Source organism: Hemicordylus capensis, chromosome 6 (assembly GCF_027244095.1).
Source record: "Hemicordylus capensis ecotype Gifberg chromosome 6, rHemCap1.1.pri, whole genome shotgun sequence".
In the NCBI taxonomy this organism is placed as follows: Eukaryota; Metazoa; Chordata; class Lepidosauria; order Squamata; family Cordylidae; genus Hemicordylus; species Hemicordylus capensis.
Genome location: NC_069662.1, coordinates 30084789 through 30155949, shown reverse-complemented (window position 1 = coordinate 30155949; position 71161 = coordinate 30084789). Strand labels below are relative to the sequence as shown.

At 45.5% G+C, this 71161-nt stretch overlaps 5 protein-coding genes and 1 pseudogene across 5 annotated transcripts; 4 read left to right on the top strand and 2 right to left on the bottom strand.

Moving 5' to 3' along the window:
* Window positions 1–2040: 2040 nt before the first annotated feature.
* LOC128331078 (olfactory receptor 14A16-like) lies at window positions 2041–3063 on the bottom strand. Its single transcript, XM_053264441.1, has one exon. It carries the CDS (start codon window positions 3061–3063, stop codon window positions 2041–2043), a length of 1023 nt encoding a protein of 340 aa, XP_053120416.1.
* Window positions 3064–16253: 13190 nt separating this feature from the next.
* On the top strand, window positions 16254–17222 carry LOC128331077 (olfactory receptor 14A16-like). Its single transcript, XM_053264440.1, has one exon. The coding sequence runs from the start codon at window positions 16266–16268 to the stop codon at window positions 17220–17222; it is 957 nt and encodes a 318-aa protein (XP_053120415.1). The 5' UTR covers window positions 16254–16265.
* Window positions 17223–37588: 20366 nt separating this feature from the next.
* Window positions 37589–39118, top strand: LOC128331076 (olfactory receptor 14A16-like). Its single transcript, XM_053264439.1, has 2 exons — window positions 37589–37694; window positions 38178–39118. Exon 2 carries the CDS (start codon window positions 38183–38185, stop codon window positions 39116–39118), a length of 936 nt encoding a protein of 311 aa, XP_053120414.1. The 5' UTR covers window positions 37589–37694; window positions 38178–38182.
* Window positions 39119–44260: 5142 nt separating this feature from the next.
* Window positions 44261–45195, top strand: LOC128331075 (olfactory receptor 14I1-like; annotated as a pseudogene).
* A 2766-nt stretch (window positions 45196–47961) lies between these two features.
* On the top strand, window positions 47962–66054 carry LOC128331074 (olfactory receptor 14A16-like). The gene is made up of 2 exons (XM_053264437.1): window positions 47962–48887; window positions 66000–66054. Exons 1-2 carry the CDS (start codon window positions 47962–47964, stop codon window positions 66052–66054), a joined length of 981 nt encoding a protein of 326 aa, XP_053120412.1.
* Window positions 66055–68987: 2933 nt separating this feature from the next.
* On the bottom strand, window positions 68988–69944 carry LOC128331073 (olfactory receptor 14A16-like). The gene has a single exon (XM_053264436.1). It carries the CDS (start codon window positions 69939–69941, stop codon window positions 68988–68990), a length of 954 nt encoding a protein of 317 aa, XP_053120411.1. The 5' UTR covers window positions 69942–69944.
* Between the last annotated feature and the right edge of the window lie 1217 nt (window positions 69945–71161).

Below are 71161 nucleotides of genomic sequence, written 5' to 3'. Positions count from 1 at the left end.
GGTGTGATTTTCAAAGTCATATTTTCTGTTTGTACTTTACATCACACCTATCTAGGCCAGCATCCTGCTTCACACAGTGGCCCACTGGATGCCTCTGGGAAGCCCACAGGCAAGAGGTGAGGGCATGTTCTCGCTCCTGCTATTACCGCCCTGCAACAGTTATTAAGAGGCATCCTTCACGGAACCGGGCAGGGATGGCTTGAGGGTGTGAGGGGTGTCCGTAAAAGCCTTCAGGGTGGCAGTGTACCTCCCTGCCACCCCTTCCCCCTCTTCGGCTGGAAGTGGCTGGAAGTAACAGGTGCGCATGCGCACATCGTGTGTGCACATGCACATCAGACAGGCAAAAACAAAAAATTAAGTGCAAGAGCTATTTCTCACTGTGCTGACCTGCACACAGTACTGTACAGAGGGGGTCCTTTAAAGAGATGGAGCCCTCTCTAAAGAGCTCTAGGAGAAAAGGGGCTGGGAAGGGCTACACTTCCCATGACTCTGTGCATCCCTGCAGTGGCTCAAGAGGGCTTCATTTCCCTTCAAAGAGGGTCCCCGGGACTAAGCAAAGTGCAGCACTACACTGTGGAAATGGTCGTCTCTGCATGGTGCCAAGGGGGGACTGTGTTTCTAGTCAGGGAGCCACACTTAGGATTAAAGAGGGCCGCCACTGGCCCCTGGGCCTTACAATGGAGGACACTGGCATAAGTGTTCTGGCATAAAACCCTGCTGCCTGTTACAATCTTCTGTAGAGGTCCGGCTATGGTTGCCAGTGGCTCATCTGGTGGTGACCCAGGACCGGGATTTGTCTGTGGCTGCCTTGTGGCTTTGGAATATGCTCCCTGCTGAAATAAGAGCATCTCCTTCTCTGTTTGTTTTCAGGGAGACCCTCAAGACTCTCTTGTTTTTGCAGGCTTTTGATTAGAATTAATTTTAATAATTTTAAAACTTGTTTTAATATCTATTTTATTCTATTGTTTTTATTGTGTTGTGTATTTTAATCTGTGACTTTTAAATATTTTAAATTTTAGAAATGCACATTTCAGGTGGTATAAAAATATGATAAATTGATGGATGAATGAATGAATGAATAAATAAAGGAAGGGGGCTTTAGCTCAGTAGTGGTACATTTATTTTATTTATTTATTTTTAACATTTTATATCCCGCTCTTCCTCCAAGGGAGCCCAGAGCGGTGTACTACATACTTAAGTTCCTCCTCACAACAACTCTGTGAAGTAGGTTAGGCTGGGAGAGAACTGACTGGCCCAGAGTCACCTAGCAAATATCATGGCTGAATGGGGATTTGAACTTGGGTCTCCCCAATCCTAGTCCAGCACTCTAACCACTACACCACGCTGGCTCTACATGTGCTTTGCAAGCAGAAGACTCCAGTTTCCATCCCTAGCATATTCAATTCAGAACAGACATAAGGAAAAGACATCATTTAGGAGTTGATGCCAGCCACAGCATGGCAGGATATGATACAGCCTTGGTTGTAACTAATTTTTAATAAATCATTATGATCAGAGATGCAGATGCTTCTCAAAAATTTCTTGTATGTATAATTGTAATATCATCTTAGTATTGAAGATGTTAAGGAAAAATAATCATATTTTTTTTAAAAATATTGAATTAAGAGCTTCCCCATCTCTGGCAACTTTTAAAAAGGCACCAAAGAGACATTTATTCACCCAGGCTATTAATTAGATAATGGTTTTAAATTTTTAATGTTGATTTTACATGATTTTAATGTTGATTTTACATGATTTTAATGTTAAAGATTTTAATGTTTAAATTATTCTAATTGTTTAATTGATTTAGATTTGTTTTTAATTGTTAATTGATTTTAATTGTTTTTGTTTTTGATGTAAACAGTCCTGAGCCATTTTTGGAAGGGGAGTATATAAATCCGATAGACGGATAGATAGATAGATAGATAGATAGATAGATAGATAGATAGATAGATAGATAAAACTTTCTTTCAAACTACTGATGCACAAGACAAAATAGTGACTCTCTTTTGTAGAAGACATTCTTCTTATTCCCATTATTCAGTGTGACATTTTCCTATACAAGTGCATTGTATTTTCAAAATTCACCCCCATGACCATGGAAATGAGATTGATTGGGGTAAAACTTGCTTTCTTCCTTGAAGAAACACCAAAATGAATCATTTTCCTAAGGGCAGCTTTGATATCCCGGTTCCTCATGGTACAGATGATTGGATTCATCAAAGGAGGCACCACAGAATATAATACAGCAACGACTAGATCCAGATCTGAAGGGGATCGTGAAGTTGGTTTCAGGTAGGCAAAGCTTCCTGAGCTGATAAACAAAGAGACAACAATGAGGTGGGGGACGCAAGTTGAGAAGGCTTTACTCCGCCCCTGAGTGGTGGGGATTCTGAGCACCGACTTGAAAATTTTCACATATGAGACAATGATGAACCCAAAACAAAAGAAAACTATAAATGCACTGAAAGCAACAACTCCAACTTCAATGAGGTACAAGTTATCACAGGAGACTTTCAGCAGCTGTGGGATTTCACAGAAGAACTGGTTGATCACATTGGAACAGAAGGTGATGGCAAAGGTGCTTCCGGTGTGTAAGGCTGAATAAATAAGACCAGCCACCCATGCACTAGCAGCCATCTGGATGCAGGTCTTTCTATCCATCACTGTTTCATAGTGTAGTGGGTCACAAATGGTAACATACCTATCGTATGCCATGCCCGTGAGGAGGAACAAATCTGATATCAAGAAAAAGAACAAACAATACACTTGTGCCACACACCCAGCATATGAAATCTCTCTGGTGTTCAAGAGGGAATTGATCATGGCCTTGGGGATGGTGACAGATATGGACCCAAGGTCAACGACTGATAAATTCACCAAAAAGAAGTACATGGGTGTATGAAGTTGCAGGTCCATAAGAACAGCTGAGATGATGAGGAAGTTTCCCAACAAGGCTGCCAAGTAAATGACTAAAAGAAGGGTGAAGTACAAAACATTTTCCTCCCAAGTGTCGGAAAAACCCAGCAGAAGAAAAGTAGTTACAATGGTTGTGTTAGGCATGTTCTTCTAAGGACGCTGACAGGATTGCTGTTGAGGAAAAAAGAAAAAGTAGAGGTTGATTACCTGATTGCTGCTGACAGGCCTCAGAGAAATAACTCACGGCAAAATATGATCTTGGGGCCTTCCTCATATATCCTTCCTTCAAATGCTTTGAACGGATAAGAATAGTATTTTAGGGGCCCTAGAGCAATTTGCCCACTTTGACCCCCTCACATCCTTGGTTGTTGGAGGGAAAAAATATAGCTTACTTCAGAGTTTTATAATGTAGCAAATTATTCTTCACATCAGTGGTTGTGAGACTCCCGGCAGCAAACCTCCCTAACTACCCCTCCTCTTAGCCCAGGTTAGTAGAGCAAGTGTTCCGCTAACCTGGGTTAATGAATTGTGTGCCATGGCAACTCTTGAGGAGATTTCCAACCAGGAGACTAAAAAGCAGCATCCCAGCTCAGGGGTCTCTCCAGCATGCTCTGCACACTCGCACAGAGCATGCTGGAACTTCCATGGGCCTTGCATCCCCTGAACTCGCAAGCCCTCACTGGCTCCATAACGGAGCCTACAGTTGTGTGGGCGGCCGATCCGGCTGCCCAGGGCAGACTGCAGGATCTTATGCGAGGAGAGTGGACTAAGCCCACTCTCCACGCTTAACCCCATCTGGCGGTTTCTGCTGATCTTGGGAACCTCCTCACTGTTTCATTTCGCACAGATATTATCTCTGTTAGAGACAGAATGATCTATTTTGACAATTTGTAGTATACACAACAGCTGATGGGCCTTTGGGAAAGCATTGTGATGAATATCCCTGGTGGCGCAGTGGTAAAAAAACTGCCGCCCTGTAACCAGAAGGTTACAAGTTCGATCCTGACCAGGGGCTCAAGGTTGACTCAGCCTTCCATCCTTCCGAGGTCGGTAAAATGAGTACCCAGAATGTTGGGGGCAATATGCTACATCATTGTAAACCGCTTAGAGAGCTCCGGCTATAGAGCGGTATATAAATGTAAGTGCTATTGCTATTGCTATTGCTAATATAACAGTTTTTCTAAGGCAATGTTATGACAGCCTATAGCAAAAGATGGAAGTGTGTGTGTGTGTGTGTGTGAGAGAGAGAGAGAGAGAGAGAGAGAGAGAGAGAGAGAGAGAGATTGATTTACATCAAACCCTGAAATCTTTCTCCTGATAATTCTCATACCATCACATTTTCCTCCAATTTCATATCAAAATCAAGTTACCTATATTAGTTACATTTCATTTTATCTAAGACAGAGAAGCTGTTCTCATGGTCCGTGAGAAGAGCTAGCAGGCTTTCTGCGGGGAAGGAGGGTTTAGCTTACCTTTCCTGCAGACAATCTTCATTAGGTCAGTGGGTGGGTGGATTACCTGCCCAGACAAGCAGCAGCTCTCCTGCGGGCCGCCCGTGCCTTGCCCGGCCGTTCCAGGGGTCGGGTGTAGGGAAGTACCGACGTACGGTGCCCTGCCCCTAGGAACCCAACAATGCACCATGCAAGTGTGTGGTGCCTCACTGGATCCCCTCCCTACCCGAGCAAGCAGCTGCGGCACACACACGATCAAGAAAATGAAGCTCCTTTAACCTCATTTAAGCAGGAGTCTACATAGGCAGGTTTGTCACCATGTGGCCACTGGGATCGGGCCCAATCCCAGTGGTTCACATGAATGTGTAAAACCAGGCTGGGGTCCCTTAGCCCAGTTTTGCATGCGTGTGTGAATAGCCTCAGAGAGTGAAAGTGAGAAAAAAAAGAAAATCTATAGGTACGGGGGGGGAGAAAGACAGAGGGGAAAATGTGTTGCCCAATTAATCAGGGCCACTTCTTTTAATCCATGAAAATATTTTAATTGATTAATCAAATAACAATTGCAGCCCTATCATAAAGGTTTATACCAGCATTTTTTGTTATTGTCACTGCAGACTCTGCTGCAGCGAGAAAAACAGGTACCTATTGGAAAGAATTAACACAATGTTTTCTGAAATGCATGGGCACTTTATCAATAAAACGTATACATGTTTATTCATACTTAAGTCCCATTGTGATGAATGAAGCTTGCTTCCTGGTAAGTGTATTTAGGATGATAGCACAAGTCAGATTTCAAAAGATAAGAAGCTTTTCCTTAACTCAAGTTGAATTATTTGCAAGTCCCAATAGGATCTATGGTCCCTTTACTGCAGTCGTAATGCCCAGTACTCAACTTGATTTGTTCCACAGATTCCAGTACACTGGGACTAATGAAGTCTGCTGAAAATCTGCTTGATTATATGGGAACCTGTTCCAGTAGACTCACCCATGGGCTAAGCCACTGGATAACAATTTCTACAGCATGTGTTCTTTGGCCTTCATGTCCCATCAAATATTATTACATTCTCTAATATATGTTGCTTTAAGGATCAGTAATGGGGCTTTAGTCATTAAATCTTCAAGTATCTCCAGCAGATTGTTCTCAGTTCCTTCATCTAAGAGTAGTGACCTTGATCCTAGAGTAGTGAAGTCTAAAGGATTAATTGAAAATATTGCAATATGGAGGACAATGTTTAACTGTATGGTGTGGGAGGGAAGAGATATGTTGGCAGTAAACATCTTGGTATTGAGACAATGCACGTGTGAGAAAAAGTAAGAGAGACAGAGAAGTGGGAGGGGAAAAGAACAAGTGAAATAGGGAGTGAAAATGGAGATGGAGATACAGATAGATACTGGCTGACACTACGGCAGTTAACAAAGATGCACTTAATCTAAAAAGGTTATGTGGTTGAATACAAGCTCAACTTTGCTCAGTCTCCTTCACTCTTTTTCCACTTGTGCAAGCATTGCACTTGCACAACAAGGATAACAGGCATATTTTCATAGTTCTCTACAACATATACAAACCAGTCTTGAAAGCAAGTGCCAAACATAGCAGAAATAGCTACTGCAACATGCTTAATAACATAGGAAGCCGCCTTATACTGAGTCAGAGCAATGGTTCATCTAATACAGTATAGTTTACACTGACTTGCAGCAGCGTTCCAAGGTTTCAGGCAGCGGTCTTTCCCAGCCCTAAATGGAGACACCAGGGAGTGAACCTGGTACCTTCTACATGCAAGCATGAAGATGCTCTTCGACTCAGCTATGGCACCAGCCCCCAAGGGGAATATCTTATAGCAATCACACGAAGTCCCCATCGAAATGCAAACCAAGGCAGACCTTGAGCCGAGTCTCATGATCAGTGAGACCCGGTTTTGGAAAGTGAGCGGGGAGAGCAGGCTAAGTCCGCTCTCCCCACACACGAGCAGGGTGGGAGCCCTGGGCGGCCGGATCAGCTGCCCACACAATTGCTGGCACCATGATGGAGCCAGCGAGGGCTGGGGGGAGCAAGGGCCGATCGCCCCCCAGAAGCTTCAGCATGCCCTGCGTGAGCGCGCAGGACATGCTGGCGAGGCCCCTGGAGCCGGGAGGTGGCTTTTCACCTCCCCTCCGGGGGTCTCCTCGTGAGCAGCCATGCCGCGGAGCTGTGCCGCGGCTACTCATGATTTTAAAAAACGGGTTTGCGCTGGGCTACTTAGGGGTGGGCTGCTTAGGCGTGGGCTGCTTAGGGGCGGGCTACTTGAATGAGTTACCCGCTCAAGAACCACCGAGATCACGGTGGTTCTCACGACTGCAGAAAATCGGGCTAGCGGAGGCTAGCCCGATATTCTGCAATCATGTAAATAGCCTCCTTGACTTTTAGCAAAGGGGATAATTCATGGTTGTTACCACAAGACCAGCTCTCTTTTAGCACTAGTACAGTATTGGCATGGATATCAGACCCTGGCTTCACACAGGCATTTGCTCATAACTTTTATCTCTATATGGTCTCTCTATCACAAAAAAGCAGTGTTGAAGGACATTACCATAACCACATGCTTCTACAGACCATGCCACACTGAGAAATCATTCTCAATATACAGAATAGTATTGCTGTAACTATATAGTGTACATCCTAATATATTTTACTCCATGGTGGGATGCATATACTGCAATGCATATTGTGTGTGTGTATGTGTGTGTGTGTGTGCGCGCGCACCATATTGAATGCATATTTGAAGTTATTCAGGCAGCCCACAGATGAGATTGTAGACTGAAAGCTGATGATTCTGGGCCAGTCACTTCTGTCTCAGCCTAACCAACTTCACAGGGTTGTTGTGAAAGAGAAACTCAAGTATCTAGTACACTGCTCTGGGCTCCTTGGAGGAAGAGCAGGATATAAATGTAATAATAATAATAATAACAACAACAGTAACAACATTGACAATAAAATTCAGCCATCTCAGGTCCTTGGGAAGGACTCAATGTCTGGATAAAACAAACCAGTCAATAACACCTGTCTGACTGTGTAAATAAATAATAATAATAAGAGCAAAAGTCAAAAAAATCAACAACAAACAGCAAGTGCCGCCTTTGTAAAGAAGCAGATGAAACCGCGGACCACCTAATCAGCTGTTGTAAAAAGATTGCACAGACTGACTACAAACAAAGGCATGACAAGGTAGAAGGGATGATACACTGGAACATCTGCAAAAAATACAAGCTACCTGTAGCCAAAAATTGGTGGGATCATAAAATTGAAAAAGTTGAAGAAAATGAAGATGTAAAAATATGATGGGACTTCCGACTACAAACAGACAAACATCTGCCACACAATACACCAGATATAACTGTAGATGAGAAGAAAGAAAAGCAAGTGAAAATAATCGACATAGCAATACCAGGTGATAGCAGAATAGAAGAAAAAGAAAAAGAAAAAATCACCAAATACAAAGATCTACAAATTGAAATTGAAAGGCTGTGGCAGAAAAAAACCAAAATTATCCCAGTGGTAATTGGCGCCCTGGGTGCAGTTCCAAAAGACCTTGAAGAGCACCTCAACACTATAGGAGCCACAGAAATCACCATCAGCCAATTACAAAAAGCAACTTTACTGGGAACAGCCTATATTCTTTGACGATATCTATAACAACAGCAACAACATTGACCATAAAATCCAGCCATCCCAGGTCCTTGGGAAGGACTCGATGTCTGGATAAAACAAACCAGTCAATAACACCTGTCTGACTGTGTAAATAAATAAATAAATAAATTATTTATTTATTTCCACTGACCTTAGTCCAAGGATTTTGGATTAACTACTTTACAAACAGTACATTAATCCAGTAATACTTACAAAAAGCTATATAAAGCAGGGTGCTATTATCGTGTGTGTGTGTGTGTGTGTGTGTGTGTGTGTGTGTGTGTGTATCTCGTAGGGAGATGTGGCAGGGAAGGTGATGATCTTGAGAGACTGTGTCAGACTATCTCACTGATTCTGTATTCTGGATTATTCTGAGAACATTCATGTTGGATGATAATGGAGAAAAGAAATAAAGTTTTACCTTCAATGCAGCATCTTCATTCTTCTCACTAGATTTCTTTATTTGTGTTTTGAAAACAAATGTGAAGAAGTATACTATGAACTTCATGGCCATCCATGCCTTCTGCAATAAGAAAATGTGGGAGTTCACCATATCTTGCAAGAAAGAGGTTTTATGTCTGTCAACTCTGCATGTGTCATTAGAGACAGTAACCAAAGAGTCCAGCAGTGTTCAACAGGAGAGTTCCCAAGAGAAACTATTAGTGTTTGTAGACTGAAGCATCTATAATAATAATAATAATAAGGAATCCCTAAGTGTCAGATCATACACTCATTGGGGTGGTGCTCCAATTTGTATAGTGAGGGAACAGACCATCTTGTTCGCCTCCATAAAGTACATGACAACATGGACACATTCGCACGTAACGTGAAACTAGAGGTTGAGGAACCCACGGTTAATTTTTCTAACCATGAAGCACATTGCAGATGTTCATGCAATCGCAGCCTGACAACCTCAATTTTCAGGGCAGGGAAGCCCTTCCCTCTTCTTGATCCCAGCAAGCTCTGTAGCGCTCGCATCGCCAGACTATAGGCAAGGTGTCAGAATGTCTGCAGGGTGGCAGCCATTGGCTACGATCTTCAAGAGGGTAATCAAATGTGCCAAATGTGATCGTGCTTTTTTTTTAATGGTCCACCCACCATTGGGAGGAAAAGGGCATTTAAATCCTTCATTTGACAGTGATTGCACCACTGCTCTCAAAAGTGCCCCACAACACAACAGTCACAAGCACAGTTTCTGTCAGCGGGGGTGGGGGGATGTTGAGGGGCACTATTTTTCTGTTACTCTGGGAAGGTAACATGAGGACTTCCTAAGAGGGAATATGTATATGAGGGAGGGAAAAGGATCCTGGGGTCTGACCCACTCTGACCAAGGATGCTTTTGCAATGGTTCACCCCAGCAAAGCAGTCCATGGAGACCAAACCACGCTCCTGCCCCCATGTCAGCTTGCTGGCTGGGGATTAGCTCTTTCATGAGAGGGCCACTCCACTGGGGAGACCATTGGAGACTGGGGAGTTGTTGCATTGTCTGCTCATAGCAGGATGGAGATGTGTTTCTTTCCCACATTGGGGGGCGATGAAAGTCCAAGTTGGTAGCCCACCATGGTGTTTATACAAAAGTTGAATAGAAGAGGGGCACAGTGATGTAGCTATAATTGAGTGGATGCGTTCAAAGAACCCGGGGGGGCAGCTCCTGAGGGCCCCCAGCAGCTCCACCCTTCCCTATTTTCTTCAATATCTCCCTCACTCTAAGGGGCCGCTGGGGATAGGGGCAAACACAGCTGCCCCTCTCTCCTAGCTATGCCCCTGGTTGGACAAGTATGCAACCTTGTTTGATGCCCGTTCAAATGGGGATGGCAGTTGTCAGGTGACTTGGGGGTTGTATCTGACTTTTAGGGACATGCCATCATGAAGGATACGGATGAGAGTTAGCAGTCAATCAAAGAGGCATCCAGTTTTCCCCACAATTTGGCTCACAAGATAGATTTGAATGCAAACCTGAGGTCTATGAAGGCAGCATACAGGGAGACTGTGTTGTGGGTGGAGTATTTCTCAGTTAGATACTGGAGTGCTAGGCACTTGTCAATGATGGATTGTCTCTCCCTGAATCAGCCTGCTCCTTTGCTAGGAGGTTTTCTTATTCCAACCAGTCTCTTAGTTTCCAATACAGTTGTCTGGCATAGAGCTTGCTGACTGTGCTGAGTAGGCTGATGGGTCTATAGTTTGCTTACAATTTTTTGAAGATGGGAACAATAACTCCTAGCTCCCAGTCTCTAGGGATGTAACCATGTCTGTCAATAAATGTAAACAGTAAATCATCTCCAGGAACCTTCCCAGGTCTTAGTTGGGAAATAAGATGACCGTTGTATGTGTCATCAGCAGCCAGGTAGGCAGGTCCTCTATCTCACACCAACGGCATCTGTGCTCCCCTACTTCATCACTGTACTGTTCACTAAAGTGCCTTTCCCAGACCTTGATGGAATGCAGCTGTCCAAGTGAATCAGGCCATTTCTGGGTTGGCCTCCAAGCAGGCCGAGCTATTCGTTCTGACTGCGTGGGTGAGACACGGCCAAGTGTCTTTCATTGCATCTCTTTTATTGTGTTTGAGAAGCTTTTTGTATTGCCTCTTCTCCTTAAGGAGGTCCTGCACAGACAAAGCTCCTGCATTAACTTTGTAGGTGCTGTAGTTCGCAATGAGCTTTTTTGCTTCAATGAATTCAGGGTCAAACCATGGTTTGGAGCACAGCAGGTGCTATTTGAGGAGAGGAGTGTTTTCATGCGTTAGGTGCTTTTGTAATTCTTGCCCTACGTGGCTGTAGTTATCTAGGACTGAGTTGGAGGGTTTTGTTGAAAGCAGAGAAAGGCGGATGCACTGGTAGTGTTCTGAGGTGAGTTGTTCTGTTTTTGCTTTGCCCTATTGGGGGGACCATTTGATGTGGCAGGGTGTTCCTGATGGTAGAATTTGCGGTTGGTATAGAGCCTCGGGCCTGGGGATGCTGAAAAAGGGGTTTTAGGCTTAGGGAGCCTGTGAGGTGATCACTGTCAAATTGGGGGGTGACCTCCAAGTGGTCTGCAAATTGGAGCAGGTTTCCAGAGACAATTACATAATCCGTAACACTCATTTTATTCCTGGCACAGAAGGTAAATTCAGCAGGGTGGTCATTTTCTAGGGAGCGATTAAGGTTGTAGAGGTTAACTTTATTGGCCATGTGGGCCAGGCAGAGTACTGTGTAGTTTGGTTTCGTGTCCTTCAAGTGGAGTGTGAAGGGGAGTATATCTACTTCCAGGTTATGTGGATGGCACAGATAGTATTCTTATAGGGTATCATCATGAAGGCCTAGTCTGGTGTTAAGATCTAACCCTAACTCTAACTTAGGGTTGATCTACTGACCCAGAAAAAAAAAATTTTTTTTTATAAATTACCCAATTGCCCAATTATTTTGTTGATTGGGTGGTTCTGTTTTATGTTTTAACTGTTTACTAGCCGACCCCACACAGAGCATCTATGCGGCGCTTTGGGGATGGCTGTTTTCCCCTCCCTCTTCCTCCTGCCGCGGTCTGTCCTCTCTTCCCCTTCCCTCCGGCCAGCACTCTCCAGCCCTCCTCCCCTCCTGTTCCTCCCCCCACATAGAACCATGGTGGATGGTCAAGAAGGGCCCCGCCACCGCCATTTTTTTTCTCCCATCCACCTGCCACCACTTTTCTCTCCCCCGACTCTGCCTGCCTGCCGCCGCTTTTCTCCCGACCGCCCACTGCCGCCTCTGCCACCTTTCTCTCCCCCTGCCTGCTGCCCACCACCTTTCTCTCCCCCCGCCCGCTGCCCACCACCCACAACCGCCACTTTTCTCTCCCCTCCCCACCACCCCTTTTCTCCCCCCCTCTCCTCCACTTGCTGGCTGGCCGGCTGGCCACCGCCAGCACTTTCTTCCCCCTCTCCTCTTCACTCCACCGGAACTCTCGCAGCGTGTCGCAAGAATTCCGCCGCCAGATCCTGGACATGCACCGGCTAAGAGAATTAATTATATAGATTATTTCTTTATTTGACCATGTTTGTTTTTATGTAAAGTTTTTGTATTTTGTGTTTTGCTGGTCGAATGACCGTAACAATAAAGATTTGATTTGAATTGATTTGATTTGATTGGGTGGTAGGTAGCACCCATCATGCTTTACCACCCAACCTGCTTTGGTGTCCCTATGCACTACCCATGGGGAATAATGGGTGGTTTGAGCCCCCATTATTCCCTATGTTCGAACCAGTTTCAACTGGTGTGAATTAATTTCAAATTCTAATTGAACCAGTGGCCAGGATGATCAAACTGGTTCTTGAACCTGCAGTCCAGTCAATTTTAGTTCCAATTCTGACCATGTCAGGAAAACAGGTTCTGTGCACACCCCCATTTAACAGCAAAATAGTGGAGAGATAAGCAGCAGGCTCTGAGCTGAAAGGTGGCCTCCAAGCATGGCCTCATCTGAATCCTAAATCAAAGGAAGGAAAACAAGGACAATATTAGCTATTATTCAACAAGCCAGAGAAGCTATTCCCACAATCACTGGAAAGCGGGCTAAGGGAGCTTAGCCTGCTTTCCAGTTGTTGTGGGAACCACTGGGCTTGCAGGCGAGCTTGGTGCTCCCATGGCAGCTAGCCCAACTAAACCACGCTCCCCTTAAATGAGGGTGCTCCGTCAACTGCATTTCGTTGCTTGTGTGTTGCAGCGGCACAGCATCCTGCCGCACTCATGTGGGGCATCCTGGAACTTCCAGGGGCTGTGCGGCCCCCGATCCTCTGCAGCCCCTGCCAGCTCCATGACAGAGCCGGCAGTCATGTGGGTGGCTGATCTGGCCACCCAGCTACGAGCAGATGCTTGTCTGTGGGGGGGAGCAGGTTAAGCCCACTCTCCCTGCAGAACACCCTCAGACACTTCACACGTATCGTGTGAAGTGCCTCAGAAGCTTTTCCTAGTGAGGGAATGAAACAGGCTTTTCTTCTAATATAATTCCATAGGTTGGGCATCACAATGGGAGCCCTGCTCATCTAAACCACCTTCAACTCAGATGTCAAGACACTCCAGCTGACCTTAGAGAAGAGAAGGGCAAATTCAGGAAGAAATATATCTTCAAGGGGAAAAAAACTTGGTTTGGATGTTCTTCGGCTTGTTCTGGGCCTGCCACCATGAGGGGCCTCGGACAAGGTCGCTGGAGGGAGTAAGTACTATATATATAGTACTTTTTGGTTTGGTTCAAGTCTGAACTGGACCCAAACTTTTGTGAGTTGGTTGGGTTTTTTTGTCTGAGTATATCATGACCCATGTCCCCACTGGAGCTGAACCAAGCTAGGTGGTTTTGATAGGGGCAAAACTGGATGGGGGTCCAGTTTGGACTCGAACCAAACCAGTCTAGCCAGTTTTGTATACACCACTAGTTGAAATAGGGATACATCCAATTACAGTGGTCCCTCGACTTACGAAGATAATCCGATCTGAACGCACATTCGTAGGTCGGAATTTTCGTAAGTTGAAAAGCGCATCCACGGAGGTCCGGAACACTCGTAAGTCGAGGAAACCGCATCTAAAAATTCGTAGGTCGAGGAAGCCGCATCTAAACCGGCAACGACTTCCGGTATTTTTTGTCGTTCGTATGTCGAAATCTTCGGATGTCGAGTGCTTCGTAAGTCGAGGGACCACTGTATATCTACATTTTATGTATACCGCTCTTAATAGATTGATTTTGAAAAGCAATTTGGAAGTTTATATAATTCATTTCTTAAGGCAATATTTATCCCATGTTTCAATCAAAATCATCCTCGGAGTGGGTTGTGTGTGTGTGTGTGTGTTTAAAAATAGTAATACAAATAGAATCATGACACAGCAGGTGTATAGGATAAAACCAGGAGATGATATTAAAACAGGAAGAATCAAAGAGAATTAAAGCCTTTCTAAAAATGGCACAGCAGGGAAATGACTTGATTAGCAAGCCAGAGGTTGCCAGTTCAATTCCCTGCTGCTACGTTTCCCAGGCTCTGGGAAACACCTATTTCAGGCAGCAGGAAGATACTGAAAGGCATAATCTCAAACTGTGTGGGAGATGGCAATGGTAAACCCCTCCTGTATTCTGCCAAAGACAACCACAGTGACTCAGCAGCATAGTACAGGAAAGCTGGACTGAAAACTTAGAGGCAACCATCAGTATACTCACTTGATAGTGGCCACCAGCCTAGCAGATGATGCTTATTTAATAACCTGTTTTATGAGACTGGTTTTTGTGTATGTGTTTTGTGGAATTTTAATCTGTTTTCATTCTTTTATATTGTGTTTTAAATTTTGTACACCACCTAGAGATGGACATATCAGGCAGTATGAAAATATGATTGATTGATAAATAAATAAATAAATTTAGAAAAAAAATGAAAACTGCCCTCATTCTGTCCATCATTTCTATGGGCCTTCAAAATGTATATTGATATTTGACAAACCTGCCTCCCGCCAATCACACTGCCATGTATAATATAATGCATGGCAGAAATGCTCCATGCAAACACCCACATACATGAGCTGTACTGTGGTGGCAAGATTACATTATTTGGGTCCCTGAGCAATGAGTCAAGATCCAGTAACTATTCTGTCATTCTAATGTATCTACACTGAGTTAATTTTATTACATGAGCAGCAATATAGACCAGGGAGTTAATTATTCTTTGTGTGCTTCTACTGCTGACTTTTTCTCTAAACACTTGAGAATAAGTCACATGGAACACAAAACATGTATAAATTAAACAACTATATGTATTCCCTGTATGGACAGACATCTTCATTGTATCTAAAAGAAAAGGGTAAGAAAGTAAATTAAGTTTAATTATAGGATATACAATACTTTAAAATGGAAAAGTGAAGCAATGTTATCAGGTTAAGGAAAAAACTGGGAATTAAATTAGTAAGTTATTTATTCCATAAGTTCAGCATTAAGCTTAGAACTTTATCAGGACCTATTTTTCTGTAATGTGGACATAATGTTGCCATGCTGACCAAAAAAAAAAGCTTCCACATGGTAGTTCTATATTTTCTACAGCCACATTTAGAAATCCCTTAACCCGTGTGACAGACCCATTGGTATATCATTCCTGTGCTTGGCCATAGACTGGTGGTGTGTAATTTGATTAAAAGTAACAGATTAGACATTAAATTAATGGTTTCTTTCAAAGTAATATAGCATTTAAAATAATTATTAGTATTTTGTATTGACATTAAAATGTATTTGGTAGCGTATAGATGTAAAATGAAAATTAATATCTTGTTAGTCTTGGGATACAGGGGAAAAGGAACATGAAAAATCATATCAGCTTTTGGGGCGGGGGTAATAAATTTTTTTGGCCACTTTTCTATTGCTACATAAATTACAAAAACAATCTCAGTTACTGATATACAGAGCAGCCTAACAGAAACTTTCCAACTAACTGCACTGGTGCAGTGAAAAAGACACAATTTTTGACATCCTCCCCTTCCCAAGTAAGCACTCTGTGGCATCTGAACAAATACCTCCAATGGCTATACTTTGAAAGTACAACAATAAATAAATAAGCACAGAATTAGGTGCATGGCTTTATGATTGTATACCTAGGAGCAAACCCTATTCTTCTGGTTCAGAATAAAAGGGCTTACACATAGGTATAAACGTGGTGAGCCAGCGTGGTGTAGTGGTTAGAGTGCTGGCCTAGGACCGGGGAGACCTGAGTTCAAATCCCCATTCAACCATAAAACTAGCTGGGTGACTCTGGGCCAGTCACTTCTCTCTCAGCCTAACCTACTTCACAGGGTTGTTGTGAAAGAGAAACTCAAGTATGTAGTACACCGCTATGGGCTCCTTGGAGGAAGAGCGGGATATAAATGTAATAATAATAATAATAATAATCCTACTGGGTCCAATGGGATATAATGTGCATAAGATTACAGCCTCAGTGGACTAGGGAAAAATTAAATGGGGGGGGAGGTTTTCTTAAATATTAGACCATAGTTTTTAAGGGACCAAAGCTGGTGTTCTAGAGGTATCATTTTCTGTAGTCTGCATACTCCTCCCCACACTAATGCTATCTCTAGGCAAGCAGGCTGTGCAACATTAATAACTGTAAAAACTCTGAACAGAGAATCAAACAACACAGATATGTTAAATGTCAATAATAACCAACAGCTGTAGGTTAATTTTTTGAATAAAGGCAGACTATAATTGTATTTCTTATTCTTTGTGCTTCCTTGTATAGGCACCATGTAACCACAGGGTGGAATATGTTCAACAAAACTTTCGCATCTGAATTTCTGCTGCTAGATTTCTCAGAAGTTCGGGAGCTGCAGTTGCTACACTTTACGGTGTTCCTGGTCTTGTATTTGGGAATTGTATCTGGGAATCTTCTCATCATTTCTGCGGTAGTTCTTGACCATCGCCTGCACACTCCTATGTACTTCTTTCTGATGAATTTGGCCATGCAGGACATTGGTACTATTTCTGTCATTATCCCTAAATCCATGGCTAATTCCCTCATGAACACCAGGCACATTTCTTACTCGGGATGTGTTGCTCAAGTCCTCTTCTTTTTCTTCTTTGCATCATCAGATTTCTTCCTTCTTACTGTCATGGCATATGATCATTATGTTGCCATTTGCAATCCCTTGCAATATGAAATGGTGATGAACAAGCAGGCCTGCATCCAAATGGTTGCTAGTGTGTGGTTTGTGGGTCTTCTCTATGGAGTGTTACATACTAGTGGCACATTTGCAACCCCTTTCTGTTCCAATGTTGTCAACCAGTTCTTCTGTGAAGTCCCGTACTTACTTCAGCTTGCTTGCTCTGACTTATACCTGATTGAAATCGGAGTTGTGGTGTTATGCGTTCTCATTGGGTTATTTTGCTTTATCTTCATCATCATTACTTATGTACACATTTTCACTGCTGTGCTAAGAATTCCCTCTAAAAAGGGAAGGCAAAAGGCCTTCTCTACCTGCCTTCCCCACCTCATTGTCTTCACCACATTTTTCTTTTCTTTAAGCTTTGCTTACCTTAGGCCTACCCCTACCATCCCATCATATCTCGATTTGGCCACTACTCTAATATATTGCATACTTCCACCCATGCTGAATCCAGTGATCTACAGCATGAGAAACAAGGAGATCAAAAATGCTCTATCAAAAATGCTACTGAATTTTCAGCATTTTTCTATGAATACACTCTCTGGTTTTCATTGGTAAAGATGATTTCTGTGTGCTTTATTAAATTTATAAGACAATTATGAAACTTGCGGATATCAGTAAGGTAGATTAAGGCAGGAGGTCACAAAATTACCTACGTGTGTCCCGATTTGTCCTCTGCATAATTCACCTTTTTCTTTCATGTCATGTGGCCTGATGCTCATTTTGTTTTAGTCTTATCCCAGTTTTTTCTGTAGTTGGCTTTTGCACACATTCTTTTTCTTGTCATTATAGGGTAATAACTCTGGACCACCACAAGTACAGAACCTGCTTCACAGTAGGATAAATAATTCTGCATGTGTACTGGTATATTAAAGGCAACAAAGTCAGATCTGTGATCCAGTCTTCTTACTTGACATCTGCATCAAGCTTCCCCTACTTCTTTCTGAACAGGTTTAAAAAGGCACCCCACTCATGCATTTTTCTCAGGGTACTGCTGAACAAATTCCAAATGGTATAGAAGGAACTTGCCCCTGTTCAAAGGAATGGCCAGTGGGTGCATCAGCATGGAGGACATAGCTAGTTGGTACACACCTAATTAACAGAGGGATGGGAATTTAAAATGCGGTATCTGTACCAAACATGCTGTACAGTCACTATGGAGAAGCAACCAGCACTGAGAAGCCCTAGTTACTTAGATAAATTAAGGCAGGGAGATTTTAGAAAGTTAAGTCTTGGGTTTACCGTGTGGAGTATCATCTTGACTTCTTGTGTTACTAATCTAACACTGTCTGTCTTTTAGACATTTCAGTACATGAAGCAACAGTATCTGTTTGCATGTGGCCAGTAGCGGCTGGTGAGGGTGCCGCTGCAGAGGGGGCGAGAGGCACCTTTAAGAGTAAATGAATTGGTGCTTACCTCCACTCTTGCTGCACCTGAATGCTGCTCGGAGAAACAGTGCGCCGCCCAGCAACCCCTGCAGGCAGTGATCACCTCTGCCATTCACGTGGCCTCCGCGGAGCCGATCCCCCACCGGCAGCCAGGTGGGTGGCGGAGGCAATCCCCTGCCATAGGGGGTGCTGGGCGGCACGCTGCTTCTCTGAGTAGCATTCGGGTGCATCGAGAGTGGAGGTAAGCACCAATTCATTTACTCTTAAAGGTGCCTCTCGCCCCCTCTGCAGCGGCACCCTCACCAGCCGTTACTGCATTTGGCACATTAGGGTTTGATTTTTTCTTTTCCCCTTCAATGGGTGTGAATTTGTGTATATCTCTATCTTTTGACTTTTTATAAAGCTGCTGCACACATGCATTTTATTATTTATACAAAAGGTGAGGGCAAGGACATAAGAAAACCCTGCAGGATCAGGCCCAAAGCCCATCCATTCCAGCATCCAGTTTCACACAATGGCCCACCAGATGCCTCTGAGAAGGCCACAGGTAAGAGGTGAGGGCATTCCCTCTCTCTTGCTGTTGATCCCCTGCAACTGGTATTGAGAGGCATCCTGCCTCTGAGGCTGGAGGTGGCCTATAGCCACCAGACTGGTAGCCATTGAAAGATAGGCCTGTCCTCCGTGAATTTGTGTAAGCCCCTTTTAAAGTTATCCAAGCTATTGGCCATCACCACATCCCATGGCAGGGAATTCCATATATTAATTATGTGCTATGTGTTGGTCCTAGATTTCCTGCCCTTCAGTTTCATAAGTTGACCTCTGTTTAAAGTGTTGTGTGAGAGGTAGAAAAATGCATCTTTGTCAACTCTTTGTCAACTCATACATCTTTGTCAACTCATGCATAATTTTATATACCTCTATCATGTTTTCCTCTTTTCATTCATTCATTCATTCGATTTCTATACCACCCTTCCAAAAATGGCCCAGGGGTGTTTACGCTGAGAAATATACAGGTGAAACTCGGAAAATTAGAATATCGTGCAAAAGTCCATTAATTTCAGTAATGCAAATTAAAAGGTGAAACTGATATATGAGACAGACGCATTACATGCAAAGCGAGATAAGTCAAGCCTTAATTTGTTATAATTGTGATGATCATGGCGTACAGCTCATGAAAACCCCAAATCCACAATCTCAGAAAATTAGAATATTACATGGAACCAAGAAGACAAGGATTGAAGAATAGAACAATATTGGACCTCTGAAAAGTATAAGTATGCATATGTATTCAGTACTTGGTTTGGGCCCCTTTTGCAGCAATTACTGCCTCAATGCGGCGTGGCATGGATGCTATCAGCCTGTGCCACTGATGAGGTATTATGGAAGACCAGGATGCTTCATTAGCGGCCTTCAGCAGTTCTGCATTGTTTGGTCTCATGTCTCTCATCCTTCTCTTGGCAATGCCCCATAGATTCTCTATGGGGTCAGGTCAGGCGAGTTTGCTGGCCAATCAAGCACAGTACACTGTATACTTTTCATGTACCTTTGTGCATGTGCCTGAATGTGTATGCCAGCATTTGCCTGAGTCCATGTGCTTGCATGTATGTGCCTGCATGCATGTGCCTCTGTGTGTGTGTGCGCACACACACACGTGCGCCTGTTTGTGTGCCTGTGTGTGCCTGTGACTGAGTGTGTGTGAATGGTTATGTCACTTGTGTACAACCATTACACTATTTTGCATGTGTGCCTGTGTGTGTGTGTGTGTGTCTATGTGTGTGAATGGCTATGTCACTTGTATACAACCTTTACACTATTTTGCTGATAACACTATCCTGAACGAAATAACATCCAGCAAGAGAACTGTGAGGTTTATGGGAAATTTCTGGAAAGATAATTTATGGTTTTGGACATGGTTTTTAAAGCATTTGTTATTTTTAATAATCATTGTTTTTTGTGTATGTGGTTGGGTTTTTTTTAAGGGAAAGGAAAAAATGAAGTACAGATTTAAAGTGAATACAAATAACCTGCTTCTTGTTGTGTCCTTATTCACTGCTGAATGATCAGGAGGTGGGATCAGTCTGTCACTGTTATTGAATCCTCTAATTTCATTTACTTGTGTTTTTTCAGGTGTGGGGAGTGTGACTTTATCTTAGTTGAAGGTTTTGCAAAATTTTTGATGTTCAACATCAGGAAGTTTTACCTTGCGGTTTGGATAAGCTCTTTCCCTTAGTGTCTAATCATATTTTTGTTTTTAAAGCACCTGGAAATTCACTAATCCAAAAAGCTTTACATTTCCACTCATGCCCTAAAAAGAATGGAAATTGTTAAGGTTCACATCTTAACTTATGTGCTGTATAAGCTGTAAAGACTTTGTACAGTCTGGTATATGATTATGGCATTAGAAATGAGGCTTCATGCACCCACACTTTGCCTTGATCAGAGATGTGTCAGACAGAAATTCACCTGTTAAATGGCTGCCTGGATGCATCCCTCCCCAGCCCAATGTCCAATTGAAAGACCAAAGCAAAGTGTGGGTGCCTTGCCTTCAAATAGCTGTGTACTGCACCAACATGAAATGCCATTATAGGAGCTAAGAAAGGACTGCCACATCATCAGGTCTGCCCTTATATGCGTGGTGACCCAGACATGAAAATGAGGCTCCCTCAAACCTGCCATTGTATCACAAAGATGCCAGAGGAAGTTCAAGTGACCCACCAAAACTTGTGCCTGGCGAAGCATAACTTTCTTGGCTGAAATCACGCAGAAGGTTTCTGGTGTAGCACCTTCAATTTGTCTCCCGGAGAAGGGAGCAACCCTGTCAAGTGAGAGGGACAATGCCCAAAAATATTATCTGTGTGCTAGGCCCCTCAGTTTCCCTCTGGGCCAAAGGCACACCCAAAGACTCACATAGCTCAAAAAACCCTTACAAAATATGGGTGCACTGATCAGAGCCCATGAAACCTGCAAAAAAAGGAAGTCATCTAAAAAATGGGTGGTGATCTGTAGTCACGTACAGCTCCAAACAGCCCATTCCAACAAAAAGCTGAAGGTCTTGAATGCCACACAGGACACAGAGCAACCCATGGGCAGGGTTCTATCAAATTAATACTTCCCCCCAGACAAAAAGCCCAGCAAATCAAAGTCTAGAGGGTGCACTGGCAGCAGATGGGTTCAGTATCACACTTTGCCAATAACACACCCCACCTCCAAGCATGCACCATCTGGACCAATTCATGAAAGGAAGTATACCACACCTAGCAGAGCTCAGCCGGAATACCATCATTAATGGTGAATCAGGCAGCATTCCCTGGGAGACTTATTGGGAATCACCCACAGTGGGGAGATCTGCAAGGTGGGCAGGGGAAGGGAAGAAAAGAGGTTAAGAACCCTACCCAACTCAACCTCCTTCATAATCTCCCTCAAACAACTCCCTCCATCCCCTGAACAGACCTCAGATTTGGGGCTTCAGTGTGAACCCTCAGGAGATCATGATCCAGAAATTATCTGTACAGCATAACAACAAGAATTCAGATTGCACCAGGAGTGGGTAATCCTGCAACAAGCATGCTAAAGTGTACAAATTAATGGCTAGGCCCCTTTTCCAGCAGCCCCAGGCGTTGAACTGCTGCCCCCTTCCTACCTCCCTGTGAGGAGTTGGAGGCATACTCTGCGAAGGGCAGACACAGCTTGAGGAGGTACGCAAGCTTTTCCAAACATATAGCCTTTCCCCCCTGCAAACTAACTAACTAACAGGAGGAGGAGAGATTTTGAGGGACTTGTGTCTCTTTAAGGGATAAGTGTGTGTGTGTGTGTGAGAGAGAGAGAGAGAGAGAGAGAGAGAGAGAGAGATTTGCTAGGGTTAGCATTTGCCAGAGCTAGCAAACTCCAGTTTGGGGCTAGGGCTGGGGGAGGCCCCACATTCCTTTGACATTCCTTTGACTCACATACTATGTCTCAGTTGAAAGCCTACTCTGTGAAGAGCAGACACAGCTTGAGGAGGTGAGCAAGCTTTTCTAAACATCTAGCCTTTCCCCGCTTCAAACTAACTAACAGGCAGAGGGGAGATTTTGAGAGGATGGTTTCTCTTTAAGGGATAAGTCCTAGTCTCTCTGTGTTCGTGTGTTATTTGCCAGGGCTAGCATTTGCCAGGGCTAGCAAACTCCAGTGTTTTTGTTTGTCCCTGTCTGGATGGGGTGGAGTCAGCTAGGGCTGGGGGAGGATTGTTTAGATAACTTTATGGAGGAGAGGTCTATCATTGGCTACTAGTTGGAGGGCTAAAGGCCACCTCCAGTCTCAAAGGCAGGATGCCTCTGAGTACCAGTTGCAGGGGAGTAACAACAGGAGATAGGGCATGCCCTCAACTCCTGCCTGTGGCTTCCAGCAGCATCTGGTGGGCCACTGTGTGAAACAGGATACTGGACTAGATGGACCTTGGGCCTGATCCAGCAGGGCTGTTCTTATGTCCTTATGGATGACATCCGGCCCTGGCAATTTGCTAGTGTTCCATTTTTTCAGACAGTTTAGAACATCATCTCCTATCACTTCTATCTGACTCAGTTCTTTAGCCGCCATCCCCGAAAAGCCTGGTTCAGGAACAGGTATATGCTCAGTATCTTCTGCCATGAAGACAAACACAAAGAACTCATTTAGCTGCTCTGCAGCCTCCATATCCTGCTTAATAATCCCTTTCACTCCCTGGCAGGTTTCCTGCTTCTGATGTATTTAAATAAATTTTTGTTATTCCCCTTGATGCTTTTAGCTAAATTTTCCTCAAACTCTCCTTTTGCCTCCCTTATTGTCACCTTGCATTTCCTTTAGCAGAGTTTGTGTTCCTTTCTGCTCTTCATTCGGGCGGGCCTTCCAGTTTCAGAAGGAAGTTTTCTTCCCTTTTATGGCTTCCTTGACATTACTTGTTAGCCATGCTGGCATCTTCCTGGACTTTGTGGTACCTTTCCTCCTTTTGGGTATACAGTCTAACTGGGCTTCTAGTATAGTGGTTTTGAGTAAACTCCATGTATTCTGGAGCGAAGTGAGTCTCCTGATTTTCCCTTTCAGCTTTCTTTTCACCATGGAGGCGAGTGGTCCAGAGTGGGCTCAGCTTCTCCCACCAGGTTACTCTGTTGTGGAGCAAGCCAGGGGAAGTGGGGGTGGGGGTGGGGGGGTGGAGTAGCTGTGCTCCATAAGAATACAATTTTCCTTACCAGGGCCCCTGTGAGACAGTTGACTTATATTGAGTGCATATTTTTGAGGCTGGGAACTAGGGATAGATTGGGGATTCTGTTAGTGTACCATCCATGCTGCTGCCCAACTGACTCCCTAACTGAGCTTACGGTGCTGGTTGCTGAGTTGGTGTTGGAGTCTTCTAGACATTTAGTGCTGGGGGACTTCAATATCCACTTTAGGGCGGGTTTGCTCAGTATGGCCCAGGAGTTCATACCGGCCATGACAACTATGGACCTATTCCATTAGTTTCTGAACCGACTCATGTTGCCGGCCACATACTCGATTTGGTCTTTTGTTCAGATCGGGGGGGTGTTCCATGGGTGGGGGATCCTATTATTTCCCCATTGTCATGGATGGACCACTACCTAGTTAAGGTTGGTTTCATAGCCACAGTCGACCCTTACAGGGGTGGTGGACCCATTAGGATGGTCCTTCCAAAAAGGCGGCTGGACCCAGCAGGATTTCAAAAGGCCTTGGAGGATTTTGATGGTGTGGCCAGTGATTCTGTTGATGCCCTGGTAGGAACCTGGAGCAGGGAACTCATCAGGGCAGTAGACATAATTACTCCTAAGTGTCCCTTCCGAACTGCTTCAAGAATGGCCCCTTGGTATACGGAGGAGTTGCGAGGGCTGAAGCAGTTAGGTAGGTGACTAGAGCACAAGTGGAGGAGAACGCAGTTCAAATCTGACAGGATGTAGCATTTGACCCATTTGAAGACTTATGTGGTGGCGGTGCATGCAGCAAAAAAGAGAGTTTGGTCTGTGCACATTGCGGCTGCAGGTTCACGCTCAGCAGAGCTATCCCAGGTTGTGAGGAGTTTTGTCTCTGCTCCCTCTACTTAAATTCAGTCCCTGAGGCCACTCTGCTATGAAGCCTTTAATGGGTTCTTTGCTAAAAAGATCTCCTGTATTTGGGCTGACTTGGACTCCACTATTTCTGCAAGGTCTATGGAAGAGGTTTCCAGTGATCCCTCTTGCAGTATTAGATTGGATCGGTTTCACTCTGTGACTCCTGAGGATGTGGACAAGCTGCTTGGGGTGGTGCGGCCTACCACCTCTTCTCTGGATCCTTGCCCAACTTGGCTGCTTCTATCTTGGAGGGAGATTGTTGGAGGTGGCCTAGTTAATATCATAAATGCATTGCTGAGGGAAGGTAGGGTGCCTCCTTGTCTGAAGGAGGCAATGGTTATACCACTCTTAAAGAAGCCTTCCCTGGACCCCTTAGTGATGGATAGTTGCAGGCCAATCTCCAATCTCCCTTGGTTGGGCAAGGTGATTGAGAGGGTGGTGGCCGACCAGCTCCAGGCAGTCTTTGAGGAAACTGATTATCTAGACCCATTTCAAACTGCCTTTAGAGCTGGCTATGTGGTTAAGACAGCCTTGGTAAGCCTGATGGATGACCTTTTCTGAGGTATCGACAGAGGGAGTGCGACTCTGCTGGTTCTTCTGGATCTTTCTGCAGTGTTCAATACCATCGACCATGGTAGCCTTCTGGATCGCCTGGGGGAGTTGGGGATAGGGGGCACTGCTTTGCAGTGGTTCCGCTCCTATCTTTCAGGTAGATTCCAGATGGCGGAGCTTGGTGACAGTTCCTCCTCAGAATGGGAGCTGTTACATTGAGTCCCTCAGGGCTCCATTCTGTCACCAATGCTGTTCAATAGCTACATGAAACCACTGGGTCAGGTCATCAGGAGATTTGGTGCTGGGTGTCATCAGTATGCTGATGACATCCAAATCTACTTCTCCTTTTCATCTTCAGGAAATGGTACTCATTCTCTAAATGCTTGCCTGTAGGCAGTAATGGGCTGGATGAAGGATAACAGATTGAAGCTTAATCCAAGCAAGATGGAGGTGCTCATTGTGGGGGGCTCAGAATCTGAGGGGTGAGTTAGATCTTCCAGTGCTGGATGGGGTTACATGCCCCCGGAAGGAGCAGGCGCACAGCTTAGGAGTACTCCTGGACCGAGGCTTCACTCTGTTATCTCAGGTGGAGGCCATGGCCAGGAGTGCTTTCTATCAGCTCCAGCTGACTCAACAGCTATGCTCATTCCTTGAAGAGGATGACCTCAAAACAGTGTTGCATCAGCTGGTAACCTCCCGGCTTGACCATTGCAATGCGCTCTATGTGGGGCTGCCTTTGTACATAGTTCGGAAACTTCAGTTAGTTCAGAATGCGGTAGCCAGATTGGTCTCTGGGGCAACCTGGAGAGACCATATTTTGCCTGTTTTGAAACAGTTACACTGGCTGCCAGTATGTTCCCGGGCAAAATACAAAGTGCTGGTTATTACCTTTAAAGCCCTGAATGTCTTAGGTCTGAGTTATCTTAGAGGACACCTTCTTCTTCATGATCCACACCACACATTAAGATCATCTGAGGAGATCTGTCTCCAGTTACCACTGGTTCATCTGGTGGCGACTCAGAGGCGGGCCTTCTCTGTAGCTGCTCCTGGGCTGTGGAATGCACTCCTGGCAGAAATCCACAATTTGAATTCTTTACTGGCCTTCAGGAGAACCCTCTGTTTGGCCTGGCCTTCCAGGGTTTTAAAATAGTTGTAACTGGTTTTAATGGTGTAACCTGGTTTTCAGGGTGTTTTTTTAATTGTTTGGATTGTTTAATTACTATTTTGTGATGTTTTAATTGTTGATTGTTCTTTACTGTTTTATAATTTTTGTTTTAATTGTGAACTGATTTTCATGGTTTTGTTTTAATTGTAAACCACCTTGAGCCATTTCGGAAAGGTGGTAGTAAAATCAAACAAACAAACAAACAAACAAACAAACAAACAAATAAATATACTCCTCATTTTGGAGAAGTTTCCTCTTCTGAAATTCAAAGTGTCTGTGTTAGACTTCTTTGGTGATTCTCTCCCCACATGTATGCTGAATTTGATCACACTATGGTCATTGTTCCCTAAAGGGTCGATGACACTGATATCACGCACCAGGTCCTGGGTTCCACTTGGGATTAAGTCCACGGTCACCTTCTCTCTTGTTGGTTCCAAGACCAACTGTTCTAGAGCACAGTCATTCAGAGTATCTAGAAATTTGACCTCTTTGTCATTACCTGACTGTGAATTTACCCAGTCTACGTGTGGAGAAATAGAGGCATATATTTAAAGCATGTATAGTGGAGGTAACATTCTAGTTCTTAAGATTACTTTGTCATTGTTATAGATACCAATTAGCATGATCCCTGCTGCCTAATGGCACAGTGGGGGGAAACTTAATTAGCAAGCCAGGGGTTGCCGGTTTGAATCCCCATTGGTAAGTTTCCCAGACTATGGGAAACACCTATTTTGGGCTGCAGTGATACAGGAAGATGCTTAAAAACGTCATCTCATACTGCATGGGAGATGGCAATAGTAAACCCCTCCTTTATTCTACCAAAGAAATGCTGCTTCCCACCTCCACGCCCAAGCGGTGTGGCAGGGGGCGGGGTTGTGTGCCCGGCCTGGGAAGCAGGCATGGCGGCCACCATCTTGGCCCCCTCCATGTGGCCAGGGTCTGGCCAATCAGGAGAGGGAGCGGAGGGGAAGAGCTAGCCTGGCAGCCTCCTTGCCATCAGTCTTTCAGCTGCTGGGCAAGGGGAAAGAGCAATCTCTGTTCACTCCTTGGGGTGGCTGGCCGGCAGGGAGGAAATGAGAAGTGATCAGCCACGTGCGCAGGCTGGTCGCGAATGGGGCCCTTCCTCTCAGTCAGCCAGCAGTGGGGGAGGCGCGATCGGCCACATGTGCAGGCTGATCGCAAGTGGGGCCTTTCTTTGTTCACTCCTTGGAGGCAGCTGTGATTGGCCATGTGTGCAGGCTGATCGCGAGCAGGGGCCTTTCTTTTGGTTCACGCCTTAGGGCAGCTGGTGTGGCGGGGGGGAGAGAAGCGATTGGCCATGAGCGCAGGCCAATTGCAAGCACGGCCTTTCCTTGCGGCCTGCCAGCATTGGGGGAAGCCGGGCAGAAGCGAACCAGCACCTCCATCCCACAGCACCCCAGGGCCTGGGTGAAGAGCGGCGAGAGACCCAATAGACAAAGGCCTTTCAGGGGCCCAGGTGATATCAGAGCCCCTATTCAGGGCTTCTTCATTGCGCAGGGGGGTTGCATTGCTGTTCTCTTTCATTGCTTGGGGAACATTGAGTGATTTGAGGGGGAAGCACTGAGTGCGCAACATAAGGGGGCACTGACTGCTTTGAGAGGGGAACAGGAACTGATGTAATTGGGAACATTGATTTAGTTGAGTGGGGGAGGGGTGCATTGTTTTATTTTGATTGATTGGGGGATGGATTGATTACATTTACCAAAATTCGTTACCTCTGAGAAGGATTGCAGTGGGAAAAGGCCTGACTAACAAGCAGAAGTTTGCCAGTCAGGGAGCCTTGGCCACATTTTGCCAAATCACTGCGAGGCATTCAGTAAGCAGTGGGGGGTCCAAGACAGAGGGTCAGAGGATGAGGGGCAGCTGGTAATGGCAAAGATCTTATCTCAGATGCATTGGAGTCCAGGAAGAAGGCCACTTGGTAGTGGGGGGTCCAAGACAGTCGGGAAACAGGGATCAAGGAAGGCAGGGAACGACCTAATAAATAGCTGCAATTTTTGCAGTCCATTGAGGTGAGGCTTGACATGCTGGAGAGTGTCGAAGGGGAGGTGACTAGATCAACGGAGACTGCCAGCTGGAACATCTTGGATGCAAACGTCGGATCTTTCGGTGAGTCCAACGGGGATGGTGCTATCCCCCTTGGGCTGGGCACCTGGCCAGTGTGTGTGTGTGTGTGGGGTGCTAGCATGGCTCGTAGTACTAGGTTACCCCCCCCCCAGTTTCAGGGGCTGCTGGGGCACCTGAAAAGAAGGCAGAACCAGCTGTGCTACAGCAGCAGCTCACACCTTGGAAGCAGAGGTGGCAGAGTGATAAGGTGGCTGGCGCAGACCCAGGGCAGGTGGCCAAGGGCAAGGGACCAGTGGTCACTAATGAGAAGATTGAGCACTACCCCAGGAGGATGTGTCCCTGCCCCAGGCGATCACTTGTTGTTCGCCACTAAGGAAAAGATATGGAGGAATGAATTTGTGGATATGTTCTCATTATTTTTCTGGGAAACGGAACCCAGAGAATGGGGAAAGGGGGACCTGAGGGACAAAGAAAGACTCAGATATAAAATGGTTGGCAGTAACTGCTCCAACTGGCTGGTCAGTTACATGGTGTACATGGGTGTGGTGTTACAGAAACAGCCAGTGCGGGGAGCATCTATGGTGAAGTATTTGGACATCATATATCATGCTTTATTGGAGTACAGTGGGCCTGCTTGGGCTCACTACGACGAGGCCTTTAGGCCATGAACCCTGAGCGACCTTGGGATTGTCACCAACCATGAACCCTGGGATTGTCACCAACCAAGGTCCAACCATGGACCTTGGGATTGTCACCAACCCATGAACCATGATTGTCACTCAGCCATGAACCCTGAGCGACCTTGGGATTGTCACCAACAACAACTCTGGTTGAGGATCATAGGCCCCAACCAGCCCGGGGAAGGGGAATTCTCTGACAGCGTACACTTAATTGTAAAATCTGCTGCTGCACCCGCCAAGCGCAAGATGCCCGGAGCTGTGGGCTAGTTTCGTCAGCCTTGCAGGGAATTTGCATTGTCAGATGCGTGCTCATGCCACCCGTGTTGTTTTCAGCATGCATGCACCATTTCCGGCGGCCCCTCATCCATTCAACTCCTGTCAGTGGGGCTGCTGACCCCGTACCAGCCCCAAAGATGGGCCTGCTGTTAGGAAAGAGGGAACCCCTCTCCAGCAAAGGGAACCTATTCCCTTAAGGCTTGGTCCCCTGTTGCAGCTTCTGCAGCACTACCTGGTAGTGCGGGAAAGGGGCTATCTGGGAGAAGGGTCTCAGTGGGGTTTCCGGATCCCTTATCAGGGTCCTAGGGTGGGTTGTTGGGCAAAGCATTTGTGATCAGTTAAGGGGTTAGAGCAAATTGTGAGGGCAAAAATTGATAAAGAAGTACAGGAAGGGCGAGTGCTGGGCCCCTTCACTGAGCCGCCATTACCCAGCTTTAGGATTTCCACTCTGGGGGTGGTGCCTAAGAAGGCAAAAGGGGAATACCGCTTCATACATCACCTCTCCTGCCCTGCTGGTGGATTGGTAAACGATGCCATACCCCACCAGCTGTGTTCTGTGAAGTACACCACTTTTGAAGCAGCGGTGGAGATGGTCCGAGCCCAGGGGAAGAGCGCATTGATGGGGAAATGTGATATCAAGTCAGCCTTCAGGCTCCTTCCTGTCCATCCAGATGACTTTGATGATGGTTTTGCTTCCTGTCCATCCAGATGACGTTTTTGCTTTTGGAGGCAGTTACTAGATGGCTAGGGCCCTGCCCATGGGTTGTTCCATCTCCTGTTCTGCCTTTGAGCGTTTCAGTTCTTTTCTGGAATAGGCAGTGCGGGAGAGGGTGGGGCTGGCCTCCATGGAGCATTCACTAGATGACCTTCTTTTTTTGGGCCCGGGGTCTTTATCGACCTGCGAATACCTTATGCACACATTTCATGAGCTGGCACAGGAATTGGGCGTACCATTGGCACTGGAAAAAAACAGAGGGTCCAACCACTCAGCTGGCCTTCCTTAGGACTGAGATAGATACAGTGGCTCAGAGCTGCCGCTTGCCACCAAAGAAGGTCCTTGCTCTGGAGCAGTGCCTGGGGCAACTGCTGGATGCCAGGAAGGTCACTTTGAGGGAGTTACAGGTCATAGTTGGACACTTGAACTTTGTATGCAGGGTGATCGCACCCGGCCATGCCTTCCTTTGGAGGCTCTGTGATGCCACTAGGGGGCTTAGGGCCCAGCATCACTGGGTGCATGTGACCCATGAGCTTAGGGAAGATGCCAGGATGTGGGTGGAGTTTCTAAGGGGCTTCAATGGCATATCCCTGTGGCGCTCCACATTCTTGCTAGAAGCAGAGCTCCAAGTTCAGTCTGATTCAGCGGGGGAGCACGTTTTTGGGTTTTTCTTCCAGGGGCAGTGGTGCACAGCAAGGTGGCCCCCAGACTAGGAAGAAAGGGGAATGACACAGGATATTCCGTTCCTTGAGTTCTTCCCAATAGTTGCCACAGTGCACATCTGGGCCAGGGATTTCAAAGACCGGGTTGTCCAGTTCTGGTGCGATAACATGGCCACAGTGCAGGTGATCAACTAAGGGACTTCAAGGAGTCCCTGGGTGATGCACTTGGTTCACTGCTTCACACTGCAATGCCTGCGCCACAACATTATTTTTGCTGCACAACACGTGCCCAGGCTGGATAACAGCATTGAAGATGCGCTCTCTCGGATGCAGGAGGGGTACTTTCCAACTCTCACCCCAGCAGCCAGGGAGCTTCCCAAAGTTTTCCCAGCCCACCTATGAAACCTTGGATTCTAGAGGCTGAGGAGCTCATTCGCCTATCTCTGGCACCTAGCACAAGAGCGTGCTATGCGGCAGCTGTTTGTGAGTTCCATGCGTTCAGGGTAGCTACAGGGCTGGATGACCTATGGCCTATCCCAGTTGAGCACGTAATGCGCTATAGCACCCACTTACATGGAAGGGGCTTGGCGCCGGGGTCCATTGGGGGTAAGTTGGCAGCACTTGCATTGCAGGCAAAAAAAGGGTGTGTGTTGACTCCACGGCTGATTTCCGGGTGCGCAGAATGCTCAAGGGATGAGTGAGGGAAAATCTCCCTCTCCCGGATACAAGGGTCCCTCTGGCACCAACACCCTGCAGCAGGTGCTACCACATTTTAATGATATTTGTTTCTCCAACTTTGAGATCCAGCTGCTTAGGGCTTCCTGCCTCGTGGGATTCTTCAGTGCATTGCAAATCAGTGAGCTGCTCACCTCTTCCAGGTCTGATATGTCGGCACGGGCCCTGCAGTGCGGGGACGCCCAGTTGGAGAGGGACAAGGTGGTGTTGCACCTGAGGTGGGCTAAGAATGAGCAGAAGGGCAGGAGAGCCACCATCACCATGGCAGTGGGGTCTGATGAGGGCCTTTGCCCAGTGTGGGCCATGAGGGCTTACCTGGCTGTGCATGGGGAGGGGGAAGGCCAACTGTTCCATCATTCAGATGCTACGCCCTTGATGCGCTTCCAATTGTGGGCTCTGGTGAAGGAAGCTTTGAGGAGGGCAGCTCTCAACCCACGAGTATATGGCATCCACTCCTTTTGGATAGGGGCAGCATCTTCGGTGGCAGGGTTGCCCGAGAACTGCATCCTGGACTTGGGGAGGTGGCGTTCGTCTGCATGTCGCAGTTACATATGCCTGCTGCCGCAGTAATGGCTCACAGAAATAACACCCAATTTTGTTTTACAGACCGTCTGAGGCCTCCTTTCCCTTTGCAGATACTCATCTATGGGCACAGCTATGTGTTTTGGGCCATTTGGCGAGCTCAGCAGACCAGCTTGGGTAACCAGTTGGGCCTGGCAGGAGTGGCAGAAGTGAATTGGCTGGGGCTTTGAGGAATGTTGTGGAGCCTTTTCCTTCCGCTTCTAAATGAGTATGTCACTGCAAAGTGGGCACCACACATCTTGGTTGTTCACCTGGGAGGCAATGACTTGGGTTTACTACAGGGCAAGGCCCTGAGTCTGCTGGTAATCAAGGATTTTCAGGTCCTGGTGGCCCGATGGCCTGATATGAGGTTGGTCTGGTCCAACTTGCTCCCAAGGACATGCTGGAGGGGCCAGGGGGCCCCCTGTGCTTCAATAGGGCACATAAGAAAGTGAATAAGGTGGTAGGGGGAGTGATCGCCGCCTTAGGGGGCCAGTAATACAGCACCCTGACATATGGGTGCAGGATGCAGCCCTGTACAGAGGGGACGGAGTGCATCTCTATGACCGGGGGGATGAGGTGTTCCTCTGGGACTTGCAACGTGGTCTTAAAGAGGTGCTAGCAAGGTGAGGGAAGCAGGGCTGAACAGAGGTTTGCCCCACTTCTGTGGCAGGCGAGTGCGTGTGTTGGGTAGGTAGAATCAGGGATCTGTGTTTGGCTGGAGGGCCAGTTTCAGTGAGACCGGGGGTCAAGGAACAGACTTTCAGGGCTTCAATGGCCTATAAGGTTGGGAATGGCCCCTACTCGGGTGGGCGGGCGCAACCCACTGGCTCAGAGCTTTGACGGCTTGAGTTGAGGGGGGTGTCGGACTACCCCCACACCTCGGTGGGGTGAAGCCCCGTGGTGAGAGGCGGTCAGGACTTGGAGCCTGACCAAATCAGGACATGGCCCTTCACCCTGGTGTGGAGTGCCCTTCACTAGGAAGGGCCACCTCACGAGAGGTGTACCCACACTCTGATTAATTGGGACCCGGTTGCAAGTGTCATTACCTCTGTACAATAATAAAGTGGCCCTTATTTACTCCAACTAAGCATGTCCTGTCTTCACTGGGGCCTGGGGATGCAAACCACATGGCTCTGTGGTCACCATGAGTCAACACCAACTCAACAGCACAACTTTACTTTACTTTTGCTGATGATTTTAGGAGAAATACAGAAAGTTAACTGAAAGTTAACTTTTCAGTGTAGCATTCAGAGTTGCATTAGACTCTTGGGAATGAGTCCCCAGGGACACAAAATGTGTGTTGATTAACATCTACCTCATGTCAACCCAGACCATTTTATACTTCCCTTGTACACAGACTTTTTCATTATCTCAAACGGAAAAGAGAAGGATGATAAAAGGAGTGAAATGGATGATGCTAAGATTTGCAGTGCCCTAAGGTGGTAGAGAAGCGAGTCTATCTCAAGGTGAAAGAAATCCATGAAGAGGAAAGTAAGTTATTTACATACATAACATTATCTGATAGCCCAAAACTATATTAGGTGACAGCCTGAAGATTTTCTCTGCAATTCTCCATATGTTATTTTGATCTAGTAGTTGATGGCAGGGACATCTTCCTGAGTGATGGTTCTGATGAGACTTTCTGTGTTGTTGGGATTATTTATATTTTGAAAACCTTTTCAAATGTTACAGTGTGCACATGAAGAATAGCCATGCAGCTGTAGCTGAATAACCACAATTGGCATAAGGTACTATTATTTTTTATCTCCAGATCCAGTGTATATATGATGTCTGTTTTTCTCAGCATGAATTTAAACAAGATGTTGGTAAAGCAAATGTCTGCAAGGTATCAATCATCTGGCTCAGCATTTACAAATTATCACTTCATAATGTCTTAAGCATTGTGTACTCTTCTCCTAAATGTACAGATTTCACAAACTACCCCAGTTGAGAAATAATCAGGGATGAGGCATTGATTTTAGATCCTTTAAATATGATATCAGGTCATCTAGAAAATATGGGTGACTGTTTTCCATTCAAACCTCTTTTAAATCACTAATTCTTTATTTTTCCCCCTCTTCTTTCTCTGTCAACTGAATTTTTCCCCAAGTCAAGGAATTCAGTCTTATGGGAGAGAGAGAGATAAACTTTATTACAGTCGTAGATCAGACAGTACAACAAAAAGCATTACATAAGACTAGAGCGTATAATACAAACAATGTAGCAAAACCTAGCCACATTGAAAGTGATCTCTTTACAAAAGTTAGATTACAAAAACTCTAAGTAAAATCCATCAGAGTGACCTGGAAACTTCCCCAAGAGAGGAGAAATTAGTTTTAAACGAGCATTGCTATAAAATTTACAATATAAAATAACATGAGGGGTAGTTTCTACAGCACCCATTCCACAGGGACAAATCCTTAAATTAAATGGAATCCCTTTATATCTACCATCCCTAACAGCCGTTGGCAAGAGTAAATGGGCTACTAAATTTAGGGATAAGAATATTATCTAAATATGCTGCTGGTTTGGAATTAAAAAGTTGTTTCCCCAGATAGATACCACTCCTTAGACAGGCTGTATCCACTTGTAATTCTGTATCAGCAATACGCTGCTTGATAACCTGCCAGGCCTGATCATGCCCTAATCTAAGAATTTCCTCATGGGGGAACCCAAATTGAAGAAGTTTATTTTTAACCAAGGTCTTCCACTTATGGTTAAAATCATCAATCATTACTAGGGAAGCCTATATTGGCAAAAATCAGTTTTAACCAAAACTTTATAATACAAGTCCAGTAGCCCAATTCAACCCCAGTGAGACCTACTTCTCATCTGGTGAGAGAATTGGGAACGCAGGGTGGGGGGGAACTTGAAGAATAGCTCTAATAAATTTAGACTGTACAGCTTCCAGCGGGACAGTCTTATGGGGATAAATCTTAGGTTTTTAGTATGTCTAAGCTATGTATCCTTGATCCTGGGATATTTCAAATTACTAATATGAATATTGATATACTGCTTTTCAACAAAAGTTTGCAAAGTGGTTTGGATGGATGGATGGATGGATGGAGATAGGGCTTCTCATCCCCAAAGGGCTCACAGTCTAAAAAGAAACATAGGGCAGGCACCAGCAATAGTCACTGGAGTACTGCTGTCCTGGGGCTAGACAGGGGAAGTTACTCTCTCCCTGGTAAATATAAGAGAATTGCCACTTTAAAATGTATCTCTTTTTCTCAGTTCGCAGGGGAATCAAAGCAATCTATGTATAGCAATTATTGATTCTTCACAGCTGCAACTGAGAGGTGAGAAAATGACCTCTGGAAATATTTCAGGTTAAAAGTATTAGTACTTAGAGCTCTACGGAAATAATATTGAGTTGAGTAAGTCTGCTCCTTATATATTGGATTGCAGCCCGGTCTTAGTTCTTGATCATACGTGCACATCCTTTGGGATAAGCCCCATTGAATGTAGTGGAACTTATTCAAATCAAACATGCAGAGAATCATCTCATCCAACCTCTTGTTCAATTCAGGCTTCATAGCTAGGGCATCTCAAACAAATAGCTGTCCTGTCTCTGCTTGAAGAGCTCCATTGAGGGAGAGCCCACCACTCTCTTATATATCTTCTATAAGGGAATATCTTATAGCGCCTATCACACTAAGTCTCCCATCCAACCTTTATTTCTGTTGAAAAAACATCTTCTTATTTGCATCTATGAGAGATGAATATTGAATTATGACATAAAATGCATATGAAATGAAATTTGAAACGAAATATGAAAACAATATGAGCTTTGAAAATATATGAATTCAATACATTCTGCAAGCAAAAAAGGAGCTATTTATAAAATTACCTGTATAGGATGTGTACATGTGTACAAACATAGAAATAGGGGAAGGCCAAGGTCATTTAATATGAAAAATAAACATAATGGGAAAACCATGCCTCTGAAAGTAAACACCTTAGAATCTGAACAGTGAACACTCAAAAGAAAGGTGAGGGAAGCATTTTATTTAGACAAATTACAGCTGGGGTTCAGTGGTAAGGGAGAACTGAAATAAATCTTAAAGTATATAGGCTAGGTGTGTGCACGGAAACGGCTGATCCTGTTCAGTTCGAGTCCAGACCAGACCCGAACTGGATTGGGCCAATTCAGTTAGGCACGCCCTCAAACCCCCTCCCATTCGGTTCAATTCAGGGGGGGCTCATGAATATTGAGGTCCTTGAGGGTGGGCCTCCGAGATAGGCTGGGGATTCTGCTGGTGTACCGACCACCCCGCTGCACTTCAGTCTCCCTACCTGAGCTGGCAGGGGTGGTCTCGAAGGTGGCCTTGGGTTCCCCCAGGCTTATTGTTTTGGGGGATTTCAATGTCCACGCTGAGGCCCTCCTAGTGGGTGCGGCTCAGGATTTCATGGCCTCCATGGCAATCATGGGCCTGTCTCAATTGGTATCGGGCCCTACCCACGTGGCGGGACACACTCTGGATCTGGTCTTTGCCGACCGGAAAATAAATGATCTGGAGGTGGGGGAATTTGAGACCACTCCCTTGTCATGGACAGATCATCATCTGGTGGGGTTTAGTTTGACTGCTCCGTCTGCCCTCTGCAGGGGTGGTGGGCTGATTAGGATGGTCCGCCCCTGGAGGCTTATGGATCCGCTTGGATTCCAGATGGCCCTCGGGGAGTTTCCAGTGTTCAGAGCTGGTGACCCTGTCGAGGCCCTGGTTGATCTTTGGAATGGAGATATGGCCCAGGCTGTTAACACAGTTGCTCCTAAACGCCCTCTCTGGCTTGGTGGAGCCCGATCTGCTCCTTGGTTTTCCTCGGAGCTTAGGGCGATGAAGCAACTCGGGCGATGGCTGGAACGACACTGGAGGAAGAGTCGTCACGAATCTGACCGAACACGGGCTAGAGCCCATTTTAGGGACTACTCCATGGCGGTGGGAGTGGCGAAGAAATGCTTTTTCTCTGCCTCCATTTTGTCTGCTCAGTGCAGACAAACAGTGCTGTTTTGTGTGGCAAAAACCTTGCTCCACACATCCCCCCAGACAATGGGGGAGGAGTCATCTACAGCTCTTTGTGATCAGTTTGCCTGTCACTTTGCAGATAAAGTCGCTTGCATCCGTGCTGACCTGGACTCCAGAGTTTTGGCAGTTCCGGCAGACGTGCCTCTGGTACCATCTGGTCCCGTTGTGTTGGATTCTTTTCAGTTGGTGTGGTCTGAGGATGTGGACAAGATCCTGGGCAGTGTGCGGGCGACTTCGTGCGCTCTTGACTCTTGCCCTTCATGGCTAATAAAAGCTGCCAGGGAGGGGACAGGCAGATGGCTGGAGGTGATCGTTAATGCTTCATTAAGGGAGGGAAGGATGCCATCGTGCCTCAAGGAGGCAGTGGTAAGACCACTATTAAAAAAGCCCTCCCTTGATCCCTCCAACCTGGATAACTATAGACCTGTGTCTAAACTTCCCTTTTTGGGCAAGGTGATGAAGCGTGTGGTGGCGTCCCAGCTGCAGAGGGTCTTGGATGATACCGATTATCTGGACCCTTTTCAATCTGGCTTCCACCCCGGGCATGGGAAGGAGACTGCCTTGGTCGCTCTAGTGATGACATTCGCCGGGAACTAGACAGGGGGAGTGCATCCCTGTTGGTTCTGCTGGACCTCTCGGCGGCGTTCGATACCATCGACCATGGTATCCTTCTGGGCCGCCTCTCGAATATGGAAATTGGAGGCACTGCGTTGCAGTGGTTCCGGTCCTTTCTTGGAGGGAGGGTCCAGAAGGTGGTGCTGGGGGACTACTGCTCGGCCCTGTGGCCGTTGGCCTGTGGGGTCCCGCAGGGATCTGTCTTGTCCCCCATGCTGTTTAACATCTACATGAAGCCGCTGGGAGAGGTCATCTGGGGACTTGGAATGAGTTGTCAGCAATATGCGGATGACACTAAACTCTATCTCTCCTTGTCATCTGATCCTAGGGAGGCAGTGGATGTCCTGAATCAGGGGCTGGAGGCCTGGATGTGGGCTAATAATCTGAAATTGAATCCGGATAAGACGGAGGTACTGTTGGTCAGTAGGAGACCCCACTGCCACCTCCCATGGACCCATGGACCCCGCTTCCACCTCCAACAACTCCCCCAAAGGGGTAAGTTAGGAGAAAAAATTTAAATGTCCATGAACTCCCCGAACAGTGTGGGGGGGGGGTGTTCGGTCCGTGGGTTGGACTGAACAGGGGATGGAACATCCCTAAAATAGGCTATTAAAGGGTAGGCAATAATTTAGTTTACAGGCTCCCCTGCCCCCCATTTTTCTGTCAAAGTTAATATTAAGCAGACAAAGCTGCTTAAGTCATCAATTTCCACCACCCCCTCCCCCATTTTCACATGCTAATGTGCCTGATTAGATTTAGGGAGAGTATCTGACATATAAGAGTGTGGATTCTAACCACTGAGACATGAAACACGGAAGTTGATGTCTGTACATCAAAATGTCTGTACTTTATTTGTAGTTTTTAATTTTCTTTTAATCTACAGAATAAAAACGTCTGGAGAGAAGAATACTATAACCACTCAAATATGTATTAGTTCACAATTGTAATATGTTTTGTTTATTCTGTTCCGATCCATAGACACAATGCAGCAGAAAAATGAACACACAACCTCCAACAATTCGTCAGTGTCAGAATTTCTGCTCCTGGAATTCTCAGACGATCGGGAAATGCAACTCTTACATTTTCTCCTGTTCCTTTTGTGGTACCTAGCGATAGCAGCAGGAAACCTTCTCATCATCTGCGCAGTCATTCTTGACCATCACCTGCACACCCCCATGTATTTCTTTCTGATGAATTTGGCCATTCAGGACCTGGGTTCTGTTTCAGTCATTGTCCCCAAATCTATCGCCAATTCCCTCTTAAATACCAGACACATTTCTTTTTCTGGCTGTGTTGCTCAGGTTCTCTTCTTTGTCGTCTTTTCTGCTTCTGATTTTGCACTTCTCACAGTTATGGCTTATGATCGTTATGTCGCCATTTGCGATCCATTGCAATATGAGATGGTGATGAACAGGCAAGCCTGCATTGAAATGGTTGCTTGTGTATGGCTCACTGGTCTTGTCTATGCAATCTTGCACACGATTTGCACCTTTGCAACTCCTTTCTGCTCCAACGTTGTCAATCAGTTTTTCTGTGAAATCCCACAATTACTTAAGCTCACTTGCTCTGACTCGTATCTAATTGAAATGGGAGTTCTTGGGGTAAGTATTATCATTGGACTAGGTTGCTTTATCTTCATCATTGTCACTTATGTGCACATCTTCACTGCAGTGCTAAGAATCCCTTCTGTGCAGGGAAGGCAAAAAGCTTTCTCAACATGCCTTCCACACCTCATTGTTTTCTCCATGTTAGTTTTTGCCGGAATCTTTGTCTACATCAGTCCATCCAACACTTCATCTAATCTGGGCCTGGCATTTACTGTAACATATTCCATGGTTCCACCGATGATGAATCCAGTAATCTACAGCATGAGAAACAGAGAGATCAAGAACGCTGTGTCAAAGCTTATTCGGTTTTAGTTTATCTTCTAAAAATACCATATTTAGTTTTCTTTATTAAGTGAGCATTTATTATTTCTGTTAGCCTTCACTACAAAACCCTCAGTAGGGTGCATAATTAATTATTGTTGCATGTCTACTGATAATTCTTGGATCAAATAACCTTCAGTTTAATAGAAGAGTTAAGGCATGTACAATTTTGGTTTTACAGCAGACCCTTGTTATGCACAGATAAACGTACTGAGGTTTTGCATAATCACAATCAGGTCTTAGAGACCTGATTTCCTTATTACTTGGGTTGTAAAATAGGTTATTTTCACCTATCTGTGGTTCCTGGGCCACCAGAAATGACCTGTGATGTCATTTCTTGTGCAGAACCATACTGTGGCTCTTAAAAAAAACATATTGTGATCCCCCCCCCACCAAAAATAGGAACATTGGGGGGCACTGAGAGCCAGAGAGCAACGCACAGTGCTTTACTCATTTTTTGCTCTCCCCACTTTTTTGGCCTTTTGGAGGGGGCCAGGAACCGAAGCCCTGGATTCCCATAGTGGTAAGTTTTCTTTATTTGTGGTTTCCATACTTGTAGCTGTAGGTGAGAACAGAACCACTGCAAATAAATAGGGCCTCGTGTGCAAACACCCACACAGCCCAAACAAAAAACTTCTTAAGAATTGTAATTAAGGTATATGCCTCAATAGCTGTTCCATGTGAGCAGTAAAAAATGTGCTGCAATCTCGCATGTGCTAACCATGGATGGTTTGCCTCCATCCACCCACACATCCCCTTGGTTTTTCAGGCCCAAACCTCTTCCTCTGCTGTTTAGAGTTATCACTGAAGCTTTGGAGAATAAGGGGGAATTGGCCATCCAGTTGCATTCTAACCCCCTGTTTTACACTGAGTGCTTTCATGTGGGTTATTTAATTATTTATCAGATTTATAAGCTGGTTTTCTGCAAATTTGTGCTTGATTACATTAGAAGTGGTTCATCATCCATTAGGAAGGATGATGTACATTTTTACTGAAATCATCTGTCTGTATTTGTGGGGTGGGACTCAGTGTTGATCAATGTAAGATGTTGAGCGGGAAAGTGGGCAGACAAGAATTAGGACAAGTCTGTGTATAATTATTGGAAGACACCAAGTTAGCAAAAGAAAGGAGGAGGTGTGTTTTGCATTTATGAGTAAACATACATTGCCTTGGGTTCTAGACTATGCATTTATTCACCCAAACTTTTAAACTTGAATTGTGGTTTTAATCTGTTTTCATGTTTTAATTTATGTTTTAATTTGTTCTATGTTTGTTGTAAACTGCCCAGAGACATGAGATTGGGGTGGTGTACAAATCTACTAAATAAATCCTTACCCATAAAAGCCTTGGGCGTGCGTCCGTGCCGCCCGTGTCTTTTTCGCCCGTTCTGGGCATGCGCGGAGATGGGCGGCCATGTTGGACCCGGCCGCCGGTGGGCGACTGGCCCCGATGGCGGCCGCCGCCGCCACGGGAGACCAGAAGGAGCAGAAGCGGCGGGCGGAGAGTGCGGCCGAGGCGGCGGCGGAGCCGCGGCCTCGGCCAAAGGAGTGCGGGCCAAGGAGGTGGTGGCCGTGGCGGGGTGACTGGCTCCGATGGCGGCGGCCGCCGCCACAAGAAACAACGGGCGGAGAGAGCGCCCGAGGCGGCGGCGGAGGTGTCGGCCCAAGGAGTGCGCCCGAGGCGGGTGAGGCGGCAGCGGGAACCCCCCCCCCACTAGAGCCCGTTATTACAACGGGCTTACACATACTAGTAAATAATAAAAGGAATCAATTACATCAGCAGAATTTGCAATCTAGTGTTCTGAAGTGTCGTGAAGCAGAACAATAAGAAAGACCTCAGTTGGAAGTCTGCTCTGTAAATAGGAGACACAGCTTGAGGAGGTGAGCAAACTTTTCTAAACATCTAGCCTTTTCGTCCTTCAAACTAACTAACAGGAGGAGGGGAGATTTTGATGGGCTGGTTTCTCTTTAAGGGATAAGTCCGTGTGTCTGTGTGTGTGTGTGTGTGTGTGTGTGTGTGTGAGAGAGAGAGAGAGAGAGAGAGAGAGAGAGAGAGAGAGAGAGAGAGAGAGAGAGAGTGTTGCTAGGGCTAGCATTTGCCACGGCTAGCAAACGTCAGTGTTTTTGTTTGTCCCTGCCTGGAGGGGGTGGAGTCAGCTAGGGCTGGGGGAGGCCCCACATTTCTTTGACATTCCTTTGACTCATATCCAGTGTCTCAGTTGGAAGCCTACTCTCTACATAAGAAGTGAAGGCCTGAGAGCATAGCGAACAGAGCATAGCGGACAAGAATAGCAAATTGGACATTGGAGTTTTGCAGGAGTTTAGCGGGAAGTGTGTGGGGGAGCCTGGAACAAGCCCCTGTGATCACAAGGAGCCTTGTGGAGAAGAGAACCTAAGTACAAATCCCTCCCTCATAGTCTTGGGAAAGGCTGTTTGGACAGTTAAATAACTGACCACTACAGCTGAGACCTAGCCTTCTAATAAACTATCTCTAAATACTGTGAACAGCCAACAAAAACAGTATGAAGATAGAAAGTCAGCAGGGGGGGCATTTCCCAATGTATTGCACAGAGTGCCACATGTATGACTATTTGCCTCATGGGCAGAAGTCATGGGTATTTGCTTTGAGTTGATTTGGATTCAGACTGATTTAGAATGCTTAACAAGGTCCTAGGGGCACCACATTTGGGTGGTGGATTGAGCTGCATGGGTGTTACCCACCACCCAAATTTCAAAGCAGTAGGATACTTGGTTGAATTTTAATGAATTTGTTTATTTTTTAATGATTTTGAAAAATTCCCACATAGGAAAAAATGGTGATGCAAAGTTGCCATATCCTAACCCTAACACGGACCCCCTGCTTTCCTTTTATTAAAAAAGAATCTAAGCTCTGGCCCTTGTAGAAGTGGAGTTATGGAACAAAATATGCAGTCATTTTTCAAGTGTTTGGATTCTTTGGTGTATCATAACTTTTCCTCATAATGAATCCCTATGAGGATTCATTGCACATCTTCATTTCTTCTGTTCATTTTGACTGTCACTGGACAATGCCAACTGCCAACTGCCATGTGCCAACTACACCCCACCCCACCCTCTACCTGCAAGGCAGTGGGGTACTCATTTTAATGTTTACAAATATTGAAATGCTTAGATTCTTTGGTGTCTAATAACTTTTCCTCATAATGAATCCCTATGAGGACTCATTTTATGCCTTCATTTCTTCTGTTCATTTTGACAATCATTGGACAGTGCCAATGGTCAGCTGTCATGTGTCAACTACACCCACACCCACACACAGAGTGGGGTACTCAGTTTATTTTTTACGTATTTTTGAAGTGTTTAGATTCTTCTGTGTCTTCATTACACACCTTCATTTCTTCTATTCATTTTGACCCCACTGCTTTGCAGGTGGGGGTGGGGAGTTAGTGGCATCCCATGTTCCAATTACCCCACAATCCGCAAGCCACTGGGTACACAGTTTTTATTTTAGGAATTTTTGAGGTGTTTAGACTTTTTAGTATGTAATGAATCCTCATAATCCTTATGAGGAAAGGTTATTAGACACCAAAGTGCCTAAATACTTGGGGGTGGGGAGGAAAAACTGGAAAAACTGAACGAAAAAGGAGAAACTGAAGTTCAAAGAGCATTTGATGGTTTTTCTGAAGGAAAACTGGAGGAATGAAAAACTGAAATTCAAAGAGCATTTGATGGTTTTTCCCAAGGAGAAACTTAAGAGAATGTTAACAGATGGCTTCTCCACAATATTTAAAATGTTTAGAGAATGTACAGAAGAGGTGGACGGGAACAGCCCAGAAGCAGCCAGCAAGAGCAGCAGCTCACTGACTGCCCAGTGCCCACTTGCTGCCTGGTTGAAGCAACTGGAGAACAAGCTCCTGTTGTGTGGGTGGGTGGCAAGGTAGTTTATAGGGAGCACTCGATTGAGGGGAAACAGCCCCGTGGGCCAGCAAAAACATCCCTGTGGGCCAGCTATGGCCTGCAGGTCATATGTTAAGCAGCCCGCCATAATGGATTATGGTTTGATCAATGTTTCTCAGAGCAGTTTTTGCAGTCCCATGATGTGTTCCTAAAGCTGCACTCCATCTGGAGTCAGGCTTAGTTACAGTAGAGGCACAAGCTTGGCTGTTAATACTTAATTGTTGGTTTAAACTAATGGTCCCCCACCCCAGCTGGACTAGCCACTTTAACTCTGGGCTAATTTCTAGTCTTCTTGGAATAGAGCATTGGAAGTGAGACTCTGGAATTATGCTTTTTCTCCATCCTTGGACTAAAATAAAGCCAGAGAAACCATTAGGCAATGAATCCAGGATACTGATTTACGAAAGAATAAGAATCAGTAAATCTGAATAAAAACTTTGCTCCAATGAATTTTTTTTTAAAATCTTACTGAGTCTAGGAAGCAGAAAACATTTACTCAGGCCCATATTAATGTATTGCCATCAGCTTTACTTGAGGGAAAATACTCTAATATCCCCTATGTTAAATGTAATTTTCCATGTCAAACAGGAATAGTAAAAAAAAAGGTAGGCAATGTGCTCCTCTAATGGCCATTTTACAGAGATACACCATTTGCTCTTCTCTAATGGCTCCAATTTTCATAATATTGCCAGAAAGGTCAGATAATGTTTATGTTTCCCTCCTCCTATCAGATTATGAGAATGATAGGACGTTGCAAAATATTGTTCTGTTGCCTGTTGTACCAGAAAAGTACTTATTAAATCTTCTAATAGTTTGTGAGATGTAATAATAGTTGCTGAACTTTTTGATTTTTAGATTCTGGGATATTATTGTGTGTATTATGATATGTATCAATATACTTGTATTGTGCTTTTCTTTTGTGCTGCTGTATGACTGTAATAAACTATATCACTTAATCAAAATGTGTTTATATCAATGATAGAGTAATAGGTGCAGTATGAGAGGGGCCATTTTTGGCTTTGAGGTGCATTTTGGTCTTGTAACTCAAGAGTTTTCAGAAATGACAATTAAATGAACACATCAAAAATACAATTATCACAATGCTGTCGATTTGGTTTTCAGAAAACTAAACTAGGTTTTAATAGATCTCTGTTTTTCTTATGTTTCTTTGTACAGGCACTATGCGACGTAATATATTATGTTCAAAATTTCCAACAAAACCTCAGTGGTTGCGTTTCTGCTCTTGGAATTCTAAGATATTCAGGAACTGCAGATGCTACACTTCAGTGTATTCCTAGTGTTGTACCTAGGAACCTTAGCTGGGAACCTTCTCGTAATCTTTGCAGTAGCACTTGACCGTCACCTACACACCCCCATGTACTTCTTTCAAATGAATTTAGCTCTGTTGGTCAAGTTACAGTCATTATCCCTAAATCCATGGCCAATTCCCTCTTAAACACTAGGCACATTTCTTATGCTGGGTGTATTGCTCAAGTCCTCATGTTTGTTCTGTTTTTATCTTCTGATTTCTTCCTCTTCACAGTCATTGCTTATGATCGGCATGTTGCCATTTGCAACCCATTGCAATATGAGATGGTGATGAACAGGACAGCCTGCATGAAAATGGTTATTATTGTATGGATCAGTAGTCTTCTGTATGGAATAGTACACACCAGTAGCACAATTGCAACTCTTTTCTGTTCCAATGTTGTCCATCAGTTTTTCTGTGAAATCCCACACTTACGGAAGCTCTCTTATTCTGACACAAATCTTATTGAAGCTGGAGCAGTTCTTTTGATGACTGCTATTGGTTTTGGCTTCTCTGCATTCATTGTTGTAAGTTATATGCAGTTTTTTGCTACCGTGTTCAGGATGCCCTATGTGAAGGGAAGGCAAAAAGCCTTCTCTACTTGTCTCCCGCATTTCATTGTCTTCTGCATATATGTGTCCACTGGGTGGTTTTCATACCTGAGCCCTTTCATTAGCAACACATCACATCTGGATTTGCTTTTTGCTGTAATATATTTCATGGTTCCACCCTTGCTGAATCCAGTAATGTACAGCATGAGAAATAAGGAGGTTAAAATTGCATTGTCAAAACTCCTGGGTTTGAGGAACCCTTCTGAGAGTTAAGGAACTGATACATTTGACTTAAGTAGGTTGGATTCATAAAAGCTTGTGTACATAAGAACATAGGAAGCTTCCTTGTACTGAGTTAGACCATTGGTCCATCTAGCTCAGTATTGTGATTGGCAGTGGCTCTCCAGTGTTCCAGGCAGCAGTCTTTCCCAGTCCTAGCTGGAGATACCAGGGATTGAACCTGGGACTTTCTGTATAAAAGTAGATGTTCTACCATTGCACTATGACCCCATACATTTGCTGGTCCTTAAGGTACTACAGGATTCCTTGACGTATCTTTTAAGAGTGCATTTGTTGTTGTTTTATCTTCAGTAAAGATTGGTTCTAAATGTGCTCAGTAAGCTTAACAGCTTAGGGAGGTGATTAAAATTAGTTATGTGATTATTCTTGTGTGTACCCTTAAAACATTCAGTGTCTCTCACACACACATCCACAGTATCTCATGTCCTCTCATTCTTCAGCTGTATAAAATGTATGTCCATTCTTATCCCATCACTCATATATCCTCAATTACAAAAATACAAATGTTATTAAAAACACCAATCTTAGTTACTGCTTCATGTAGGCATGCATGATTATCTTTGTCCCACAGAGCCAGCCTTTGACATTCCAGGACTCCATTTCAACACCCCATTCCTCCTGTTTCTCAGCAGTACCATTCACAGATCATTTGACAGGCCAAATGGCCTGGTGTTCAGGCTTGCCTGACTGTTATATCTGAAATATGGCTATATGTCATGGTTGTGCACTAAGTAAGCTGCACCACTGCAGGACCTGCTTTACATGAAAAAGGGAGGGAAAATGTGTCTTTCTCTGAGGCCAATGAACTGAAACCAATGAACTCCTTGCCATTAATAAAGATGGCACTGATTCTGCTTAGGTCCAGACATTTTACAGCCTGCCCAACCAAAATGAACAAAGACCCTACAGTAATATATTTGGCTTATTAGGATTCTCACTGAATCTCTTGATTTTGCTACCTGCCTGCTGCTGCAGAAAGAGGAAGAGCGGTATCAGTTACACTATCAGAAAAAGAGCAAAAATGGGAGGCCTACATCAGCTTGGTTTGGCACAAGTTGTGACAGTTGGTTGTAGGGCATCACCACCCCAGGAAGCAGAATAAATACAAAGTGGAATGGAGGACATGATGCTTTCATCCAATCCACCCGGATGGTCCATCTAAGAAAGATCCAGAGCTCATTTCAAGAGCATCTGTGTGACTTTCAGGGACATATTTTTGGGAGGGACATTTCAGAGCAAAGTGATAAAATTGCCCTTCCCCTGTAGCACCAGTGCAACATTACTCTGGATGTCAACCAGTATTTTTTTTTTTAATTTGCACTGCAGTTGCCTTGCCACCAGAAGGATACCCTCAGTTCTATGATTAGTGAATGAGTAGGACATATCCCTCATGAGTGATTTGTTACTTTTGCATGTCTGCATAGAAAGTTTCTACCTAATAAAACAAGGAAGTAAACTGTTTTCTGTGTGCCTCTTATGAGGATTTATTTTAGACTCAGGAGAGCAAATCTCCAGGAACCAAAAGTGTATATTGATAAAACTCTACCCCATTGTTACAGTGTCTTAGTACCAATGTAGATAGACCATTCGACTACCTCAAATTCAATAAGTGGCAGTTGCAGAAATAGCCAGATAGTCAGTACTCAAATGTGGTTGAAGAAGGAAGTGTGTTTGGAGAGTCCATCATCTAGTAAGTTTATGTTCTTTTAAATGCAATCATCATTAATATTTTTGTTACTGCTTTCTTGCAATATGATTGCATACGTATGCAGTCGTGGACATGACCCAGCCAAAGTTAAGTATTTTAAGTTTCATTACCTTTCAGTAAGAGATTTCTCCTGCAGATAATATGCAATGTGGAACTAAGGACTAAACAACTAATCAAGAACTCAGTGGTTGACTGATACAGAAATTGGAAAGAGAATTGCAAAGAGAATCATTAGATGGTGCCAATTCATTTAAAGTAGGGCAGTTAAGGCCAGTTTACCCCTGTATGCACAACAGCTGATTTTTGAATACATTTCACTAGTTGACTGGCAGATGAAATGACTCAATTTCAAAGTGTTACATTTGAAGTGAAATTGGTCAAGTCTATGTTCATCATGTGATGTCAAATATCTGTGAAGCTTATTCAAGTGTGAGAGCTATAGCTTGACATGGCTATAGGGAGGGGACATTATTCTTTCTTTCTTGTGCCATATACATAGATTTCTCACTATTGGGAGACTCCAGAGTTGGAAGCTCGGTCACTGGGAGTTGTTATTATTGAAAATGAGTTGCAGTTTGGGCCTTGATGTCATTGGCCTGTATGATATGGAGCATTAAAGAGCCATAACACTGCACCCCGCATGGCTGCTACGGAGTCAAAAGGCAACCTTGATGCTGAAGAGACAGTAGTTGCAAGCAGCTGTGTTTCCACAGTTTCCCCCCATTTGTGACAATGGGGGAAATTGCACAGGCACAGCTTGCACTACCGCCTGGTCTTACCAGTGTTGGGACAGCTCTCTGACTCCGCAGAAGCATTAGTGCTTCATAATAGTATGCGTCAAGTGAGCCATCGTTTTTAACAACCCATATTGTAATACAAGAATGAAGTGAGGAGACTGGAAATAAATAATCCTATTCCTGTATTATCAATTAATTTATTGGAAAGTGTGATTTATTGATCACAGGTTCTGTTTAATATTTCCCCTTCTTCCCACCTCCCACAGGTATAATGCAATTTGTGTCAAGTACAACATGCTTAACTCTTCCTTGGGCTTTGAGTTTCTGCTCCTGGAGTTTTCAGAGGTTCGGCAATTGCAGATTCTACACTTCCTTTTATTCCTGCTATTGTACTTGGCAACGATAACAGGCAATCTTCTCATCATCTGTGCAGTAGTTCTTGACCATCACCTTCATACCCCTATGCACTTCTTTCTGATGAACTTGGCTATGCAGGACATTGGTCAAGTTTCAGTCATAATCCCCAAATCCATGTTCAATTCCATCATGAATACAAGACACATCTCTTTTTCAGGATGTGTTGCTCAAGTCTTCTTGTTTCTCTTCTTCTTAGCATCTGACATCTCTCTCCTTACACTCATGGCATATGATCGGTATGTTGCCATTTGTAATCCATTGCAATACAATATGTTGATGAACAGGACAGCCTGCATTAAAATGGTTGCTAGTGCATGGATTGGTGGTCTTCTCTATGGAGTGTTACATGCCAGTGGCACCTTTGCTATCCCCTTCTGCTCCAATGTTGTTAATCAGTTTTTCTGTGAAATCCCACAGTTACTTAAGCTTGCCTGCTCTAACTTATATCTAATTGAAGTTGGGGCAGTTGTGCTAAGTATTAGTCTTGTGTTTGCCTGCTTTATCTTCATAATTGGAAGTTATGTGCACATTTTCATTGTGGTGCTGAGAATCCCCTCTGTAGAGGGGAGACAAAAAGCTTTCTCAACTTGCCTTCCTCACTTGATTGTCTTCTCCACATTAGTACTCACTGGAAGCTTTGCCTACCTCAGACCAACATCTAACACTCCATCACACATGGATTTAATATTAACTGTGATATATTCAATGTTTCCTCCCATATTGAATCCACTGATCTATAGCATGAGAAACAAGGAGATCAAGGTTGCACTAGCAAAATTATTAGGTTTTAAGAACAGAACTAACAATATATGAGCGAGATTTCATTTTAAAATGTGAATTCAACTCTGTGTATTCATCTGCAATCATTACAATTTACAGAAGACACTGATGTTAATAATATGAATATTTAAAAATGCTTGTGTGTGTCCTGAATACAGTATCCTCCCATTCCTACAGCTAATCAATTGTATCACTATCCTTTTTCCATTCACAAGATCTACTGATTTTTATTACTTTAATCCTTCCTGAATTGTACAGATTGGAGAGCACAGACATAGAAAAAAATCGTTAAAACATGTAACCAACAATTTAAAAAGTTGAAAACATTATTAATTACAGAATCTAGATGGCTTTTCCCAACTGTATGAAATGTGGTATTGTGAAGCTATGTGGTACATGCTATAAACAGGCTAAATTTCAAAAATATCTGGTGGAAATATTTGCTATTGCTGCTGCCTTGATGTGAAGTTTTGAATGGTCTTTGACGCAGTTTTTACATATCCAAAACATACCTTCAGTTTTTTTCCTCCTCCCTCCTCCTCCTCCTCCAACTCCTCCTCCTCCCATTTTCTAAAAAAAACAGGAATATGGGGGGGGGGTTTGCTCTTTCAGAATATCCATTGTGCATTAATAAAGTCATGATTATTTAAAAGTTTCATTAAATCAAAAATAAGGGCCAGTAGTTTTGCAGTTCATGCTGTCACAGATTGATTGTTCCCTGGTGAAGCCTCTTCCTAAAAGAAAGATGGCTACCTTTGGGGGAGTACAGCTTCTTGTGTGTACTAGCATATGGGGTTGTCTTTATCTAAAATATGTGTCTGTGTATCCATGTCTCTCTGTGTGTGCTGGAGCATGTGTGTGTGGTTTTGTATCAATGTGTAGTGCTTGGGTGGGTTTGTGCATGTATGTGTAGTGCTGCTGTATGCTGCTGAAATACGTAGTGGTGTCTGTGAAATGCTTGTAAGAGTTTAGGCTTAGAGTGACTGGCCTAAACTCTCTCAAAAATATCTTGCTAATTACAGATATAACCTAAGCCATACTCAGACATTCAACAAAAGATGCTGTACTTGTGTACAACACCTAAAATGAGGCCAGAAATCCTGCCCCAGCCACATCACTCATCCCTTTGAGGGACCCACTTCTGGATACAGCAGCATTCATCTGAAGAGGTGAATGCCATATCCATGAAAGCAGGCATTTCTATGATCAGGAGGGCTGGTGTCTCTTTTCAATCATATCTGAAGAGGACTATATCTACTCACAGATTGTCAGAAGCTGACAATGATCCCTCTGCATTTTTTTTAAAGAAACCTGAAAGAAAATTCATGTACTAGCAGAAATTACTCTTTTTTATTAGGGATGCAACAGAGTTCCATCCTGATTGGAAGCTGTTTTGGAACTATGGTTGCCAGTAACAATATAAATGTTTAAAAAGTGGTTCTGCCCTGACTCCTGGATTCCTGACCTACTGAAGAAATTAAAGAAGGTCTTTGGACAGTGATGGGGGAATGGGACCTGTAGTGTAATTCAAAAAATATTGCAGGTTAACAAGGGAGACCAGAAGTATAAGATCAACTTTATTTTTTTAAAAATGAAAGAAAGGAAGCAAAACTAAATAATGTTACAGCATATTCAAATAGTTACTATCATGTCATAACTTACCTTTACAATCATAACACAACCTAATAATTCTAGGTTAGGTCCACATACAAGTTATAACCACCCTATCCAAACCTCACCCACCTAGTTCTAACTGCTTTTTCTATTCTAATTGCCACTGTCTCCTGCATGAATTGTTGGGTTCACTCACTTATTACAAGATGAATAGACCCTTAGACCCTTACTAGACCCTTACCTATATTTCCCATCCCAAGACTGAAGTCAAAGATCTAGCCAAAGTTTAAAAAAACACCCCTCACTGATTCAGAATCTTTTATGGAGGGTATAGCACAGTAGAGAGGCTGCTGCCCTAACCCCCTCCTAGCATCCTGGAGAGCCTGGAGTCAAGGGAAGATGTTTTAAGCATGCCCTGGCTGCATCACCAAAATCATGTGAGATGATACAAAGGATGCAAAGGGAGAGGTCAGATAGCCAGGCCCTCTCCATTAGCTTTGCTGGAGCCAACTGTCAACTGCTGCTCCCTTCCAGACTGAAGCCCATCTGCAGTCATTCCACGTCACTGCAGCAGAGGAAGAGATCAGGGAACCCAGCCCTCTTCATTCCACCAATTGCCATGTGGCTCCTCACCTTCTGCAGTTGTTTCCACCTTGCTACAGAAGAGGTAGAGGTGAGACACCAAGCACCTCTCCATTGGCCTTCAAAAATTAGGAGCATAGGAAGCTGCTTTATACTGCATCAGACCATTTCCCTGTTTAGTTCAGTATTGTGTACACTGTTGGTGTACAATCCACCCTGCTGTCCAACTGACTTCCTAACTGAGCTGATGGAGTTGGTCTTGGAGTTGGAGTTGGGGTCTCCCAGACCTTTAGTGCAGGGGGACTTCAATATCCATTTTGAGGCTGACTTATCTGGTGTGGCTCAGTTCATAGCAGACATGACAAATGATTAAGGTTGGTTTCACATCCACAATCCAGCCCTGCAGGGTTAGGATGATCCTAATAGTAACATTCTCCACCTGATAAGGCTGCTGGATCTAGTAGGATTCCAAAAAGACTTGGAGGGTTTTAACATTGTTGCTGCCAGTGATTCTGTTGATGCCCTGGTGGGAACCTGGAACAGGGAACTCACCAGAGCAGTTGACACAATCACTCCTAAGCACCAGCCTGCTTTAAAAGTGGCCCCTTGGTATACAGAGGAGTTGTGGGGGGTGAAACATCAAGGTAGGTGATGGGAATGCAAGTGGAGGAGAACTCTGCTCAAATTTGACAGGACACAGTATAGAGCCCATTTGAAGGTTTATGCAGTGGTGGTGAGTGCAGCAGCAACAACAACAATAATTATGGTTTCTGTGTATTGCATCTCCAGGTTCACATTCAACAGACCCTCCTGGGTGATGAGGACTTTAATTCAAGCTCCTTCTGTTTCAAATCAGTCTCTGAAATCTATGTCCTGCTGTAACACCTTTAATGAGTTCATTGCAGATAAAACCTCCAGGATTTGGGACAACGTGGGCCTCACTATTTCTGCAGGGCCTATGAAGGGGGTGTCCAGAAATTGCTCTTGCGGTATTAGATTGGATCAGTTTCAATCCATGATGCCTGAAGATATGGACAAGCTCCTTGGGGTGGGGTGGCCTACCACTTGTTCTCTGGCTCCTTGCCCAAGTTGGCTGCTTCTATCTAGCAGGGAAACTGTTGGAGGTGGTCTAGTTAATATCATCAATGCATTGCTGAAGGAGGGTAGGATGCCTCCTTGAAGGAGGCAATGGTTAAGACCACCATAAGAAGTGGTCTTCCCTAAGGTTTCTTAAGAAGCCTTCCCTAGATCCCTCAGCTATGGATAGTTATAGGCCAGCCTCCAATCTCCCATGGTTGGGCATGGTGATTGAGAGAGTGGTGGCTAACCAGTGCCAGGTAGTTTTGGAGGAAACAGATTATCTAGACCCATTTCAAATTGTCTGTACTGCTGGCTATGGGGTTGAGACAGCCTTGTTCAGCCTGATGGATGACCTTTACCAGGGAATTGTCAGAGGGAGTATGACTCTGTTGGTTCTTTTTGCTCTCTCAGTGGTATTTGAAACCATTGGCCACTGTATCCTTCTGGATCGTCTGGGGAAGTTGGGGAAAGGAGACACTGCTTTGCAGTGGTTCTGCTCTTATCTCTCAGGTAGATTCCAGATGGTGGAGCTTGGTGACAGTTGCACTTCAAAATGGGAGCTATTATGAGTCCCTTAGGGCTCCATTCTGTCACCAATGCCTTTTTAATCTCTACATGAAAACACTTGGTGAGGTCATCAGGAGTTTTGGTGCAGGGTGTTATCAGTATGCTGATGACACCCAAATGTATTTCTCCTTGTCATCATCATAATCATAAGGAAATGGCACTCATTCTCTAAATACCTGCCAACAGGCAGTAATGGACTGGATGGGGGACAACAAATTGATGCGGAATCCAAGCAAGACAGAGGTGGTCATTGTGGGAGACTGGAATTTTAGAGATGAGTTAGAGATTCCTGCGCTGGATGGGGCAACACTCCTCAAGAAGAAACAGTTATGCAGCTTGGGAGTGCTCTTGGACCCAGGCCTCACCCTGGTATCTCAGGTGGAGGCTATGGTCAGGAGCGCTTTCCATCAGCTTCAGCTGATTCAATGGCTGTGTCCATTCCTTGAAAAGAACAATCTTAAAACAGTCGTGCATAAGCTGGTAACTTCCAGGCTTGACTATTGCAATGTGCTCTACATGGGGCTGCCTTTGGACATAGTTTGGAATCTTCAGTTCATTCAGTATATGGCAGCTAGACTGGTTTCTGGGGTAACCCAGATGCCTGTCCTTAAACAGTTGTACTGGTTGCTGATATGTTTCAGGGGAAAATACAAAGTTCTGGTTATTACCTTTTAAAGCCCTGAAATGGCTTCGGTCTGGGTTACCTTAGAGAGCGCCTTCTTCTATATGATCGACACCGCACATTGAGGTCATCTGGAGAGATCCATCTCCGGTTACCACTGGTACATCTGGTGCCACCTTGAAACCAGATGTTCTCTGTTGCTGCTCCTGGTCTGTGGAATGCACTACTGGCAGAAATTTCACAGTTTGGGCTCATGGTTGACATTCAAGAGAGCCCTAACAACTTATTCCTTTGGTCTGGTCTCCCAAGGTTTTTTAATTGTTCTAAAATGTTTTTAACAAGTTTAGGAACATAGGAAGCTGCCATATACTAAGTCAGATCATTGATTCATCTAGCTCAGTATTTACTATACAGACTGGCAGAGGTTTCTCCAAGATTGCAGGCAGGAATCTCTCTCAGCCAGGGAGATGCCAAGGAGGGAACTTGGAACCTAGATGCTCTTCCCAGAGTGGCTCCATCCCCAAAGGATAAGAGGAATATCTTACAGTGCTGACACATGTAGTCTCCCATTCATATACAACCAGGTTGAATCCTGCTTAGCTAAGGGAACAAGTCATGCTTGCTACCACAAGAAAAGCTTTCTTCCCTCAGACCAGCTCTCCTCCAGTTTAAAACAGTTTAAACTGTTTTAAAAATTGTTTTATATTGTTTTAAGTCAATTGTTTTAAATGGAGGTTTGTGGTTTTTTGTTGTTGTATACTGCCCAGAGCATTTGGATGGGGTGGTATAGAAATGTAATAAATAAATAAATGAATGAATGAATGAATGAATAAATAAATAAATAAATAAATGTGGGCATGCAGAATTCTCTTTGTCCCACAAAGACAACTAGCCTTTGCAATTCCAGCATTCCATTTAATCACTCCATTCCTCCTGTTTTTTCAGCAGCACCATCCATACATCATTTTCCAGTAAAATGGCCTGGTGTTCATTTTTGTTTCAGGCTTGCCTGACTGTCATCTCTGATATCTGGCTATCTGTCATGGTTGGGCACTAAGTAAGTAGCACCACTGCAGGACCTGCTTTTCATGAAAAGGGAAGGAAGAGTTTTATAATGGTGTTGACACACTGAGGCCAATGAACTCCATGTCATTAATAGCGAAGTGATGACACTGATTCTGCTTAGGTCCAGACATCTTACAGCCTGCCCAAGCAAAATGAACAAAGACCCTACAGTCATATATTTTGGTTCATTAGGTTCCTCACTGAATCTCTTGATTTTGCTACCTGCCTGCTGCTGCAGAAAGAGGAGGAGTGGTATCAATTACACTACAGGACAAAGAGCAAAATGGGAGGCCTACATCAGCTTGGTTTGGCACAACTTGTGACAGCAGCTTTTAGGGCATCACCACCACAGGAAGCAGCATACAAAGTGGGATGGAGCACATGAGATGAAAATCTGGGTGGTATATAAATGTAATAAATAAATAAACAAACAAACAAATAATGCTTTCATCCAATCCACCTGGATGGGCCATAGCTCATTTCAAGAGCATCTGTGTGACCCTAAGGGACATATTTTTGGGAGGGATATTTCAGAGCGAAGAGGAGAGTGATAAAATTGCCGCCCCCCCCCCCCCCGTAGCACCAGTGCAGCATTACTCTGGATGTCAACCAGTATTTTTTTTTAATTTGCACTGCAGTTGCCTTGCCACCAGAAGGATATCCTCAGTTCTATGACTAGATTCACAGGAGTAAGAGTATCTGTATTGCATTGCATGTTCAAGGAACTTGCAAGTGCAATGATAGTAACAAATTCACTAGAGCCAAGGACAATTTCACATCCTTTGACCCCAAAGTCATTTCTCATCACAAATGCTGGTACTGCAAGTTGTGGAATTGGCCCCTTCATCTAATATTAAAGTTTAACTTTGGAAAATAGAGACATTCTGAGGAGTAGACTGGTTTGAACTAGTGACTGAGAAGTGCATAGCCTTCATGAGTGATGTGTTACTTATGCATACCTACATAGAGCCAGTTTCTATCTAATAAATGTTAATTTTATTTAAATTCATGGCTTAAGTTATTTTTTTCTCTGTGTGCCTCTTCTGAGGATTTATTTTGGACTCCTGGGAGCAAATCTCCAGGAACCAAAAGCATATGTTAATAAAAGTCTACTTCATAGTTACAGCATCTTAGTACCAATATAGATAGACCATTTTAGGGATGTGCAGTTCGGTTCAGATCCAGTTCTGATTCGGAGGTTCGAATCCAGACTGAATTGGGCCCTTTCGGTCCGGATCCGGACCGAATCCGGGCCAGTTCGGATGTCCCATAGGCTTCTATTGACTTGCATTCAAGTTTAAAGTGTGTCCTCCATTTTGTGGCTCCTTCTTGCAACTTTTGCTTCTGGCATCCATTTTGTGAGGCTATTTTTCAGGCATTGCATTGGCTGTGCTATTGATCCTTTGATTGGCCAGAATGAGTCTTGCGCTCTGGTAGGCTGCTTGGCTGTTGCACTGTTGAGAGCTGGCACCCTGTTGGCCAGGGGGTGGGGGAGTGCAAAGGTGGGGGCTCCCAAAGGAGGGAATTTCAAACCTATATAAACCCAAGCCTCTTGCCTAGAAACGTCTCTTTGGCTGCAGTTGTGGGATCATCATCTGAGACCCTTGCTTTTTCTGCTGGTGTCTGTGTGAGTCCCTGACTGTGTCCTATAGTGTGTGTCTTTGTGTGTCTCTCTCTGTGTGTTGTTGTGCCACCTTCCTTTTGTCCATCTGCCCTGTGTCTGTCTGTCTCTTCTCTTTACTTACTTTATTTTTTTCTTAACTTTTCCCAACTTTTCCTGTTGTACTTGTTTTTCTTCTGTTCTCTCTTCCTTTCCCCACCCTCCCTTTACCCTTTTTCTCTCTCTCATTCCTCCTCCTTTTGGCTTCCCCTCCCCCACCCCCACCCATCTGCATTGCTTTCATTTATTGCTGTTTGTGCCTTGCCTGGCTTGTTTTTGTTCCACCTTTTGATTTTCATTCAATTTGATTATTTATTGCTTCTGTGTTAATTTATATATTTGCTGCTTTGGTGGTTGGTTTGATTGTTAATTAATAATTTGTGCCATTGCCTGTGTTGTTGCTGCCCGCCTGAGTTCTGTTTCTTTTTGTTCAGACTGAGGATTTAGTTTATATTATTGTTGCAATTGATTTATTGTCTTTTTTGCTTCTCTGAGTGGTCTTTCTTAGTTTTTGGTTGGTTTCCCCCCCCCCACCCGAGATTTCCTGCCCTTAGTTGCTGGCTGTGTTCTTATATTGATTTAAATTGGGTTTCTGCTTTTGTTGATTCATTGGATTCTGATTGTTAATTTGTTCCCCTCTGTGTGGCCCTGCTCCTAGCTTCCCCCCTCCCTCCCATCCAGAAACCCCCCACTGCCACCTCCACTCCTGCCCTGCCCCCTTCCACCCAGATTGTTTCCCTAGTCCTTGCTGCTGCCTGCCCGAGTTCCGCCTTCTCTAGGATTTTCGTTGTGTGATCAGCATCTTTGGTTCTGGTTTTGTTGTGTGTGTCCCTTCCTCCCTGTTGTTTGTTGGTTCCCTCGCCCCCCCCTCGAGACTTTCCACCAAGTTTTGATTCTCTTAATTGGTTTAAGGTTTTCTTTGTTTAACTTTGCATATTGGTTGGTTTGGTTGTTCCCCTCTGTGTGGCCCTGCTCCTAGCTTCCCCCCTCCCTCCCATCCAGAAACCCCCCACCGCCACCTCCACTCCTGCCCTGCCCCCTCCCACCCAGATTGTTTCCCTAATCCTCGCTGCTGCCTGCCTGAGTTCCGCTTTCTTTAGGATTTTAGTTGTGTGATCAGCATCTTTGGTTCTGGTTTTGTTGTGTGTGTCCCTTCCTCCCTGTTGTTTGTTGGTTCCCTCGCCCCCCCCCCCTCGAGACTTTCCACCAAGTTTTGATTTTCTTAATTGGTTTAAGGTTTTCTTGTTTAACTTTGCATATTGGTTCATTTGATTCATTGATTGTTCCCAGATTGTTCCCCCCTTGCCACACTAACCCCCCGGAAACACACCCTCTACTTTCTCCTCTTCTTGCCCCCCTGACTCCCATCCCTTTACATACCCCAGACCCCTTGCCACACTAACCCCCTGGAAACACACCCTCTGGTCTCTTCTTGCCCAGACCCCTTGCCACAACACACACCCTCTGGTCTCTCCTCTTCTTGACCCCCTGACTCCCTTTACACACCCCAGACCCCTTGCCACACTAACCTCCCGGAAACACACCCTCTGGTCCCTCCTCTTGGGACCGTTGCTGCTGCTGTCCTCCCCCCACACCTGAATCCCCCCTCCCTGCTGCTACATCACAGCTCCCCCCCTCCCTGCTGCTACATCACAGCTCCCCCCCTCCCTGCTGCTACATCACAGCTCCCCCCCTCCCTGCTGCTACATCACAGCTCCCCCCCTCCCTGCTGCTACATCACAGCTCCCCCCCTCCCTGCTGCTACATCACAGCTCCCCCCCTCCCTGCTGCTACATCACAGCTCCCCCCCTCCGTGCTGCTACATCACAGCTCCCCCCCTCCGTGCTGCTACATCACAGCTCCCCCCCTCCGTGCTGCTACATCACAGCTCCCCCCCTCCGTGCTGCTCCTGCTCTCTCCCCTCTCTCTCTCCCCTCTCTCTCTCTCTCCCCTCTCTCTCTCTCTCCCCTCTCTCTCTCTCTCCCCTCTCTCTCTCTCCCCTCCCTCTCTCTTCTCCAAGGGGTCTAAGCATGTCTGAGCAACATGAGCGCCGTGTGCTGGCCAGGCCTCGCGCAAGGTTGCCAGGCAGAGGTGGGAGAGGCCAGGTGAGGGGTGCGCCTGAGGCACGGAGAGGGAGTCAGAGAGAACGCGGGGAACCTGTGGATACCCCGCTCCTCCCCATTGGACAAATCTTCGCCCCAGCTCCGAGTTTGGCCCGCAGGATTGATTTCCCCCCCACACCTGCTGCCGGCAATCGCGGCAGGGGCATAGGCACTGGTAGGGCTGTGGCGGGTCCCTCCTCGGCGGCAACAGGTGCTGCTGGGATACCGCCAGTGGTTGTGGTGGAGGACACAGTGGATGTGGAAGAGCAGGTAGAGGGTGGTGAGGATCGTGCAGCCAGGTTCTCCGTCTCTCTGGGGCCCCTTCCACCTATCCTCTTGCTGCTCAGTGGGGGCCCCCCTCATGAAGCCCGCCACTCTGGGGAACGGTCTACCCAGGTGGTGGAGGAGAGGCCTGCCTCTCCTCTGCCCGTGGAGCCGGGCCCTTCCTCTCGTGTGGAGGGTGGAAGAGGCGGGTTGGGTGGCAGCAGTGGGCAGGCAGCGGCGGCTGCCACCCCCAGGACTGCATCCACCCAGAGAGAAACAGCCTAGGACAGTGCCCAGGGCACAGGAGGCCAAGGGCAGTGGTGTATGGGAGCATTTTGAGGTGCCTGAAAATGCCCCACTCCATGCCCGCTGTGTCCACTGCAGGATGCAGGTCAGCCGTGGCAAGGATCCTGGGCACCTGGGTACCACACCCATGTGGAGGCACATGGAGCGTCACCACCCAGGTCTCCGTGGACAGGCTGGCAGCGCTAGTGCACCTTGTGCATCTGCCACTAGGGTAGACAGCAGCAGTGTGCCTGCGCCAGCCAAAAGGCAGGCTGCACTGCCAGTCCAGCGGTGGACACAGTTGTCGGGCAGCCAGCGTACTGTTCGTGTGGACCATCATCACCTCACCCGCCTCATAGGGGAGATGATTTCCACCAATGACCAGCCGTTTCAGGTGGTCGAGAACTCTGGCTTCCGCCGGATACTCCAGTACCTGGCTCCCGATTACATCATCCCCTCAAGGACCACGTTCAGCCGGAACGTGGTCCCCTCCCTGTACCGCAAGTGCAGGGAGCTCGTGTCGGCCGGGCTGCGTGTGGCTCGGGCGGGCACCAGCGTGCATTTCACGACTGACCTCTGGACCAGTGTCAGTGGGATGCACGCTTCTTTCCTGGCCCTCACTGCCCACTGGTGGGGACCGGAGAGTGAGGGGACCTCCTTGGGCAATGCTTCCTGGTCCGGCGCGGCTCCCTCTGCACTACGGCACAGGTGGGCCGTTGTGCATGTGGAGACGATGGACACGAGGCACACCGGGGAGGAGGTGGCGGCCGTACTTGACCGCCTGATAGAGGAGTGGATTGGCGGGTGTCCACACCTCTCTAGGGGATCCATTGTCACAGACAATGGATCCAACATTACCGCCGCTGTCAAGACAGTCATGGGCTGTGTGAACATACAGTGTATGGCACACATGCTCCATCTGACTGTCAGGGACCCCCTCGGCCTTAAGGAGCTGAAGGCATCCCAGGAGAAAGGCCGCCCCCTCCAAGGTGCTGTTGCTGCCACGGCCAGGCTTGTCGAGAAGTCTCGCAAGCTGGCCGCCCACTTCCACCACAGTGAGAAGTCCAGGAAACTGCTTCGCCACAAGCAGGATGACCTTGGACTTCCTCGCCATCTCATCCCTACGGATGTTGAGACGCGGTGGAACTCCACCTTCCTCCTGTTCCAGCGCCTGTTGGAGCAGGAGAGAGCCCTTGTCGCCCTGGTGAGGGACGAGTCCTTGGACGTCTGCGACCTCTCGAACGCAGAGTGGAAGCAGATGTCCGAGGCGGTGTCGGCACTCGAGCCCTTCCAATTTGCCACGAAGGGCTTGTGTGGCGACACCACTCCCTTGAGCCAGGCGCTGCCCACAGCTATGGGTCTGGATAAGCTGATGGGCGAACTCCAGATTTCTCTGATCACTCCAGAGGGTCGTGCTCTGGCTGGGAGGCTGAAGTCTGGGGTTGACAGGTGGCTCGTTCGTGAGCTGGGAGACAGGGAGGAGTATGTCCTCGCTTGTCTCTGTATCCCAGCCATCAAGGGCAATGCTGTGAGTGCTGACGAATTGCCCAGGTGGAGGGACATCCTGGTACAGAAGGTGAGGGGGGAGGAGGCCGATAGGGCCCGCAGAGACCAGGATGTTGGTAGTGGTGCGGGGGCAGCCCCCGCCGCTCAGCCTGCACCCAGCAGCAGCGTGGGTGGCCAGCCGGCATCAGCTTCCCCTTCCCCTCCCTCTTCCCAGTCCAGCAGCGTGGCATCCCAGGCAGCGCCATCGCAGCAGCCAGTTACTCCCGCCACAAAATCTGCCCAGTGGTTTCAGCGGGTCTGCTATGGCGCCATGCCTGCTATGCGGGAGGCTCGACCTGCCAGGCTCCCCTCCAGTGCTGAGCAATGCGTTGCGCAGTACTTGGAGGAGCCTGTGGAGGAAGACGGCGTGGACTGTGCACAGTTCTGGGCAACCCACCGCCAAGTCTGGCCGGACCTGGCGGTGGTTGCTGTGTGCCTCCTCTCCTAGCCCCAACCAGTGTCCGGAGCGAGCGGGTGTTTTCACGTGCCGGGGACGTGGTGACACCCTCTCGCTCACACTTGGACGCTGGTCTGGTGGAGCAGTTGGTCTTCCTCAAGGTCAACCTCCCCCTGCTGGGCTACCCCAAGCTGGAGTTTGAGACGGGAGAGTGATTACCGTGGTTGCCCCATGGTTGGTCACCTGCCTGGCTCAACCTCTGTGCTCATCCCTACCCTTCCCCTTTCCACCTCTAGCTGAGCTGACGTGATGGATGCTGAGCTGTGCCCACGCAGATGCAGTGGTAGGAGGAGGAGTAGTGCTGTGACTGGCCAAACGTTTTCAACGCCCACCTAAAAAGAAACCCAATGCTTGCTGACCAGCACAGGCCCTTATGTCCACCTGTCAGCATTTGGGGACCTGGCATGGGCACGGCACAAACACACCCAAAGTAGCACAGCCCTAATAGTACTAGACTCAGCGGCAGCGGCGGGTATACATTCTAATGCAGTGTAAATATGTAAATATTAGTATGTAAATAAACATGTAAATAATTTTTTCTTTAAAATCCCATGTTAAAATCAACCCTCAAAATTGTGCAAAAGAAAAAAAAATGGTAACAAAGGGATAACAAAATGAATGCTGAATGAATTGATTTTATTGAAAATGTTACCAAAAATCATGTGTGGGGGGCTTGGTTTACATGAAAAAAAGAATTAATTTTTTTTCCAATGAAACAAATGAACTATCATCTTGTTTTCTTGATTGTGGTCACTGTTGATGTTGGCTGATGGCAAAAAAACCAAAAACCATCAGAATAGCAGTGAACTGGCTGCCAACACAACATATTGATTGATAACTATGCAGGGGAGGGAATTGTGTCTGTGTGTGTCTGTGTGTGTCTGTGTGCGCGGTGCAGGCTGTTTCTTTCTGTTGTGTGTCTGTCTGTCTGTGTTGTGTGTCTACATTTTTTTCCTTCCCCCCCCTCCAAGACTCCCTCCCCCCATGCCTCCCTCCATCCCTCCCCTCACCCTCCCCCCTTCCTCTTCATCACCCTCCATCCTCCCTTCCACGCCCACCTCACCTGCCCCCAAACCCCGGTCTGGCAAGATGATGAGAATCTGGTCTCTCCCACCGAAGCACACACGTGATCACATGTGTGCATAATATGTGGCTGACCAACTCTGAGCTGGACCCTCCTCCCCTTTCAATCCCCTCTGCTACATTCCTCTCCCTCTCCCCCTCCAACTCCCCCTCCCCTTTCCTCTCCCCTTCCCTCCCTCCCTCCCTACCCCCCCCCCAGCTAGCAGTGCACGCACACACACACACACACACACACACACACACACACACACCACCTGGTGGCAAACACCAGCACACATGCATTCACACTGGTGCCACCACCTGCCTTGGGCCTCTCTGTGTCCTTGAGCAAATATGTGGTGGACCAGAGAACCATTTCTTTCAAGTAAGGCAAAAGGCATGCACTCACTGTGCACACACGAAGAAGAGGTGAAGACAAGAGACAACTACTAGAACCAGCAGCAGCAGGTGAGTGTTGTGTTGTGTTGCTTGCCAATGCCATTGCCCATGCTCAATGCTCAGTCTGCTGAAACTAAACTATCATCCTCACACGCAGCTCAGCTCAGCTGCACTCACTGCACTCACTAGACACTACAGCTGGTTGTAGAAGATGTCCTGGATTTTTAACTTTCAAATCTGTGCTAGGATTGCCTCGCCTCCTCCTGCCTGTAATTGTGCCCTCTCCCCTCGCAGTTGCGTCGTGACGGGTTGGTGTGCGTGCGCCGTCTACTTAGCTCTCCTTTTGTTGGCTTGGCTTGCTAGGCACTGGCTGGCAGCAGCTGTTGGCTGTGTGCTATGCTCAGGCTGTGGTGCGTGTGACTGGCAATGTTGGCATAGCAACACTGGTTGTGGGGGCGGTGGTAGTAGTAGTAGTAGTTGTTGTTGTTGTTGCTGGCTGGGCTGGCCTGTGCTGACTCTGCGCGCTTGGTCTGGTTTGGATCGGTCCCTCTGGCCTGCCTGGATGCAGATTTAGGGTGTGTATGCATCATCCATGGGGAGGAGGAGCAGCAGAGCAGAGCAGGTTGGCTGGCTTCTGTCTGTCAGGCCTCAGTGGCAGGCACTGAGTGAGGCGGTGGCTTCTTTGGGCATCACATCATCCATCATGCAGAGCAGCAGGTCTGCTGCTCTGCGCCACCTCCTGCTTCTTCTCTGTGTGTGTGCTGTGCTTAGTGTGCTGCTCCACTGCTGCTGCTGGCAGGCAGCAGCAGCAGTGGCCTTTTTGTTAGATCAGAGAGTTGGTGTTGTCTCTCTGAGTGTCATCTTAGTTGCTTGGGTAGGTGGTAGGTAGGTATTAAGGTGTTAAGTGTTAGGGCGCCCAGAGAGAGGGGCAAAAAAGCTGGAGTGGCAATTGATGGGTGCCCCTAGCATTGTTGGTGGATGTCTTGAAAAGAAAAGAAAAATTCCCATTGGCTAGAATGGGGATTTTGGGCAGCCCTGTACCCACCTCTGTGGGGCAGCAGCACCCCCAAAGTGGGTCTGGGGCCATGGCAAAAATGGCCTCAGTCCCTCCCGGCAATCCCCGGATAGATAGGAGTGATGGGTTTTTTAATTAGGATTTCCTAAGGCATTAAATAACTCTCTCTCTCAGAGCTTGCTGGCTTTACCTTTCACCCACTGACACGCATTCTATTCTTTCCAATTAGATAGTTATCAAGTTATCAGGCAAGCAAGTGAGGATGCAGTGGCTGCTTGCACAACTGAACAAACAGTGAAAGCTGAAAGGAGCAGCCACTTCTGTCCACCTGCCTGCTCCACCTGGGTGGTGGTGGTGCTGCATGGACCAATTTCCATCACAAAAATGAGGGTGGAAGAGTAACTCTGGATTAAGCAAACATGCTTGAAGCAGGTATATCCTGGCATAAAGTACTGCACAGAAGGGTTGTTTTGAGACATTAAAGGCACCTCTGTTCATCCTTCTTAACATTAAGGCAAGCTCTTCCAATTGTCACTAAAGCCTTGCAGACGGCAAAGTAGGCTGAGGCATTTCTCTCCCCTGCATGGAATACAAGTAATCCCAGAGGCATAAAGCCACACATAAAACCAGTTCTGTGTTGATCATAATAAATATCATATCAACACTGGCGTATTAAAGGCTTCCAAGTAGGTTCAGTTTTCTTGGGCACATTGGAAGAGAGGAATCAGTTTCCACCCCCATATGATGATCTACTTGATCTGTAGTATGACAAAGCTCCTTAAGGAATGACAATCCACTGATACTTCTATTATTATTGTTGTTGTTGTTGTTGTTTGGTTCACAAAGCAGAAGCAAAACAAACAGTTTACACAGATCCACCATATCACGTATAGCTTTTTTCTCAGAGTTTGTTCCTGACAACCATTCACAGTTATTCAGCAAAGAAAGAGGCACTAGCGCAAGAAGATTGTGCAGCTGTGCAATATGAGGGTATTTTTCAAAATTGTGCTATTGCACTTCAAATCTCTTTAAAACATATGGAGTTTGCTAGAGGCTGAACACCTGTTTTGCGAGTACAAACATGCTTTCACTAACACAACACTAGTCTTGAACTTGACCTCCACTGTTAGATCAACTAGCTACTGTGGTAGCCTTACACTAGCACAACATCCTTGCACAAGCACAGCATAAGTTAGGAAGAAGGCCAGCATGTAATAGTATGCTAACAGAATTGTAATAGAATTGTAATATTGATCCAATTTAATAATCTAGTACACCCATTAAGTAAGTAAGTAAGTAAATGTTACAGCAATGTTAAAAAGGGGGGCTAATGTAAGTTACCTAAGTTACATTGGTTTGATTTAATCCATGTTTGAATTTGAAAATTGCTGAAAGTATCCCAGAACCCAAACATCATATACATTAACAGCCATGTCAGTTTAATTTGAGACACAAAGGCTATTCACATGAGCAGCCCTGGCTGGGCTTGTGCAGCCCTACCAGGGTGGGGCTGCTCATGTGAAGCTCTGGGATTGAGGCTGAACCCAGCACTGCCCTGCTGGGTCACCCAAGATTTTACCTCCAGGAAGAAGGACATGAGTGCACTCTTTTATCCAGGTACCTGGTTGTATGTGTATGTGGGCTTCAGGTAGTCTGGGAACACACAGAGCTGGGTGGCAGGAGTGCTCGCCAGAGGGGAATCCCTCAAAGCTCTTGGTGCCATCTTATTTGTTTTATTTCTCTTTGTAAACTGTCCTGAGCCATTTTTGGAAGGGCGGTATAGAAATTGAATTAATTTTATTATTATTATTATTATTATTATTATTATTATTATTATTATTATTATTATTGAGGGATACCAGAGGAGGATGTCCACTTGCTGCAATGCAGCTTTTGTGCCATGCAAGTGGCAGAACCTTCAAACAAATTTTGATCATGTGCTGGGAGGCAGGTAGGAGCCTGCATCCCCACCAGCCACCCCCAGCAGCGTATTTGGTCATATGAATGACCTTCAAGTGAAACAACTCACTTTCTTACTTCAAAGAATTCCTTCAGCTTCTGATGCACATTCTGCTCACATCACTAACTATATATCTGTTGTATTTTCCTACCCTCTTAGATATAAGGAATATTCTGTTTTCCTCTAGTAACTGCTGGTGTCTGTTGGTGCTCCTCAAGATTTGGTCCCAGGAATCCAACAAAAAATATCTATCCAAGAACACAGAAATAGCTTAACATTTTTGGCTGTGTTTCCCTGCCCTGTTCCAATGAGCAGACATTGGGGCCATTCACACGATTAGCAAAAATCGGGCGAGGAGACCCTAGCCCGATTTTTGCTATACGTGAGAACCACTAGGCTCGGCTACGAGTCCGGTGGTTCCAGAGTGGGTAACCCATTCAGGAACCCCTGGTAAAAAAAACCATGGATTGTGGAGCAAGCGCTCCGCAAACCTGGTTTTTAGAATCATGAGTAGCTTCGCACTGTGCCTACTGATGTGTAGAACCCCGGCTGGGAGGCTTAAAAGCAGCCTCCCGGCTCGGGGGTCTTCCCAGTATGCCCTGCGCACTCGTGCAGGGCATACTGCGGCTTGCAGAGGGTGTGCAGCCCCCGAGCTCCCCAGCCCCCGCCGGCTCCGTCACAGAGCCGGCAATCGTGTGGGCGGCCAATCCAGCCACCCAGGGCTCCCTGCCAGATCATCTACGGGGAGAGCAGGCTTATCCCACTCTCCCCGCAATTTGGGGGAAAGTGGGTCTCACAGATCGTGAGACCCACCTCATTGCTTATTTTTGAGAATGAAGTTGCTCCCTTAACAACTGAAGGCTCTCTGTCTCTGCCTCAGGGTTTTCCAAAGCTTAATCACCAATATCTAGACTAAAACACCACTTGTAGAGAGTTGAATATCCATAAGAAAATAGGGTACATATGAAAAAAGCTGAATTCCTTCAGCTTCTGATGCACATTCTGCTCACATCACTAACTATATATCTGTCCTACTTTCCAACCCTTTCTGAGACAGGAGAAATTCTATTACTCTAGTAATTCTTGATGTCCTTTGAGATTTGGACCCAGGAACCATACACAAACAAGCAGTCCAAGAACACAGAAATAGGTTAACTTTCTTAGCTGTTCCCCCCTCCCCACCCTGATCCAATTAGCAGACACTGAGGTCATTCACACAAGAAAAACTGTGTTCTACCCAGGTTTGGGAGCTGTGTGTACTAATCTTCTTTTGGATCTGTGCAAAAAACTAGACAGGAGGAGGGACAAGTGACTCTGTGGAAGCAACGTAGGAGGAAAACTCAGCTGGTCTTGAGGCAACGCTTGTGTCAAGTCAGCACTGAAGCAACAGAATAAAGCAACCGGCTGGAATGCAGTCTCCAGATTTAAAGCAACTATCTAGTGGAACAGCCTTGCACTAGTGCAGAACATTTGGACCTAATATAAAAACTGGCCCTATGCATCCTCAGCACAGCATGCCTTTAGTGGGATGCTTGTATCTATATTATGTTTCTTCTTATTTTATTTTTTTAGATTGTGAGATATGGTGTATCTATCTTATGTTTCTTTTTTAGATTGTAAGCTCTTTGGGGAGAGGGAGCCTCCCCCCCCCTCTCTCTCTAAATGCTTTGGGAACGTTTGTTGAAAAGCACTATGTCAATACTTGTCATTTTCCTTTTTGTATTTGGCATAAATGTTTTGCTGGTCTGGATGTCATCTTCAGTCTGATTAGGAATTCCATTTATTCATCATTAGTGCTTTTCTTGAGGTGAGGCAGATCTAATTGTAAATAGTCTTTTGAACGGTTCACAGCCTTGCATCTCCAATCCCCTTTTGGAAGCCTGGGGCCAAGCCTTTGACTACAGCTCATAAGGAGAATGGAGATAAGCATACAGGACTGGCAAACCTAATGGCCCAGATTCCATTGTATGACCAATGCTGCTACTATGAATAGCATCATTTGCACTGACACATTCAATCACCCTGGAGAGGAAAAACTTAAAAACAAATCCTTCCATTGTTCACAATGACACTGCTGCCCAGAAGTGTTTTTCTCTGCAGCAGTCTTGCTGAGTGCAGAGGCGTATCTAGGGAAAATAGCACCTAGGGCAAGCACTGAAATTGCACCCCCTGTCCAAACATCTGACACCCATCTTTCAGATAACTTTACCATAATATCACCTGAAAAATATGAATCAAGCTCGTTAATCTTTTAATATTTCAAAAACTATTTAGCAGTGGACGTAGCCAGACCAAAAAATGCTGGAAAACTACACATTTCAGTATGCTAGGGCTCATGAAATACCCAAATACTATGTGGAGGTGTACTTGGAAAACTAAACAGAAGTGCCTGTCTAATTCCCTACTATGCATTGTAGCATCACTATTACATAAGTTTTAAAAACAAATGGAGAATTTGACTTTTCCCAGATACTCTGAAAATTATTAAAGGATATGCAGAGTTAACTGTGTCACTGCTTGGAATATATTCTAGTATTTCAGAAAGACAGTTAAAATGAGAGAAAGAGAGCAAGAAACTCCCAGTGGACCTTAATACTAAGGATTTCACACTCATTCAAAGACAAACTCACCACTAATATTGTTGACATCACATTTAACTAACTTATCATAAGAAGCAAAGTAAGAGCAAATGAATATAATCCTAGCTCATAAGCTTCAGCTCAGTATTCACAAGCCCTGATTCTCTGTACATAGTGACAATCTGAATATGTGTACAGTGACTTATATTATATTAATTTTTTAAAAAAAATTACCGGTAGCCCCTTTGAGGGGCTTCCTAAAGGCTGTGGGGAAGGGGTCTACAAAGGTTACCCCTCCGCCCGCTGGCCTTTAGGGCCTCTCAGGGACCATTTGAGCATGTACGGTGGCCATTTAAAAAAAATTTTTTTTTCAAAAAAATGGCAGCTGAAAACAAAATGGCCACCATGCATGCTCAAATGGCCTCTGCAAGACCTGGCATGGCCTAGGGCCTCACAGAAGCCATTTGGGCATGTGCGGTGGTCATTTTGTTTTCATTGGCAATTTTTTAAAAATAAAAATAAAAATGGTGTGCCCCCTTCAAGTGGCGCCCAGGGCACGTGCCCTGCCTGCCCCATCCTAGATATGCCCCTAGATGAGTGACACCATTGGGGCTGCTTTTCAAGTTGTGCAGCACTGCTCCAACTGGTCCCTACCATAGATGGAGGGCTACTCATCATGTCAGCCATTATTCATTTACAGAATTACATTTCTAAAATACAGATGTCGTTTCATTATAAATCATTTTCAGGCCTAACATTTACTTTTGTTTACAGAACTGCAGCATAGAAGACAGTTGAGATGGGAGCTAAACATTATATGCCCGTATGGAATAGGTTTAGCTCTGGAATGCTGTCCTGGTGGGTATTCGCTCCTCGGTCTGCATCACAGCTTTTAGAAAGCATGTCAAAACCTGGCTTTTTACCCAGGCTTTTATGTGATTGTCTCTACTGCTGCTTCTTTGTATTTTGTATGGTTATTTTATGCATGTATTTTTAAAAACAATTAGTTAGATCTCTGTTTTTCTATTTCACCTTAATATGTTAATTGTGTAATTTGTATAGTCTTGTTTACATTTTTCTATGTGAACCATCTTGGGGTTGTTGTAATGAAAGACAGTATATAAATTTAACAATAAATAAATAAATAAATCTGATGAAATGGTGAGTCGTGTCTTGAGTATGCCTTTTTAACTACTATAAAAGCAATTGTAGCTCCTTTCCCTTGCCCATAAAGTCCAGGTTTTAAAATGAAACAGAATCCACACTTACAGAAGAAAGGTGGATGACCCATTTTTTGAGGACAACCTCAAATCTAACAGTTTAATCAAAGCAACCTTGAGATCTTTGTTTCTCATACTGTAGATAACTGGATTGAGCAGCGGGGGGACAATGGAATATATCATAGTAAATGCCAAATCCAGATTTGAGGGAGTATTGGAGGAAGGCCTGAGGTATGAAAAGCATGGAGTAAATATGAATATGGAAAAGACAGTGAGGTGGGGAAGGCATGTGGAGAAGGCCTTTTGCCTTCCCTTCACAGAAGGGATTCTCAAGACGGCAGTGAAGATGTACACATAAGTTACTGTGGTGAAGATAAAGCAGCCAAATGCAATGATAACAATGAACACAATATATCCCAATTCAATTTGATTCAAATCAGAGCAGGTGAGCTTAAGCAACTTTGGGATCTCACAAAAAAATTGATCGACAACATTTGAGCAGAAAGGGGTTGAAAACGTGCCACATGCATGTAACACTGCATTGAGAACACTGAAGATCCACACACCAGCAAGCATTTGAGTGCAAGCTCTCCTGTTCATTATCATTTCATATTGTAATGGATAGCAAATGGCAATGTATCGATCATAGGCCATGACTGTGAGCAGGGATAAATCAGATCCTGCAAAGAACATAAAGAAGAAGAATTGTGCCACACATCCAGAAAAAGAAATGTGTCTGGTATTAAAAAGAGAATTAACCATGGATTTGGGCATAATGGCAGAAACAGAGCCAAGGTCCTGTATAGCCAAGCTCATCAGAAAGAAGTACATTGGTGTGTGTAAATGGTGATCAAATGCTACTGCAACGATTATGAGAAGATTCCCTGTTACTGTGGCTAAGTAGAGGACCAGGAACAGAAGGAAGTGTAGAATTTGCAGTTGGTGGGTGTTTGAGAATTCCAAGAGCAGAAATTCAGACACAGATGTCTGATTCTCCATTTCTGTCCAGGACAAAGTAGCATGGAGTCTGTGGAAGGAAACATAGGTATATCTATTTTAAAAGTCACCTATTCTAGCACCAAGTTCAATTTCAGTTTTTTGAGGTGTGCAAAAGCATAACAAAATTGGAATGCCCAGAGAGAGAGTGAGAGAAAGAGAGAAAGAACACACACAGGTGAATAAATGGAGATAGAAGCATGTTCTTTCAACGATGCTGCCTTGCAGCTGCTGAAGCAAGCAGGTTACAGAACAAGCAAAAACCTCTGATCAGTCACTTGCACTTGCACTCTGTTCCCTCTTTGGGTGATTCAGGAATTGCAATTGCTCCCTCCGGGTTCCTCACTGAGTCACCTAGAGGAACAGAGGAGGCTGCTCCATGCAATCTCACCACAGTTTCATTCTTTCCCTCGATCTAGGGGCTGACGCTGATGCACACCTTGGAACAGTGGCAGACAGTAGGAGTTCAATGAAAAATTGAAATGAGGTGGAAGAAGGTTTCTCTAGTCTCTGTGTGAGCAGTGCAACAGTTGGAATTAGGCTCAGAGGTCTATACAGCATACCAGGGCATACGGTGGACTTAGTCCCAAGTACTGTGCTGTTTAGAGGAAAAAGCAGGCAAGCAAGTGAGAGAATGCAGAGGCTGCTTGCACAACTGAACAAGCAATGAAAGTAACAAAGAGCAGCCACCTGCCTGCTCCACCTGGGTGGTGGAGGTGGTGGTGGTGCATGCGCTAATTTCCGCCACGTAAGTGAGAATGAAAGAGTAACTCTGGAGTATTTAAAGATACCTGAAGCACGTACATCCTGGCATAAGATACTGTACAGAATGTTTGTTTTATGATGTTAAAAGCACCTCTGTTCATCCTTCTTAACATTAAGGCAAGCTCTTTCAATTGTCTGCCTTGCAGACGTCAAAGCAGATTCAAGCATTTTTCTCCCCTGTACTGCATATCAGTAATCCCGTACTATAAACCAGCTAGCACATAAAACCAATTCTGTGTTGATCGTAATACATATCATATCAGCACTGGGGTGTGAAAGGTGTCCAAGTACACGCAGGTTTTTTTGGACAAGTGTAGGAAGGGATCAATCAATTTCCACCCCCACAAGCTGATCTACCTGACCTGTAGTATGACAACGCTCCTTAAGGAGTGGCAATCCACTGATACTCCTATTATTATTATTATTATTATGGTTGTTGTTTGGTTCACAAAAGGAAA

Coding starts and splice junctions, on each gene's coding strand:
- LOC128331078 (XM_053264441.1), bottom strand. CDS start 3,063: ATGCCTAACACAACCATTGTAACTACTTTTCTTCTGCTGGGTTTTTCC.
- LOC128331077 (XM_053264440.1), top strand. CDS start 16,266: ATGTTCAACAAAACTTTCGCATCTGAATTTCTGCTGCTAGATTTCTCA.
- LOC128331076 (XM_053264439.1), top strand. CDS start 38,183: ATGCAGCAGAAAAATGAACACACAACCTCCAACAATTCGTCAGTGTCA.
- LOC128331074 (XM_053264437.1), top strand. CDS start 47,962: ATGCTTAACTCTTCCTTGGGCTTTGAGTTTCTGCTCCTGGAGTTTTCA. Junction 48,888..65,999: donor GGTTTTAAGAACAGAACTAA/CAATATATGAGC, acceptor CCCTTAACAACT/GAAGGCTCTCTGTCTCTGCC.
- LOC128331073 (XM_053264436.1), bottom strand. CDS start 69,941: ATGGAGAATCAGACATCTGTGTCTGAATTTCTGCTCTTGGAATTCTCA.